Below are 54135 nucleotides of genomic sequence, written 5' to 3' on the forward strand. Positions count from 1 at the left end.
AATTTGGTTGTATATTAAAGAAATTTTGCTCATTTATAGATATTTTGGCTGATTTGGTGTTAGAATTCATAAAGATGTGACACATGTCTCATATCTTTTCCGTATAAAAAATCAAAATAAAGCTTAAGAAATGCTTTATAAATGAAGCACACGAACGTTGTCGTTATCTTTAGCTTCACTTTCATATTTAATTAAGCATTAGACAATATGTGCATCTCATAATTAAAGAAATTATTGTGGACTCAGCCGGTTTATGAACAGACCGTATAATCTAACCGTTCAGGTAAAAACGGTACAGTCAGCGACCGTTCAGCGCCTGGTCAGCGTTTATACGTCCGACTTGACCGAACTTTAGAACAGTATTTATAGATGTTTTAAACGATTACTTATTTGATTATATGCTTAGTACTAGGATAAGACCTGCGTCCTGCGCATGGTGAGTTTATATAATTAAAATTTCAAACATATAGTGTTGACAAATTAAATATTTATATGTGTACGATTTTATTTATATCTATACAATTATGTTTTATTTATATCATGATCAATATGTTGGGCCGAGACCATTGTAATTATAATTGTGGACCAAAATCTATTTTGAATTTATCTTGGATCCGTTCGATTTGGGTTTACAATTTTTAGTATAGGATTGATAGCTATGTTGCATGGAAACTCAGTTGAATGTTCGTTTCACGTTTCGGAAACGTTTTGGAATCAGAATCTCTCGGAAACTCGCGGAAACGCAGTGGAAACTCGTTTCTTAAAAATTCCAGTTTGGAAACTTAGTGGAAACTTGCGTTTCTATTTTGGAAACTCGCGTTTCTGTTCTGGAAACGCTAGAACTTTCCAATTGGTTATGACTTGCTGTTATGATTTTTATTGTAGTAAAACTATTTAATATTTAAAACTGGGTTTTTGTTATTTTGAAATTTTTATATGATTTTGATGTTTAATAATACTTATTTTATTTTCATGATTAAATAGAATGGCAATTTGTTTATTTGTATTCTAAGATATACTAAACATAATAAAAATGAATGCAAATATTAATCAGTTATATATATATATATTTATAGATGTTTCTAAAACGTTTCCAAAGCAAAAAAAATCAAAAATCATGTTTCCACGTTTTGTTTCCACGTATCCGTTTCCGTTTCCGTTTCCATGCAACCTAGATTCAGGCCCGGTCCTAGGCTAAAGCCCATAAAGCAAAGGCTTTAGGCGCCGAAGATTATGAAAACTTTAGGGGCGCCAATATACAAATATCTTTCTTTAGTCTATTGGTTTGGGTTATTGATCATTTGACATGCGGTCTTGGGGTTCGAACTTCGACGTTAACAACTTACTTTTTTTTCCTTTTTTATAATAACTTTTCATTTTATGACAATAAATCAAAATTGATTCATTGAAAGATACGGAGGATCTCGATAACTTTGAGAACCCAGTTTCCTTTATTATGCATTTTGTATTTACTGATACATTATTAGATAAATTTTTTTATCAAACAACTTCTTTCTTTGCTTTATTAACAGAACAAATTTTATCTTCTTGTTGTCTTTATTTCTTACATGTATTTCTCAATTACCAGTTGCTTACCAGAATAGTTGCATCTCCCATATAATTCTTTCTTCTTTTTTATAAGTTCTTGTATTTTTTCAGAAACTTTGAATCAAACAAACATAAAATTGTTATAGCACTCAAGAAAATTTGATAAGAAATAATTGATACTAACGTGATTTTATTATATGTTGAGCTGTATTTTATAAATTATTTTTGGGGATAAAAATGCTATTAGAACATATAACTAGAATTATAAAATGTTGTCAAATACAATTACAGAGTCTGTAAAGATGCTGGAGATTAAAAAAATGTTTGTCGTTTGATAATTTCGATTAAAGTTATTTCTGCTTAAATAAAAATTTTAAGTTTTAACTTTTTATAAAAGTAACCAAAGTTTAACTATATTTTATAAGCGATTTAATATATATATTTGATAACAACTTATATATTCATATTATTTGGTATATTTTGTTATATAAAATTTTTAGTAAAATTTAAGGACATCCTTTTTTAATTCCGTTTTAGGCGCGAGTACAGTCCGGACCGGCACTGCCTAGATTGATAGTTAGGTTAACGTGATACATTAATTAGCATTAACTACCAAGAATCCTCATTATTAACGTGATACATTAATAAAATTCAATAGAAGTTTTCCATAACTACCACAAAAAAATTGGGAAAGTTTTTCCTTGGTGCCGAAGTTTTATATTGTATTTAATTTAAGTTCCCATATATAACTTCTGAAGAATTAATATATTTAATTTAAGTTCCCATATATAACTTCTGAAGAAATGTGTAGCAAGCATACATATTCGATTGATACACCAGTTTGGTGATAATACTTTTATATTTATTTATTTATTTATTTTCTATTGAAACAAATAAAATTGCACTTACCTAAATTTTCCTAATTCTGTATGTGTATATTATGCTAATTTAGGATTTTAATGCATCTAAACTATTAAAACATGAGTACTAATAGTACTTAACCTTGAGTTTTCTTAAATAATTAAAAGGAAATGCAACTAATCAAAACACAATAGTTTTACACTTTCCTTAACCCATTCATTTTTATACCAAATAAACGTTAACCCATCCCGTTCTGTACACAATCTTATTAATTAAATTAGACCAACACGTATCTTATAGTACTATTCGAAACCAATACTCAAGATTTAATAGTTGACCAACTAGCACATACCTTATATTATTCCAATCAAATACTCCACTAAAGCTATGGTTTGTAATAGTTTTTTCGATTAGCTAACCCATTACAAACCAAACCAAACGATTCATCACAATTTCTTAACCATAATCTAATCGATATTAAGTTTATGGTTTTATATTTTAGCCAATTTATATTCTGTCTATATTTGTTTAGATTATGCATACCAACATTTTGTATATAGATATAATCAAGGTTTGGTTTAGCTAATTTATGGTTTAACAAATTAATGGTTTTGTGAATTTTCATTTTTTCTGTGTACAAAATCGAAACTAAATATGCTATTTTCCTAATTTATGGTTTACCTAATTTATGGTTTAGCAAATTTATTGTTTGGCGTATTTTCGATTATTTTTTGTACAAAATATAAAGTAAATATGCTATATTCCTTTGACAACTCACTGCGATTCAAAAAATGATTCTTAATTCCATGCAATCACTATTAACCGCAGAAGATCATAGCTAAATATTTGTTTCTTCGAAAAAAAACAATATCCCAACTTTTTTTCCTATTTTTACGTAATCATCATATCAAAAAGGTTATGATCTTTTTAGGGTTCTAAATGGACCATTCATTACTTATTCATGACATTTTATTTAGCGTTAACCCAACAACATATAAACCCAATCTTGGCCTATAAATTGATTTCATACAGATCGATCTTTTTTTTAATAAGAGTTCCTATATTGTGTTTTAATAGTTTATATATATATATATATTTATTTATTTATTCTCCATTTATATTATTCACATAAATATGTTTTATATCTTTTTCACGTTTTGATGATTTTCTTGTATAAAAAGTAATTAGAAATAAAAAATTTGCAAATTATTTTTTACAAACAATAATAAATTTGCTGTAAGAAAAATGTCTTGTGTGGTTATTGATACAAAGATACGAATTTAGAAGATTTGTAAACACACATAAGATGTTTTCAAAGAAAAAGAAAATATAATATATGGATGATCCAATTACAATAAAAATGTTATATATCCACATGTTATATAAAACAAAAAGTAATATGGTAAAATTTATGTATCTATATTATCATATATTGATATAAATTATAATTCTTTTGAAAAATACATCCGCGCGGACGCGCGGATCAAAAGCTAGTTATAATATTAAAACCCGAAATAATTTGATTGCTTATGTTTCGGTTCAACTGAAATTAAAATGACACTTAACCAACATGAATTGTAGACAATCCGGATATTATTGATGTTTTCTATTTGAATAGTTTTCAAATATTTCCGTATACAATATAAATAATTTTTGTTTGTTTCATACATACTCACTTGATAGTACAATAGTCTTTGTCTATTTGTTCCAACCATATAGTTGTCTTCAACACAAAATTACAATAATATTTCTTATTAAGAGATTCCCAAATACTTTGCTTGCTGTTGAACTTAATAATAATGAACACTTGATATTCATTTTCGTTTACTGCTCGGTTAGTAAATGGATTTAGACTGATTGTACATTATGTATATTTTTCTCTCAACACATATATAAATTTTGTATTTCTTTGATTTGTTTTATTCTCTGTTGATTTGTTCATCATTTATATATCGTGCAAGTGAACTTTTGGAAGAAACAAAAGTTGACAACTGAAAAACCTTACTCATAATACATAGACAAGTGGCTGTTATTATGTTGAAGAACCTTATAATAAAATTCGAGAGGCCAATACCATTTTTAGTTTTTCTAATTTTCTGTGTTGTATGGTAAATACATTAAGACAACAAAAGCTATATAACAAGTGGACTTTTCAATTATAAGCGTAACGTTAGCGTTTTGTTTGCCAACGTTAATGTTTTACTAGATCCTGAAGCACGGATATGAATTTACGGTTTTTGATTATTTAATTAACTAAATGATGTATTTGTAATATTTAATATATTATATTCACTAAGTAAATTACTTTTTTGGGGTCTTAAACCATTGATTTATGACGAATAGTCGATATCATATAAACAAATTGAACATATGCACGTAATTAGAGAATTGTATACGATATATAAAAACAATGGTTATGAATGTAAAATATGAAGAAATATTATATAATGACTTAGTATGACATAAAAGATTGTAAATTATTTATACATATTTAAAGAAAATACAATGATTTTTTAAACTTATATGAAGAATTTAATATATAAAAACAGCTGATTTATGTAAATAATTTTAGATGTTTTATTAATAATAAATTATTTATATTTTTTGTTTTGAGATAAAGATAAAAATTAAATGTCAATAACCCAATTATATTAAAAGACCTTATTAAGAAAGCCCATGTGATTATCATTAAGGTAACTGAAAAAGACAAACAATAAAATAGGAAGTTTAAATTCATTTAAGCATATTTCATTAATGTAACTGAAAAGACAACTAATAAATTAGACAGTTTTATTCGTTTGGGATATTTCATAAATGCAACTGAAAAAGACAAGCAAAAAAATAGGGAGTTTAATTAATGAAGTAATAACATTTTCAAATGGGTACTTCTCTTTTAATAATATAGACTAGACCCTAATCCGCGCGCCAGCGCGGATATGAATTTTCAGTTTTTAATTATTTATTTTATTAAATGATGTATTTGTAATATTTGTTCATATTATATTCATTAAGTAAATATTTTTTTTGCATCTTAAACTATCTATTTTTTTACGAATGTGTGATATCATATAAAAAATATTAAAAAAATGAGTATATAGAGTTAATTAGATAATTGTAAGAAGAGAAAAAAAAATTTCGTGTGCGATATCATATAAATAATGATCCGCCCAGTTAACAAAAATCATGATTTTTATTTGTATAATTTTTTTTTATTTTGACTATTTCCTTAAAACTATATTAAATTTTACATATTTTAATTAGAATATTTTTAATATCTTTACCTTTTTTTTTGAAATGCAACTCAATAATTTTTTAAAAAATTATAACAAAATATTTTTAGAATTTGTTTGAAGAATACGAAAATTACATTTTAAATTAAAATTATCCTAAAATATGATAAGTTTTGATGTAAACGAAAACTCAAATTATGTCCAAAATAATTAAATTCAATGATAATAACAATTTAAATTGATTATTTTTAAGAAAATATATTTACAAAAATATTGTTTGAAAGAAAATTCATTTATCTTTCAAATATAAAATGAAAATATTATAATTAATTAATAAAAAATATAAATAAAAAGCATAAATTTAGCAAATGACAAGTGAGTTATATTATGCTAAATTTTTTTTTCTAACAATTTAGCAAATGACAAATGAGTTATGAGCAAATAATACCATATAATTTTAAAGGCATAGCCATTCTTAAATGTTTTTTGAATAAATAATTATTTTTAAATTTAATCAACTGAAAATAATATCCGTACAATTGTATGAGTCAAATTCTACTTTTATTGATGCATGTTATATATTAGTGCTGCATATTTAGGTAACATTTTAATGATGCACATTTTTTTAAATCTCTATTATTAAAATTATGCACGTAAGGATAACTCATGAGTTTTCTTGGTTGATTAAATGGCATTATGTCCAAATTTATTTAAGGATATTTCATTAAGGTAACTAAAAAAGACAAACAATAAAATATGAAGTTTAAATTCATTTAAGCATATTTCATTAATTTAACTGAAAAGATAAGTATTAAATTATGTAATTTTATTCGTTTTAGGATATTTCATAAATGCAACTGAAAAAGACAAGCAAAAAAATAGGAAGTTTAATTAATGAAGTAACAACATTTTCAAATGAGTACTTCTCTTTTAATAATATAGATGTTTGGATTAATATAATGTTTTCTAGTGAATTGATTTTGAATTTCCTAATTTTTTAATTGATTCTTATGCTGCCACATAAGCGTAATTGACATTCTAATTAAATGACATCTAAGCAAGATTTTCTTTTAATTAATACACACTTAATGTTACAATTTTTTTAATGATTCTCTATTAATATATAGTGGATATACTTTGATTGTTGTAAATAGAATTCCCACTATTGAAGTTTAGTTCTAACATGAACAAACAAGACGCCTAAAGCATCACACAAACACAACACAAACAATGCGATGATAGCATATAGCTAGTCCATACACCATGTATCTCCTCATACGGATATATATATATATATATGTGTCGCTAGTACAGCCTGTCTCTGTATCTCCGCCCTCCAAAGTTGTGCCGAATGCAAACGTCTATGCACCCACGCCCCAGACAATCTGCGTCGCTAGCCCAGACGTCTCTGATCCCCCGCCCTTCAAAGCTGCGTCGCTAGTCCAGCCATCTCTGAACCCCCGCCCTCGCACATAGTCCCTACTCATACTATGTATACATATATATAATATATGGAGCATTTCTTACGCTTTCTATTAAGAAGATCACTTGACAAATCTTTATAATATGTAAGAAAACAATCGAAATAACAAAACATATAACAAAGTTGATATGGTTTTAGCAACTGTGTATATTTAAATAAGGTAGCCGTATTTTACAAGCTAGTTATAGTTTTAACAGAAAAGTTTTTTTTTTTTTTTTTTGGTAAAAATCTTAAAATTTATTACCATTTTCTTTTTTGACAGAACTACATAGAAACATGGAGAAGGAGATGCAAAATATTTAAACTAAAACACCTACTCAGCCTAAGCTATACAAAGAGAACAACTACGAGCAGAGCAACAAAACCATAGGACACAAACAAATCAGTACGACCACTTGCCACAAAATATGGAACCACGGTGAAGCACGAGACCTGAACCCGGTAGATTTGGCAGTACTCGATGATCAGATCTAAGAGAATGGCTCCTCAAGAAAAGCTCGCGAAAGACATCTTAACTGTAGCCACCATGGACAGAGCAACACCCGAGCAGCCTCACTCGCATAACATAAGACGAGCATTATTGCAGAGAGGGGACAACATGGAAGCCACAAACACCAAGAGAACCTATACAAAACGGGTTGAGAAGAAGCAGCCACTCCAAACAAAGCACTCTGGAGCCATCATAGTAACCGGAAGAACACATCCACTCAGGGGCGGACCCACCACCAGAGAGGGTGGGGCACGTGCCACATACTTTTTTTTTTTCAATTTTTTTTTTAACTTCAAACCAAAGAAAAAGAGATGGATCTTGTTACAATTTGTTTTTTAACTTCAGCCCAATTGAAAATAAAATATGTAGACAGCCCATCAATTTTTGTTAAAATTTAAATTATCCAACCTAAATAATTATTAGTCTAAAATTTAAAAACCCTAATGTTCCTAAATAGACTTTACGTTCTTCTCTTTTGAAAAAAAAAATTTGCAAAAACTTTATTCATCATCTTTAATACCTTTTCTCATTGTTTCTTTGACATCTTTTCTAAGTAAGTTTATACTTCATTGTTAATACTTTTTATTATTATTTAGCCTTAATTACTAAGTTACTAACATAATTTTTTTTAGGTATCCATGGAGAAATATTTTAAAAAACAGTGTTTATCATCATCAAAAGTTAATTCAGAGAATTTGCCTTCTAGTTCTTCACTACCAAAAACCAACACGGAGAATTTGGCTTCTACTCCGCCAATGTCATCATCAAAAACTAATTTGGAGAATTTGCCTTCAGATCCTGCAGAGAGAAAAAGTATAAAGGAATATCATCCAAACGAAAGAGATGAGGTAAGACGAAAATATCTTACTAAAGGTCCTTGTCAACCTCGCGGTCATGATTTTCCTAAAACACTGAAAGGACATAAGCTTAGAAGATTTAATCCTGCTTGGTTTGATCTCTACGGTGATTGGTTGGAATATAGTATAAAAACAGACAAGGCATTTTGTTTGGTTTGCTACTTATTTAGAGACTATACTGAAAATAAATGTGGAAGTGATGAATTTGTGACAAAAGGCTTTGATACTTGGAAAAATCCAAAGAGATTAGGAGAGCACGTTGGATTGGTGAATAGTTTTCACAACAATGCTCTAAAGATGGCTGACAATCTAATGAATCCAAATCAATCGATCGTTCAGGCTTTTTATAAGCAGAATGACGCAGCCAAGAATGAATACAAGATCAGATTGAATGCTTCAATTGATGCTTGTAGATATTTATTACGGCAAGGATTACCTTTTCGAGGTCATGATGAATCAACAGAGTCAGCTAATAAAGGAAACTTTGTAGAGCTTGTGAAGTATACTGCAGATCAAAATGAGATTGTTAGTAAGGTTGTATTGGAGAATGCTCCAAAAAATAACCAGATGGTGTCTCATAAAATCCAGAAAGATCTAGCTCATTGCTTTGCAGAAGAAGTTACTCAGTCTATTATTCAAGAGGTTGATCATGGTGTATTTTGCTTGCTGGTGGATGAGTCTGCAGATGTTTCTACTAAAGAGCAAGTGGCAGTGGTTTTTCGTTTTGTTGATAAAAAGGGGATAGTCAAAGAAAGATTTGTTGGTATTATTCATGTTCAAGAAACTTCTTCTGCATCTCTAAAATGTGCTATCGATTCATTTTTTGCAAAACATGGATTAAGTATGAAAAAGCTAAGAGGACAGGGTTATGATGGAGCTAGCAATATGAAAGGTGAATTCAATGGGTTGAGATCTTTAATTCTAAGAGAAAATAGTTCTGCATATTATGTTCACTGCTTTGCTCATCAGCTTCAGTTGGTTGTCGTGGGAGTTGCTAAAAAACATTTTGAAGTTAGTGATTTCTTTGATAAGATTTATGTTTTGTTAAATGTGGTTGGAGCTTCTTGTAAGAGAAAAGATAAGATTCGAGAAGATCAACGTAAGATAATCGAGGAAAGAGTTACGGAGGGTAAAATTAAGACAGGAAAAGGACTAAATCAGGAGTGTTCTCTTCAAAGGCCTGGTAATACTCGTTGGGGTTCTCACTACAAAACCTTATTGAGATTGGCTGATTTATTCACTTCCATCATTAAAGTGCTTGAGTATGTCGAAAATGATGGGTCAGATGGTATCAAAAGATGTCAAGCTAATGGTCTTCTCAAATACTTTCACACGTTCGATTTTGTGTTCTACTTACAGTTGATGTTGCTTCTTCTTGGTCTCACACATAATCTATCAAAGGCTTTACAAAGAAAAGATCAGGACATCTTGAATGCAATGTCTCTAGTGAAATCTACCAAGCAACAATTATGCAAGCTCAGAGAAAATGGATGGGATTCAATCATTGGAAAGGTGAACTCTTTTTGCAAGAACAATAACACAGAGTTATTTATTATGGAAGAAGAATTTGTTAATCCAAAGAGGCCAAGACAAAGAAGCAACATAACAAACTTGCATCATTATCAAGTTGAATGTTTTTACACTGTATTGGATATGCAGATTCAAGAGTTCAATGATCGTTTTGACGAGATAAACACTGAATTGCTTGGTTTACTGCATCTTTGAGCCCCACTGATTCATTCCACCAGTTTGATCAATCAAAACTTGTACGGTTGTCAGATTTTTATCCTGAAGATTTTAGTTCTATGGAACGAATATCTTTTGGGCATCAACTTGGTATTTACACCGACAATATCTCTGAAGATCAAAGGTTTGCTAATTTGGAGGGTCTTGGAGATCTTGCACGTGTGATGGTGGAGATCAAAAAACATCTTTCACATCCTCTTGTTTATCGACTTTTGAAGCTAGTTTTGACTCTACCTGTTGCCACCGCTACAGTCGAGAGATCTTTCTCTGCGATGAAAATTGTGAAAACTACTTTGCGCAACCGAATGGGTGATGAATTTCTGAACGATTGCATGGTTTGCTATACTGAAAAAGAGCACTTTGACGAAGTGACTAACGATATGGTGATAAAAAGATTCCAAGATATGAAAGATCGAAGAATGACTTTATAAGTTTTTTCATTACTTTTTTATATTAGAGATTTATGTTTTAGTTGTCATAAATTATTTCAGTTTGATTTTAATATTTATATTATATTAATTATTTTATTTATTATAAATTAAAATATATATGTGCCACAGTCTAACTAAATTTCTAGGTCCGCCCCTGGTCCAAAGCCACTTTTATTTAGTATTTACAAATGTTTCGTTCTCTCTTTTTTTTCTGTATGTAAATATTTTTAAAAATAGTAAATAACTGGGGCGTACAATGCAAAACTACTGGTCCACTTTAAAGTCCAAATAATAATTTAATAAGTTGCTATTGGGCCCAACATAAATTACAATGGGAGTGTGTCCATTAAACAATTCAAAACAAACGATGTTTTTATACAAAACATTTTAGGATCGGCTCGCCGTACGAACGAAAAATAATAATAAAAACTATTTTATATGAATTTATATTAATTTTATGAACCATTTAAAATTATTATGGATTGAAAATGATATTATAAACAAAAAATTATGAAAATAATTATGAGATCATATTGTTATTTTTAATAAATATTTTTTGTTTGAATTAAAATCACAGTAACTTTCATTATTCTCTATTTTTAGATAATATAATATTAGAAAAATAATTCAGAAAATGTAACAATATAAATATTCTTATCATTTCAATTTCAATTTGACACAATAAAAAATCTAAAGTTTATATAAATAATACTATATTTATTTCAAGAAGCTTCAAGTTTTTAAAAACATTAACATAAATTATTTCTTTCAAGATAATAAATTAGGCTACCTTTAAGCTAAATCAGCAAAAATATAATATAATTTTTTTTAAAAAAATTAAATCTCAATTTTAAAACAATATATATAAATACTTTAATAATATCATCAATAGTTATTATTATTTTCTCATTTAACTGGAAGATGATGTTTTAGAATATATTTGTTTCAGATCATAATTATATCTGGAATGATATATAATTAATTAAATTTTAGTGTTTTACTGGTTATATTTTGTAACTTATTATAGCTTTTGTTGAACGCTATTTAATAAGATTTCGATGAACTCTGCTTAATAACAAAATTATTCGTTAGGAATTTTTTTCATGCTATTTAAAAATATTATTTTATAAATAATATACTTCTATAGCAGATTCTTACGTTATTTACATGCCACTTCATATCAAATAACTTATTGGAAGTTACATAAAAAAAATTATAGGAAGAAGTTAGAGCGAAGATAAACATAACTAAACAATGAAGAACTAAAATAATATTTAGTTTATTCTCAATTGAAAGTGATTTTAATATATATATTCACCATTTATTTTTGTTATTCTTATTTAAATTTATAGGTATCTAACTAATAAGAAATTATTTATTTTTAATCATGTAATTATTTTACATATTTCAATACTGGTTTTGCCTCTATTATAATAATAAATAAAATAAAATTATTCAGAATTACCATTGAGATTCATTCAATACACAATTTTTTTCCTCTAATATACATTTGTTTTTTGAATACATTTACACATTTTCTTTGAAATCTATTGTTTTAAATTATGCAAAAAGTAATCTGTAACTATCATTTTTTATTCAACTCGATAAATCACCACATTACTATTTGAAGATTTACCTATTTATTTTTAAAAATTATCAAATAAACCATATTATACAAAATAATTTTTTTTTAAAGTATTATTGTTTAGTTTTCAAGGTATAATTAGTGATTATATTATTTTCGATTTCTTTTTGTAATGTGAGTTTTTACATTGGTTATATATAAGTATGGATATGGACTTACACTAACGATTTATAATTAAATTAACTCCTAACCAATTTAAACTACGGTTAGAAATCCTAACTTAGGATTTAGGCATGGCAAAGAAGAGTATAATAACGTTGGGATAACTTAAAAATTTTAGGTACGGACATGAAGACTCTGACCTCTGTTGTGAGGATCCGTAAGAAAATTATAAGAGATGATAGCCCGTATATAGCATGTAAAGACACTTGAATGAGGAGGTTAATAAGCCCTTTGTAATTGCACATGTGAGAAACAAAGAGCGAACAATTTCCGATAATAAATGTGTTTGTGTGTTTGTGTTGAAAAATAAGACTTGAAAGAACCCCTATGAACAATCTAGTAATAGAGATGATTAAACGGTGGTTGGCAGGTACACTTGGTAAGCTTATAAGCAACATAAGCACATGAGCATAAGAATTTGATTATACAATAGTCTCAGGAACCTACAGTCCAGTATGTGAAGAGCCTTATATTATTGTCACCATATAAATCCGGCTAACCTGTAATAAACACTAGGCCTGAGACTTTTATCCGAGATCCGGATTCGATCCGAGATTCGATCCGGATCCGATCCGAAAATTCGGATATCCGGAGGGGCCGAATCCGGATCCGGATAGTAAAATATTGGATCCGTCAAAGCCGGATCCGGATCCGGATACCTTAATTTTTTAGTCCGGATATCCGGATCCGTAAGTTTTATTAATAACTATTTCAAAAATAGTAATATCTATATATATAAATTAATTAATTTAATATATTTTTATTTTTATAATAGTATATATAAATTTTATGTAAATTTTGTAATATTATACATAGAAATAATTAAAAACATTATATATTTTTTATTTTTAAATTATTTTAATATCTTTTATATATTAATATTATTTTTTATTTATTTTAATGATCCAAATCCGGATCCAGATATCCGCCAGATATTACAATTTCTAGAAGGATATCCGACACCCGGATATCCGAGAACCCCAGATCCGGATAAAGATAGTAAAATTATGGATCCGCCGGATAAGGATCCGGATCCGGATACCTTAAAATTGTCCGGATATCCGATCCGTCTCAGGCCTAATAAACACACACAAATCATTATACAGAACAGAGAATCAAAATCAAATTCATATTCCTTAGAAGTTAACTGAGTGTACCTGCCAACCAGCTTCTATGTTGTTAAGATATTTTCTGAATAAGTCACTGAAAAGCCATATCTGCAAGAAGGTGAACTTGTGCTGCTGCTGTATCTTTGGCTCCCACACATTTATAGTTGCTTTAGCTCCATAGTAGTTATCCCCTTCCACATAAGCTATGGCATTCTACAGTTCAACAAACCTAAGCAAATAACACATCTCAGATCAAGAAACCAACAAAAAAAATAAAAAACTTTTGACTCATCTGATGACCACTGGTTCATGAGGTCATGTTCCTCAGATTTAGGAAACGGGAAAGTTTTATGCTTCTTCATGCCATATTTTTTGTATGAACTTTCTCTCAAGACAACATCTTCCTTTGTCATCCTCATGGGAATGATTCCTTCGACACATTTACCATATCGATGCCATAACTGAGGGATATGTATGTCCTTCTATTTCTGACTTCGTAAAGACATTTTGTTGTTATCGAAGAGTCCTTGAGGATGGTAATTATGCTTCATCTAAAGAAGGAACCGCAAGTAAACTAAACTAACCATCAGCACTTAAAACATAAAACACAAAGCTCAAAGAAACTCTAAGTATACGTTGTATCTATGTACCTGAATGTCTTTGAGTAAAGAATGGTCAAAATCTGGTTGCTTTGTGATAGGAACACATGCAATTACATCTCCTTCTGGGTTTGTTTATCACATCCAAAAGTTATAAACTTTCTTTGGATAAACCTTAAAAAAAAATCTCGACACAAATTGTTCAATTAGAACAATTTTTTTTTAAAAAAAAGCCAAAAGGTAAAAGAAATAGAAATCGGATTATGATACTTTCCAAAATCAGCCCAAGCAGAAAATACTCAAAAAAAAAAGATAATAGATTTATCTTCTTGACAGCAGATTTGTTCAGCCAGTTCAAATGCTTCTTCATTTCAAACTTCTGCTTAGATATGCCGGACCTTGCGTAGGATGGCGAGACAGACCTCCACAGCCATAAACACAGTAGGAACTTCAAGCTTGCTTCTCCCTGCAAGCTGACATGATTTAAGATAACAAAAAATTTCTAGGGAATAATTTTGATAATGAAGACATCAATTACGAACTATTAGAGTTGAAAGTTTGATAATCAAAACATGTTCAACTCGAGATGGGATAAATTTTTTCTTTAAAAAAACTACATAGTGAAGCCGAAATTACCTTTGCGTCCGGAAGGAGAAAAAAACTACATAGTGAAGCCGAAATTACCAAGCATAGCTTTTTATAGTTGAAATTTATGGTGAAGGCAGTAAATGAGAAAGCATTGAAGGATAGATCGACAATGGTTGACGACTGCGTTGAAGACGACCTTTAGCTTGAGCCTAACAGCAAAACGTTTCTAGTTTCTCGCGTTCAAGAAGATAAAGAGAATCATCGATTTGAGTTTCAGTGAATTTTTTTTTCGGAGACGGCGGAGTTTCCTAGAATGGACAAGACATAAGGCCCAAACAAATAGCAAAGCCCGCATGCATCAAAAGATTATAAATGAAACGATGAGTTTTGTGAAGCGGGACAGGTATCGCATCAGCAATGTCTTAATTGATGACATGACATCAGACGTGGACACTTTGGGAGGGATTCAAGCTTTTCTTTACTTCTTTATATATAAATTTAGTTAAAGTTGACTATCCACACTTACCAATTCTTTCACGTTCTTTAAAAAATTCAGTTTGGTTGTGGTTCGTTTTTTCGGTCGGTTCAGTTTGGATAACATTTATGAACCGGCTAATACCCGAGGAAATTTTGATTCTATTTAGTTCAAGTTTTTTGGTTAATTCGGATTAAAAATTTAGAAATTTGCGGTTTTTTAGATCCAATATTTGTTTTTCGGGTTTTCGAATAAACATTTAGATAGTTCGGATAATTGAAATATTTTAGATAAAAGGTATTTTGGTAATTTTTTTTTGTTATTCTAGTTTATAAATAGTATTTTTAAATTATTTGATTTGATTATTTTAAAATAAATATAACTATATAAATTATATTATAGAAATTCATTCGATTGTTGGTTTGGTTCTAGTTATAGAATTCGTTTTGGTAATTAAGATCCAAATCTGAATTGAACTTCTTTTTTGTTAATTCTTGGGTTTCCGGATAAATGTATCTATGCTTAGATTTTATGGGGTACAATCTGGGATTTACTTCCCACCGTTGGTGTTAATTTTGGGATAACGCAATGGTACAACGTAAACCGGGAAATGTCCGTCGGATTTAGACCGGTCCGTGAACCAGCAGAGCAGAGCAATCGCGTCTTTTAACCTCAGAGCGTCGTCGTGTAGCTTCGTTAAATCAGCTGAAAGCCCTAGCGAAACTTCGTCTTAGCTCCTGAGAGAAACTATGCCTCCGAAAGCGAAAGCGAAGGATGCAGGTCCAGTGGAGAGGCCTATCCTTGGCCGTTTCTCTTCTCACCTCAAGATCGGAATCGTAATTCATCTCTCTCTTTTAGAATCGTAATTAATTTTTATGTGATGAAAGTGCCTTTCTTTACTTATCTATTGAGATCTATCAACTCTACATAGGAAATGAACATTTGTGATTGGTTAAACATATGATTGTTCATTTGAGCTACGAGAATCATGATGACTCACTCTGGATTCGTTTGTGTGTGTGTGTAATATCGCAGGTTGGGTTACCAAACGTGGGAAAGTCTACACTTTTCAACACACTTACGAAGCTTTCAATCCCAGCTGAGAACTTCCCCTTTTGTACCATTGAGCCCAACGAGGCACGCGTCAATATCCCCGATGAGAGGTTTGATTGGCTTTGCCAGTTGTACAAGCCCAAGAGTGAGGTAAAAGCTTGTTACTTTACTTTCATGACTTGCTCAAATCATGTCTGTGTATGTGGCTCCAAGCTTGACTTATGTGTCCATTGCGTGGTTGTCTCAGATTCCTGCTTTCTTGGAAATTCATGACATTGCTGGCCTTGTTAGAGGCGCTCATGAAGGACAGGGACTTGGAAACAACTTCTTGTCCCATATTCGTGCCGTTGATGGGATCTTCCATGTCTTACGTATGCCTTTTTCATTCATTCCTCCTTTTTTTTCTTTTTCTTTCTTTCTCCTAGTGTTAGCTTTGTTCTAACTGTTGCTGAGTTCCTAAAAGACCTTAGGCTTTTCAACAAGAGATTTGTGGTTTAGAACGATTCTACTCTCTCGAATGCGTCATTTGGTTCTCTGTATCTGTTCCTGAACAGACTAGATGTTTTTTAGTAGTTTTTTATACTTCTATTCTGGTTAGTAACTTTTCGACTAAACTTGTGCAGGTGCGTTTGAAGATCCTGATATTATTCATGTCGATGATATTGTGGATCCTGTTAGAGATTTGGAGACCATTACTGAAGAGTTGCGACTAAAGGTGAAAACAAATCTGTTATATTAATCTCTGAAGTCCTAATTAAGTTGTCTGTTATTCTGTTAGTTTGATATTGTTGTTTGGTTAACATACTGAACTACTTTGGGTGCAACTTTAGGATATTGAATTCATTAAAAAGAAGATTGAAGATGTCGAGAAGAGCATGAAGAGGAGCAATGACAAGGCGCTTAAAGTTGAACTTGAGCTCTTGCTAAAGGTATGCATGCTTCTGAAATTCTATCCACGCTGGATGTTATTAGTTGGCTTTAAAATGACTCTACATCTCGAATACAGGTGAAAGCTTGGCTGGAAGAAGGAAAGGATGTCCGTTTTGGAGACTGGAAAGCAGCTGATATCGAGATTTTGAACACTTTCCAATTGCTTTCCGCAAAACCCGTTGTTTACTTGGTGAGTAATCTTGAATGCTCATCTCTTTTTGCAATCATTTTCTCTATCTAGATAGATTCTTTTGCTTCTTTGATATCTATGGTCATTGGTCAACAATTCTGTTTCAGCAAATCTTCTGGGATCGACTTACAAAATGTAGAGGCATAATGTCTATTTTCTGTGACACTGTTTGCTCGTAAATTTAACCGACAATGTATTCTTTAGCTTTTCTAGTCTCTATGCTTTACAAAGTTTGTTTCAACAAAATGTTTTATCTCAGCGGAAGATTATAGTCATGTTGTTGTTGTTTGGACTTCTTATAATCACTGATTGCTTTCATATTTAACTTACAGATTAACATGAATGAGAGAGACTACCAGAGGAAGAAAAACAAGTTCTTGCCAAAGATTCATGCTTGGTACTTACATATATCCCTTCACAAACTATGTTGAATAATAAGTTAACATTTTACCCCTCTGCACCGACGCATTTGCTTCCCCTTATACGTCTCTCCTAAACTGAAACTATTTGTTTCATCGTGATATAGGGTTCAAGAACACGGTGGTGATACTATGATTCCTTTCAGTGGTGTTTTTGAAAGGACTCTCGCTGATATGCTCCCAGACGAAGCAGCAAAGTATTGTGAGGAGAACAAACTACAAAGGTTAGTAACAAAACAACCGCAAATGAGTTGGATGTTTTTCTTTATGAACCATTTAAGTGATTCTAATGGCCGTTGCTTCCTTTGACAGTGCTCTTCCGAGGATCATCAAAACTGGATTTTCAGCCATTAACCTCATATATTTCTTTACAGCGGGACCTGATGAGGTATTTAAATTCCACTTTACTAGTAATTTATCTGGCTTCCCAACACACTTTAGTCCATATTTCTCTGTAGTGAGCTATGTTATAGTGTATGGCAAAGTGTTAAATTGGTGCGTTTGCTTGTTCTAAAAATACATCCATCAATGATATTTTTGTGTTGTGCAGGTGAAGTGCTGGCAAATAAGACGTCAGTCAAAGGCTCCTCAAGCTGCAGGGGCCATTCATACTGATTTTGAGAGAGGATTTATTTGTGCCGAGGTTTCCTTCTTCTCTTTTCTCTTGATTCTTTCTCAATTCATCACCGTTTTTCCCTACCCTAAAAATTTGCCAAGCCTTTGGTTCCTCCAGATTTTTTGATGATCTGTTTCTATTGAGAAGTTTCCATAATCTTTCTCTTGTTTTCCCGGACATTATCAGTGTTTGCATAATCTCATATTCATCTTGGTGTTAGTTTCCTGTTAATTATTTGGATCTTTGCACACACTCCTGTAGATCTCAAAAGTAGAATCATTATGGAAACCATTTACAAGATTCATCATTAGTTTCACAAACAAATCAATAGTTCACCTGAGTTGAATGCTTTGTTTCTTTTTGGAATTCGATGTGGTGTAACACAATGTTGTTGTTGTTGTTGTTGATAATAACAGGTCATGAAATTCGAGGATCTCAAGGAACTTGGCAATGAAACTGCAGTCAAGGTACTTTGTCTAAAACTCCATTTCCTCATCCCATGTCTTAAGTTTTCTGGAATAAGTAGCCCTCTAAAAACATACATGAAAATGAAAAGAAAGCTCTCCATCATGCAATGTATTCTCGCATGCTGATGCAGATTCTATATGAATCCCGGATTTGATATAGCCGAGTCTAAACTTCAATCCTATAAAACTAATGCAGGGGGCAGGAAAATACAGACAGGAGGGGAAAACATATGTTGTTCAGGACGGAGATATCATTTTCTTCAAGTTCAATGTTTCCGGTGGTGGCAAGAAATGAGTTTCCATCTTGTCTTCTACTACCTATTTCGTGGTATCCTCTCCAGATCTTGAAGCTTTATACAACTTCGAGAGATGAACCAAACTGTATTTTCTGTTTCCGACAGTTGCAGTTTTTTATTGTCTTACTAAACACAAACAAGTATCTGTAACGTTTACTCCTTTCTGCAGTTATCTAAGACATGTCTTTGCCTTGAACCTGGTGTATTTGTAGAACTCTCTTTCAATAATCAGAAACAAGTACCTTAAACCAAGTAGGTTACACATTCTAAATTTTTGAAAAACACCATCATGAAAGCGCACATACACACATACATATACACTATTATAGTTTCAAATGAAAATAATCAAATGCATAATGAACAAACTGATGGATGTTGGTGTCGCAAACTATATTCAATTCATATAACAATGTGAATCCAAAAATAGTGGTGTTTTGATATGAAGAAAGGAAGAGTCGATGGTCCACACAAACAAAGTTTTGGCACCAAAAAGCGGGGACTAGCTGCTTCTCTCATCGAGCGTAAACCAAAGAGAGCGTGAGGAGGAGGTTGATGATTGTTTTTTTGTATCTTTGTGTGTGTGTGAGAGAGAGAGAGAGATGTGTCAAAGCAGATACAACAGATGGTTCGGTTCATCCGGCAAGAGGCTGAAGAGAAAGCAAACGAGATCTCAATCTCCGCAAGCGCATGTGAGCTTCCTTTTGTTTATCACTTGCATCCTTTTGCCAGGGCTTCACACTGATTCCATTTGTGTCTGTGTCTTCAGAGACTACTCGACGCAGCTGAATGCAAGTAGAATTAACCAACCACCTTCAATCACAAGATGACATTGTCACCGACTCTTTGGCTAAGGATCTCCTTCGTGTCTCCAACAACAAGAACGCCTACAAAAAGCTCTCCAGAGTCTCATCACTGAGGTATCTATCTATCTATTTATATTTATTATCTTTGTTGACATAGTGTCCTTACAGTTACCACTGTATCTTGTATATAGAGTTTGTTGCGGCTGAAAGAGCCATCAGTGCTGCTGGATGCAGAGAGATGGACAATAAAGTTGTTGAATCAATCATAGAGGATGCTAAGAAGCATTATGCAGAGAAAGCCAAAGTCGCGTCGCCTAATATAACCATCGACGAGAAAGTGTTCCTCCCTCCACCTCCTAATCCTAAGCTCCCTGATTCCCACGACCTTCACTGATAAACTTAGCTCTTCCATCGTATTTATCTCTGTTTCTTGTATGTTCACGGAACATTTATATATACCAAAAATTTGATTGTGTGTCTGAATGGTGAAGATGGGGAGGTGTGGTGGAAAGATTGTCTGCAAGAATACTTTAGACATTGACTTCAGAAAGAAGCTTCCTCAGGTTTGGGATATGTTCTTTTCGTTGGAGCTCCTGAAACCTCCAGGGCATGATCCTACCAAACATGATACCACAAATTATTTTCAGCTAGGTCACCAATCCTTTCAGTTCAAGCACTCTTAACCCTGGAGTTTTAGACACATATGTGACCGAAAAGTTAAACATTTTACATATACCATAAACAAAGATGTTTACGATAATATTTTATATGCCCGCCAATTTTCTAAATAATTCCATATAAAGTAAGAAACAAATTATATCGATAAACTAATACACTGATCATCTTATGGATTTTATCGCGAGTGTATATGAGAGGCTTAACTGCTCTGTCTTCTCTCTAACTTCTGATATTTTTTTTCTGGTTTCAACGTCAGTCGGCTCCGGTCACCGGAGCTGATTCTCTTTTTATCCTTTGTTTAGTTCTCTGTGTGTAGATCTTTGCTTTTGGCGGTGTTTCATTAATTCGATCGTGTTTTGAGGTTCAAAGCCATCTCCTTTCTAGAGTGTTTAAAAAAAGTATCCCTCTATGTTTGAATGAATATAGTGTTTAAAAAGACCTAGTTTGTATCCCTCTATGTTTGAATGAATATAGTGTTTAAAAAAAGTATATGAGACGCTTATGCGCAACACTTTTTATTTCTGAGAACACTAAGAGCATTCTGATTAGTGAACTCCCTCTTTGGATTCATAAATTTTTTTTAATATTTTTTTGGTGGGACCATAAATAGTATTGAACCTCTATTTATTGTGTTCTTGCCTTAGTAAATCTCAAGCAAAGATTCATAGAAATAAAATATTATTATTTATATTTTTTTAAACTTTCAATTAATTAACAATACATGAATAAAATATAATAATCTTTTATAATTTTCTTAAAAAATTTATTCAATACATTAAGAATAGATAACATAAAAATGACATAAAAATTTTATTCAATACATTGAGAATTCAAGAACATACAAAGATTATTCATACAATAATTGGCATTATTAAAAATTAAAAAAATATAAAATATAAAAATACAAATTTATATTAATTTTTTTATATATTGAAATTGGTTACATAGTTATGACAGGTATATCAAACTTAACTATTTTTTTTAAAAACAATTAAACCTACACCTAAAATTCTAAACCCAAAGTTCTATCTCCAACGTCACCGTCTTCTAGTCACATACCGGAGCTTGGACCTTCTCCACTCTAAACACCTAATGTCCTCGCCACTAATGACTCACCCCTTTTGCCACCTTCTCCTCCATCAAGCTTCTCTGCCTTGTCTACCTTCCTGTAACACAATACACAAACTACAGAATATATATTATATAGAACGCAAAGAGTCAGAGGCAGATGTGCATGGTAAATCGGACGACTTGTCTCAGGCATTAAACATCATCTCCAACAATGGAAGACAAAAAAGACAGCATATTACCTTGTGTAGTTGCATGATTCTATCTCTCCCAACCGTAAGTGCACGCCTTGACACTTCGATCAAATGAACCAGAGTAGAGCTCTGCAGTTCTGTGTCTGAAACATAGGGAAAAAACAGTGTTCCTGTGACCTGTAAATGCCTGTAGACACATAATCATAAAAGCTGAGACAAATTGGATCTTATGAACATGGCGATCAACTCCTCTAGTCGTCAAGTAACGACCATCAGAGTTAACAGCTAAAGCATCTACAATTACAACAAACAGCAATCATGAATACAAAATGAAACCTTAAGAGCGTTCGAGAATTTGGAAGTACCACTCTGAGCAATGGTTCCAAGACATACAGTCTATAAGTTCTTCCTTTGTCACCACCATCTCCAAGCAAAGCAGGCTCTGTCACACTCAAGAACCTCAGCTTATCAAAGCATCACTTGCATTACTGTAAACATATACAAAATACACATTCAATCAATTCTTGTGACTATATAAGCTATGAACTATCAAATCCAACAATCTGCTCACCTGCCAGTGATAAAGTCTCAAACTTTCACATTCAAATCAAGTTCCCATGACTAAAAATCAAAACTTTAGTAGAAACGAACCTCAGCTTGGCACTCGAACTTCTCACCAGACCCTTCACCGCGAACCAATTACATATCTTCTCGAGGTCCCAACTACATGAAGCGCCGGTTCTCAGACCACCACCACTGCGAGGAAGAAACACACAAGTAGATATATTGATTTCAATAAACATACACAAGAAATAAGGTCCAATTTGTCAGACCACCACCATTCTCCTCTGATTGTTACAAAAGAGAAATAAAAAACAGAGAAGAATTGAGATGAAAGGAGAAAGAATTGAATCTGATGAAATGAGGAGAGAGGTGAGAAGGGGACGAACAATGGAAAGAGATGGAGAGAGAGTGGAGGAAGCTAAAGCTATACTTATTACCGAACTCCAACTTCTGTAAGAGACGAGGAGAGGATGTGGAGAAGGAAAGAGAAGGCAGTGAATGATTGACACGTGGTCTGAACCGCTTCATACGAGTTCACTACTAAGGATCGGTTCAATGAATTAAAGTCATTTTTCATTTTTTTAAATCAATTCGGGCCTAGGAACTTGAGCCCATGAACCCCATTACATCCTCTAATGTGCCTGCTCTAATGATCTAGCTTTCAAAAAGACTATTAAATAAATACATTTAATTTTCATACCAAACAACAAGATCTGCTGTAGCACAAAGGATAATTTCAAAAAGAAGATTAAGATTTGGTCACCTCTCTCTCTTGAAATCCGGGTTCGATTCCGGGCAGTGGAAATTTTTTTAATTTTGAAAAACATAACTAATATGTACTTGTTTTTTTCTTTCCAAAACCGACAAAATTGTGATATTAAGCTATAGACTTTACCGTTACATATTTGTTCTGAAAAGATATTGGTTGATGCAGGCTCTGAGGATTTAGCTCAATGTGTGAAATCGGTTGTTAGTTTAAGTGGCGAAGGTGATTTCACATATCCAGCGGACTCTTTTCTCTTCATTATTCTTTGCTAATCGATTCCTTATTTATATTTGGGAAATTTGGAAAAAGAGAACAAATTAACTAAACTATTGTCCCTTTAGTACAAACTCAATTTTTTCCACTTTTTGACTTTCATACCCTTTTTGTTAATAAAAATTCATATCATTATATTTACAATGCAATTTTTTTAAAAAAATATAAAACACGCAGTAGTTAAGTATGTGCATATATGAAAAATATTTTTGGATTCAAAAAAATGTTGGAATATTAAGTTCAAAAATGGGATAAAAGAGTTAGATTGTCAGATCTACCATCTACTGAGATTTAGAAAATGCAATCTAGGTAAGACACATTGATCTACCATCCGTAGAGTGCGTTATACACTGCGAACACAATGATGTACCAACAAAGAATGCATAATACACCAGAAACATATACATCTAGTGTGGAAGAAAAAGAAATATACAGTTCCTTCTATGTTCTGTATTTTTGGTAGATCATAGGACATACTAAATATTCTTATATCTGCCTTGAGAGAACATACATTCTACGATATCTTCTTTTATCTATAAACACAATATTCCCTATCTACGTGTTCATCTCTTTTCTAACATTGGTAGAATGTATGTTCTACAAGATTTTTAAACAAAATCTGAAAATTAAGGAAAAAACGGTTATGAAAATATTCCCGATTGACTCACTTCCAAAAGCTTACGAGAGACATAAAGATACTCAACATTAAGATGTTTTGTTTAAATTCATAAAACTCACAGTCAACTCAACCCAAAACTACAATCAAACTATTATACATGTAAAATAGCCCATAAAACTCACAATCAACTCAACCCAAAACTACAATCAAAACCGTAAACATCACTACAAGAAAACATCGGTATTCTGACGGACATTCCGACGGAAAATGAAATCCTCGGAATATCCCGAGGAATTTCCGAGGAAATTCTGAGGAAATTCCGAGGAAACAAAAAATTTGGTTTCGTCGGAATTTCCTCGGAATATACCGACGAAATTCCGAGGAAATACTAGTTCGTCGGAATATTCTTATGGAATACCGAGGAAAAACGTATTCCTCGGAAAAAAACCGATGAATTCCGAGGATATATTATAGCCGTTAGAGAGCCGTTGGGGGATTTTAAAAATTCCGAGAAAATTCCGACGAACTAGCCATTTCCGTCGGAATTCCGTCGGAATTTCTTCGGACTGTCGGCAGAATTTCAACTATAAATACAAGCACCCCTCTTCCTCTTCATTCACTCCATATCTTCATCCTCCCTCTTACTCTCTTTACACACGAATTTGATTCATAAAAAACATGTCCTCTTCAAATTATTTTTGTTCTTGGATCGATCGACCTCATTTGGATCCGAACACGAGATTGCTTACGGAAGAATACCAACGAGGTATAACCGAATTCATCGGGTTAGTTCACCGACAACCGGAAGCAAAAACAGGTATGTTAAGATGTCCTTGCTCTAATTGTAAAAATAGAAAGGTTATTAAAGAGTGGGATGTTTGGACTCATCTATATTTGAGTGGGTTTACACGAAGTTACAAAATTTGGTATCATCATGGGGAAACTGATTATGAACATGGTAGTACTAGCAAACCTCAGCCAGCGGTTAGATTAGAAGAACCAATTAGAACGGATGTAGATTATGGTGTAGGTACTGAGCAGATGGTAAATGATCATTTTTGAGGGGAAGATTTACCCAATGCACAAGCTAGGAGATTTTATGATATGTTGGATGCTGGAAAGCAACCATTGTACGAAGGTTGCAGAGATGGTCATTCAGCTTTATCATCTGCTACAAGATTGATGGGCATTAAAACAGATTATAATTTGGTTGAAGACTGTGTGGATGCGATTGCTGATTTTGTAAAAGGTATTCTACCCGAGGATAATGTAGCTCCTGGTTCATACTACGAGGTTCAGAAACTCGTAGCTGGTCTTGGTTTATCGTATCAGGTAATAGATGTATGCAGCGACAACTGCATGATTTATTGGAGGGCGGATGAACAGCGGGTTACATGCAAATTTTGTGGAAAGCCTCGTTATAAAGATACGAGTGGAAGAGTTCCAGTGCCATATAAAAGGATGTGGTATTTGCCTTTGACGGAAAGGTTGCAGAGATTGTATCTGTCTGAACGCACAGCGCAACCAATGAGATGGCATGCGGAGCACTCAACAGATGGTGAGATCAGACATCCTTCAGATGCAAAAGCGTGGAAGCATTTCCAATCAAAGTATCCCGACTTTGCGTATGAGAGAAGAAATGTCTACCTTGGATTATATACTGATGGTTTCAGTCCGTTTGGCAAGAGTGGAAGACAGTATTCTCTATGGCCCGTCATTCTTACACCATACAACCTACCCCCAAACTTGTGCTTGCGACGAGAGATTTTGTTTCTCTCGATTCTCGTTCCCGGACCATATCATCCTAAGAGATCACTTGATGTGTTTCTTCAGCCACTAATATATGAGTTGCAACAACTATGGGCTCAAGGTGCTGAAACATACGATGTTTCGTGTAAAGAAAACTTTCAAATGCGGGCAGTACTAATGTGGACAATAAGTGATTTTCCAGCATATGGTATGTTGTCTGGATGGACAACGCATGGAAGGCTATCATGTCCATATTGTCAAGATAACACTGATGCTTTCCAACTAAAACACGGAAGGAAAACGTGTTGGTTTGACTGTCACAGGAGATTCCTACCACCTGATCATCCATATCGTAGGAGTAGGAATTTGTTTACGAAGAACATGAGGGTGTTTGACAGTCCACCTCCGGAAATTTGCGGGAAAGATTTGAAGATACAACTAAGAGATTTTGGTGCAGAAAGGACGCCAGACGTCGGTGGACATGAGCGTTTTCCGGTAGATGCTGTTGGAGAACTACATAACTGGCACAAAAAAGTATTTTCTGGGATCTGCCATACTGGGAGGATCATCTGCTAAGGCATAATTTAGATGTCATGCATATTGAGAAGAACTTTTTTGACAATCTCATGAACACGATCCTTAATGTTCAAGGTAAAACAAAGGATAATTTGAAGTCAAGACTGGATTTAGTCGATATATGTGCTCGTTCAGAACTTCATGTTGATGAGAATGGTAGGGCTCCTTTTCCCATATACCGACTTGATGCAGAGGGAAATTATGCGTTCTTTGATTGGATTTCAAACGATGTGGAATTTCCAGACGGTTACGCATCAAATTTGCGTAACTGTATCGACAGAAAGGAAGGGAAGTTTAATGGCTTGAAAAGCCACGATTGCCATGTAATGATGCAGCGCCTCCTTCCGTTCGCCTTCAAGGAACTATTAGCACGAAATGTTCATGAAGCAATTGCAGGGATAAGTGGTTTCTTCCGCGATTTATGCACGAGATCAGTGACTCTTGAAGGTATTGAAAATTTGAAGACTAACATAGCCGTGATTCAGTGCAGCCTTGAGAAGATATTTTCTCCCTCATTTTTTGATGTTATGGAGCATCTTGTTATTCACCTGGCAAAAGAATTGGAACTTGGTGGTCTTATGCAGTATAGATGGATGTATCTGTATGAGTGGTATATGTTCCATTTGAAGAAGTTGGGGAAAAATTTAAGTAGGGTGGAAGGTTCTATAGTCGCACAGATGATCAATGAAGAAACTTCAAACTTTGCCGAGTACTACTTTCCAGCAGAAGTTCAGACCAAAAATAGAAGATCTGCTCGGCATGATGATAGAGGCGAACGGGCAACATATCATGTTACGGTTCCAGACATTTTCACAGACGTTGGACGACTTAGCGGAAAACTAAAGGACCGTCGACTTACTGAGCAGGAGCGCAGTCATTTGCAAACATATTTGCTCACCAACTGCGAAGACGTTCTTCAATATGAGAGGAAAATAAATTAGCTTACAAATTTTTATTTTAACAAGTTGAAATTTAAATTACATTATTGTCATCATATACAGGATTTTCATGGCAGAAAAGCGGTTCGAGTATAGATACGCCACAGAGGACGAACTAGAAGAAATGAAGCAGAAAGAATTTACTGGATGGATGTTTACTTATGTGAGTGCTTTAAACAAATTAAAATATATTTTATCACATATATATACTAATTCACATTTATTGATATAACATATATATATGTGCTATTAATAGGTGTCTGCTGGTTTGGCCAGAGGTGAAACATTTGAAGATTGGATACGTGAGATGGTCGTTGGACCAAACTTTGTTGTGAAGTCATATCCGAGATTTTGTACTCGAGGATATGCATTCACAACTCAGAAGAGGAGACGTTCGAGTACGACTTATGATGCTGGCGTTTGTTCTGCATCAGGAGATGATGTATACTACGGACACATACATGAGATTTTGGAAATCAAGTATTTGGGCATGGTTGGATTGCGCTGTATTGTTTTCTATTGTGATTGGCACGACAACACTCCAGATCGAGGTGTGAGAACAGATGCATTTGGTGTTACATCAGTAAATTCGAGGCGAAAGCTGCAATATAATGATCCTTTCATTCTTGCTTCTCAGGCCAATCAGGTAATTAAATGTTAATTATTCAGAATGATTCATCATCATGTGTATTAATTTATAATTTTACTAATAATTTTCTAAATGTTACAGGTTTGTTATATCAAGTACCCCGGGTAAGGAACAGAGATGATCCATGGGTTACTGTTACAAGACTCAACCCGAGAGGCCGAGTTCAGGGAAGTTCTGAGCTGGAAGACCCACTACAACCAAGCACATCCGGCAACTTAAGTGCAGCAGAAGATTTAGCTGGAGTTGACCTTGTAGTCGATTTAACCGACTTCGGAGAGGAAGCCGTCGTTCACGTAGAGGATGAACCTGTGATTGGAGAGTTTTACCAAGATCCAGATTCAGATTCATCTGGTGATGATGACTCGGAAACAGACTACCATTGATTTTTTTTTTTTTTTAAGAAATACCGAGGAAATTCCGAGGAACACTTGATATACGCGATCGATCGATGCGTTTTTGGACATATATCCATCGATCGATCCGTTTATAAAAAACCGTTCGAGATTTTGTTCATTCGATCTATGGGACATCCACATCGATCGATCACATTGTTACGCTTTGGTCCATCTTAGTGATCGATCGAAGCGTTTTTGGACATATATCCATCGATCGATCCGTTTATAAAAAAACGTTCGAGATTTTGTTCTCGATCGATCACATTGTTACCCCAAACCCTGTTTCCTCGGAAAAGCCTCGGAATATTCCGAGGAAATTCCGAGGAACACTTGATATACTCGATCGATCGATGGGATAATCTAATCGATCGATCACATTGTTACGCTTTGGTCCATCTTAGTGATCGATCGATGCGTTTTTGGACATATATCCATCGATCGATCCGTTTATAAAAAAACGTTCGAGATTTTGTTCTCGATCGATCACATTGTTACCCCAAACCTTGTTTCCTCGGAAAAGCCTCGGAATATTCCGAGAAAATTCCGAGGAACACTTGATATACTCGATCGATCGATTCGTTTTTGGACATATATCCATCGATCGATCCGTTTAAAAAAAATTGACGTTTTGAAACCCCAAACACTAGTTCCTCGGAATTTCCTCGGAATATTCTGACGGAATTCCGATGAAGAAAAGGGTTTCCTCGGAATTCCCTCGGAATATTCTGAGGAAATTCCGAGGAAATAGGGTTTTTAAACCAAAAACAACGTTTTGCGTTTTGAATAACACCTATATAACCCTTATTAAGTGTCTTACGTTCATTATGAAGTCAAAAATTTGTTCCTTACCCTATAATTAACACTTTTCCGATTGTATGAACGAAATACCACAACATAAGAGAAACACTTATACACTTTAATGAACGGTAAAGGGAATACTTTCAATTAGTTTTGAAATTTGTTATTTCATGGTTTATGCTCATCTATATAAAGAATCCTCAATGGTATGCATTACAATTGTATAAGAAATGAAATACAGCAAAAAAAATTGATGTTTTGAAACCCCAAACACTAGTTCCTCGGTATTTTCTCGGAATATTTCGAGGAAATTCCGAAGGATATTTTACTATCCGTCGGAATTTCCTCGGAATATTTTCATTTTACCGGGCAAATATTTTGCGAAAATTAAAATTAGAATTCCGACGGAATTCTGACGGATAGAATCCGTCGGACCCTAGGTTTTATAACCACAAGCCGCTTCTTCTTCCCCATTTCTCTCTTCTTCCTCTGCGCGACTCCTCTCTCCTCTCCGGCGATTTCCCCCTGAAATCCGACGATATCTCCGGCGATCTCCCCCTTCTCTTACACAAATCATGTAAGGACCCTATCCCACTCTCTTTGGTTCTATTTGTTAGATTTTTGTGTAGTTTTGATAGATTTTTCTTAGGGTGATTGGTTAGGATTGTGATTTGGTTGTATCATAGGTTTAGAATTGTGATTTGGTTGAATAATTTGTTTTGTTGAATTGATTTGGAATTTTTTTATAATTTTTTTAATTTTTTTGGTATTTATAAAATCGATTTTTGTATATAAAATTGATTTTTGTATTTTACAAAACGATTTTTGTATATAAATTCGATTTTTTGGATTTTAAAAAATGTTTTTTGTATATATATTCGATTTTTTGAATTTTACAAAACATTTTTAATATCTATAAAACTTTTTTTGTGATTAAAAACTATTATTTGGGATTTAAAAAAAAAATATATATATATATTATTAAAACTATTTTTTGTAATTATTAAACTATTTTTTATTTATTAAAACAATTTTTTTTATTAGAACTATTTTTATATATTTATTAAATATTTTTAATATCTATAAATCTTTTTTGTGATTAAAAACTATTATTTGGGATTTTTTTTTAAAAAAAATAATTTATATATTTCTATATTTATTAAATATATTTTTTTTTAATTTACAGGTCTCATGATGATCAGACCCGGCCTCGACAGCGTCGTGGTCGTGGTGGTACGGGGAGTCAGTCTCGGGATTCCAGCCATTTTCAGGATTCCCCTTCGCCCCACAGCTCCAACCATATATCTCCCTCTGCTGCACCCGCTCCTGCTCCTCTCGCTCCCGCTGCTGCATCCGCTCCTGCTCCTCTGGGTCCTCCGAGAGTGATGAGTGTTGCGGAGTTGGTTCAACAGTCGGGTCGTGACCATCTTCCGTATCTCACTCCGTATCCACATGGACGGGGTCAAACATGGTAATTAAACATTTTTTTTTTTCTTTAAATTTGGATTCATTATTAACTGTTTGTTCTTTTTATTAGGTTCAACCAATCCGGGAACGGGATCAGCGCAAGGATCAACCGTATGATGTACTCGGCCCTCGACAGGGGACATCCGACTTTCACTCACTTCCCTACCGACAAGCAGCATCTGTGGTTTCGTCAATTTGCAGTAAGTATTCTAATTTTTTACTTATATTTTTAATCTTTAATATAAATTTTCTACTAATTTTTTTTTTCAGCAAGAGTTCAACTGGAATTCCGATGAGACGCTCTTTATCTATGACCACTTCGTCCATAAAGTTATGGACAACTATGGGAAGCAGATCCACGAGTGGAAGAAGAAGTGGGAAATCAATAAGGTTCGATTTAATTTATTAAACAATTTTTTAATTTATTAAACTATTTTTTTATTTATTAAACTATTTTTTTTTTTTTTTTATTAAAAGGTCCCAAAGTCGATGAACGACACGGTCTGGAAGGAGTTGTGTGCGCATTGGGATAAGGAAGAGACGAAAGAAACTTCTTCCACCAACTCCACCAACCGCAGGAGCGACCGTAAAGGGAAGGGCATCTACAAGCATAACTTGGGTGCTCAATCTATTGCCACTCTGGGAGATCGCATGGTAAGTTCAACCGCTTTTTCTTCAATTATTTGAGTTTCAGAATTTTAATTTATTGTGCATTTCTTCTAATTTCTAATGTTTCTTTAATTTATGTTTTTTTTCAAGGCGGAAGAAAATGATGGCGAGCCGGTTGATGATATCGCCCTAATGAGGAGGGCGTATACCAACAAGAAGACCGGCCAGATTGATGACGGTCTTGTGAGGGACGTGGTCGACCTGGTCCAAACTCAGGTGGTAGACGAATTGTCTCAGCTTCAAACCGAGGATGACGCTTCGACGGCTTCGACCAACTTGTCCCGGTTTCGAATCAACGAAATCGTTGAATCGGTAAGTTCTTTTTTTTTAAAGTTCAATTTGTTTATTTCTTGATTTTTATTTTATCATCAATTTATATTATTTAAATTTGCCTATTTATATTTTAGTCGGTTCCAAAGAAGAAGGGACGTTTGGTCGATTTGGGTCGTCGCTCCCGGTCGGCTGCTCCTTCTTCTGCACCACCGCCATATGTTGATCCAGAAGTTTTTACGGCTCAACTGAAGGACAAGGATGATCGGATATTTGCGTTGGAGACCCAGATGGCAGCTCAACAGGCGGGCTATGAGACACAGAAGAGGCTGAACGAGCAGATGATGGAGATGATGAAGAGGATGTACCCGAACGAGGTGTTCCCGAACCTTCAAGACCCGTAGTTTTTTTTTTTTTTTTACCAAAAACTCGGAATATTTTATTTTTATTTGTAGAACTTTTAATTATCTAATATGTTTTCAGTTTTAATTTTAATTTTATATTTTTGAATTTAAATTTCACAAATTTTAATTTAAAAAAAAATAATTTTTTTATCGAAATTCCGAGGAAAAGCACCATCGGAAATTTCCGACGACCTTTTCCTCGGAATAAGTCGTCGGAATTTTAAAAAAAAATCCGAGGGACTACGTTCCTCGGAAATTTCTGAGGGCCACTTTCCTCGGAAATTTCCGAGGGCCACGTTCCTCGGAAATTTCCGAGGGCCACGTTCCAAGGAAGTCCTCCCTCGGTATATTCCGAGGAACTTTCCGACGATCTAGTGGTCCTCGGAGTTTCCTCGGAAATTCAGTTCCTCGGAATTCCGTCGGAAATTTCCGAGGGATTTCCGAAGAAAAATGAATTTCCGAGGACTTTTTTCGTCGGTATGTCGTCGGAATAGCGTTATTCCGACGACATACCGACGATTTTTTCCCTCAGTATGCCGCTGTTTTCTTGTAGTGCATGAATCGATTTACTCTTTAAAAATTCAATCACCACCAAAATAAAATTCAACCTTAAGACTGGTTATTGTTTGAAAATGCACTCGTAGAACTCTTACATTATCATCGGAACTTATCATTGTCTAAGCTCAAACAATGGACTTTCACAATTTGAGTTTCTAAGCCATTCAGTAATTTATTAATACATGCACATCAACAAAATCACTAAACTAAATCAAATAAAAAAGGGGATCTCAAAACCTAACCTTTAATTTTGGGGAAAGAGGAACCGAGATGAAAATCGAACACCTACTTGTTCTTAATCTGTGATGAAAGCTTTGTCCACTTCTTGCCAACGCTCATTAACGCTGTCGGAGAAAACAAGTTCAATTAGGGTTCATAGAGAAAACAAAGTTGGAGAAAAGAAGCGTCTTAGAAACAGAAAAATACCACAGAGGAAGGAGGAAGGAGGAAAGAAAGATGACACGACAACTAAAAGTTCACCGGCGAACCAAAACGCGCCGGATGGAACACGTTGATGGCGAACACGGGAATCACCTTTCTCGACCTTCGACGGAGAGATGTTGGAGACGATTGGGTTTTGATTTTTTTAACTTTATTTATATTTACTATATCATATTATAACTCAATTTGGAAATTACTTATGTTTTTACATTTTAACCTTTATATTTATAAATCTAAATACGAGGACAAAACTGGATTTTACTTTTCATTAGTACTAAGGGGAAAAAGATTAGTAAAAGCATTTTAAGGGGACAATAGTATAGCTAATTTGTTCTCTTTTTCCAAATTTCCCTTTATATTTTGACAACATATATTTTTAGGTCTCATTCATTCTTTGTTATTTTTTCCTAGCAACTATTTTATATTATATAAACTAGTTAACATGTTTCAAAGGAACATCATTATTTTTAAATGGTCAACTACAACAGAAAAAACTCAAGTAGCAAAAGTAATGAATGCTTCAGATGGATAATAGAAAGTAGCAGAAGTAGAAGCAAATAAGAGAGAAGTTACTACAAAAAGACAACTCTCTTGCCCTTTAACGTACATGAAATAATGATCAGCGCACTGTCCGAACATTGATGCTAGATCTGCTTTACCATCACACAAAAAAACGAATCACACTGCAGAGTATAAATATTCAATAGACATCTCATTGTCTTGTCATCGACATGGAACAAGCCTATTCAAAACAACATTAACAAGAAAGTATAACCAAACCAGACAATTGCAGAAACTCCAAAGGGAATAAATTTAATAATTAGAGAATTACAGAGAAATAACAATACTTTAATGGAGTCTGATTATAAGAAAAGGAGAAAGGGCCAGAGGGAAAATTATCTGCAGCAGAATAGGAGAGAAAAGAAAATCAGAAAAAACTTGAAACAATTATGAAAACCTATACAGTCTCTTCAATTTATAACCTTCTGATAAGATACAAATCTCAAGGAAGATGATGACCTTCCACTGGAACGATGCTGGTGTGAAAAGATACAATTCTTAAAGAGAATTAGTTTCTGCAGGGACGCTTTTGAATAGATACGATGAAGGCGTCGATTCCTAAAGCTATGGCCTCATACCCTTCATCCTATATCCCTTAGATTATATTTTCAGAACTATCTCTACCGTTAGATTTTGATTGTTTTTTCCTATAAAAAAATGATGACGTCAGCGGGTAACATAAAATTGGTTTGCTATGATATATAGATATATTGTCATAATGTTTGCTACCTGGTAGCTGGTTTAGAAAAGATGGGCATGAATGTCCGTAGCATGCTCCTGGAATTTACAATCTAATTAAGGAAACGTGTTTTGATTGAAAATGCCCTTTTAACATCATTTTCGACAGTCAGGTGAAGCAAGCGCCTCGTTTGTGAACTCTGGCGGAACAAGAGCTATTGTAAGGGCTAGTGGTTTTTGTAATCATCATTCACTAGTTATTCTCCCTGAGTCTGACTCTTGAATCTTGCAGGTGGAGATCTTGGGAGCTTTCTTGGAGACACTTATTAAGGAAACTGGTTGTGAGGTGAGTTCTATGAAACTTCTTTACATGCAGTCTCTGATGGATGTTTGATAGCTCATAGTGCTTTTTGAAATGTTCTTGTCAGAGAGTTAAAGCTTTGTTCCATGTTCAATGTTGTAATGCAGCTTAAGTGACCGTAAACCAGTGGAGAAAGAAGATGAGATCATTGTCATGGTTGTTCCTGATTACAAATGCTGAAGTATGTTGAAAAAATTGCAAAAGATTTGCAGATGACCCGGTAACTAAACTCTGTAAGATCTTAGTTTCAACTTTTACACCAAGAACTTTTTGTTCTAACAACAAGACATTTTTCTATGTTCTCTTTCAAGCCAAAGCCTTTTTGTATTTGTATTTTTAATATGCGTTAAAAAAAAAAAATTAAGAACCTCGATGAGTTTCTCCCATTGGACAATGAAAAATTTAATTAGACTAACAAGGGTTCTAAACTTTTCAAATCACAAAATTAACTACTAAATTATTCATTAGAACCCATAATCGTCTCTAACCAATGGATTGCTCTTGTTTGAAAAATCGCATTGCAAGATTTGTTTTCACGAGATATACACTCAGACGCATCCATAGACTTTTTGATGAGAAGAATAAATGATACTCCCTATCTACCTTTAAAACATGGAGTCTGTTGCATGATTCTGTGTGCCTACAAATTTGCATTCTTGTTAAGGTCAGCTACGGATTCCCCTAAATAATGGTTATAAAATAATTTTAACTAGATCAATAGCACAAGCAGAGACTTTCAATGCAAGGATAAAAAACAAAAACTTACCTTAAGAAACATATCAATGGATCTGTAGATCCCATCATCCGCGACATGCACGTAATCAAACAAAATCTCTATCAAGGCCGTAATCTTGTACAGACTCCGGAACGGGTCTGATGTGTTCTGCCAAATACGCATCTCTGATCTGACCCACTTTAAGTGATGCGCTGTGGCACGTTGAAACAATCCCACTCTCGGTCTCGGTCTCGGTCTCGTTCTGGTAATAGCAGTTATTCATTTTTTTTTTCTTTTCAGAAACCGTGTACTGAATCTCGTCTAACACCTTGCGAAGTAGAAAAGGCTCTACATCAATGACAATTTGAGAAAATACTGCACATCCATAAGATCAAAGCGAGTCCTTCATTTAAACATATATTGCAAAAAAAAAAAAAAAACAAACTTTGACATCTAGAGAGAGAACAGAACCGGGTGGTAAGGATTTGAGGAAGCTGGTGGGAGGAGCGGATAGATTGAGGGCTGTACGGTACACACACACTCTCTCTAGTTCGGGGTAAACCTTTCATAACCTTAGCCTTTGGGGAAGTTGTACGTGAAAAAGCCGAGAGGGTTGTGTGGCACAGAGCTCCATAAAGACGCGATTATAGTCTATTGAGGGACACACACACACACTCCCTTAACTAAATGAGATATGTTTTATATCTTATCTTTTGACACTAACCACCTTCAAACTTTTATACTTAATCTTTCAACACCAGCCACCTTCAAACTCTACTTTCTACTATAAACAATTTCAATTGTTTTGATCCACTTTGTCACCACTACGGCACTACTTTTGCTCCCTTTTGTTTCAGCAGACATTTTTCTTAACAAAGTTTCAGGAAATATATGACATAGTTGTTTGAGTTTGGGCCAAAAATTACCCACTAGCGGCAAACAAATGGCAAAAGTACAGAGTAAATGCATCTTTTTGTTGAACACCTTTCTTAATAACTATTAACATCATTGTGTTTTTATAAATTTTAAAATTACCTTTTTGTCAACTCAATTTTTGTGTGTGGTGTGTTCTTGTTGGAGCTTCTTTCTCTCGCTTCCTTTGGTTTCTATCAGTGCTCATAATTCCAAATTGATGATGTGTAACTTTCTGTTACACAGAATAATCATTATGATATAAAAGTTGTCACTATACACTATCTTCTGAACAAGAGACGGCTTCTCTTGGTCTCTGGCCGGTATGAGAACGGCATCTCCAGTTTGGTCTTTCTGAAGCTAAGGGCATGATTAACCCCGGTCTCTTAGCCGGAGTTCTTAACTATTGATTTGACACTTTTTTTTTATACTTTTCGGCTAAGAAACGGTTCTTATATCTCTTATTTAAAAAACAATTATTAGATTTTTTTAGTTAAAATCTAAGAAAAACTAAGAACGTCTCTTAACCGAAACTAAGAACCCCAGTTAAAAGACTGGGGTTAATCATGGTCTTAATAGTGTGGTTTTAGCAGCTTTGGAAGGTCAACTTGGTTGCCGTGTTGGTTTCCTTTCCAGACTGTTGTTTTTAGTAGGGTTTTTAAATCTTTTCTGCTACTTGTTTTTCATGAAATTTTTGGTAAAAAATGATATAAAATTTAACATTTTACCAAAATAAAATAATTTCTAAATGTTTAATAAAATAGCGACTACTATTGTTGCATCAGTAGTTTTTGAAAACAAAAATGGAACGAGAACATACACCATGCAACATTACCAAAAGTGGAGGGAAGAACAAATTCCATGGAACGTTACCGAATGCAGAGTGAAGAACATATTCCATGCAATGTGTTTCTTTCATCAACCGGTCCGGTTATTTTCAAACCGGTGGAGAATCAATCAAGTTTTAAACAAATTATTATCATACCCGAATATTTCGATTACCGGGAGATCTGGGCTATCCTCTCTCTTGTCGGGACATCGCATGAAGAAGTTGAGTTACGCGTTGACTTTAATACTTCACTCACACTGGCTAGTGACAAGAGATCAATGACTATCGACGATCAATCACACTTGAAGAAAGGTAAATAAATAGCATCCGTAAACTTCATGCTTCCATTATTTCTTCTTAATTATATATGATATATCTTTGTTTGTGCTTCCTACAGAGGCAGAAAATAGTACGAATCCTAAGATCAATCGGTACTGGATTCAACGTTACGATCTGTTCTCGAGGTATGACGAAGGTATCCAAATAGATGAAGAAGGATGGTACTCTGTGACTCATGAAGAGATCGCCATCAAACACGCAGAGAGGTGCCGTGGAAAAGTGGTGATTGATTGCTTCGCAGGCGTTGGTGGTAACACTATTCAATTTGCTAAAGTGTAATCTCTATCTCGCTTTCTCTCTCAAAAACAAGAAGAGAAGTATGAATATGAATGTTTTCTAAACCATTTTTCTTTAAATAGTTCTTCTTCTGTAATCGCTATCGACATTGATCCAATGAAAGTTAAAATGGCTATGAACAATGCAAATGTTTATGGAGTTGCTAATCATGTGGATTTTGTCGTTGGTGATTTCTTCAGTTTAGCTCCATCTCTCAAAGTAATCGTCTCCATCATTTTTTTATATGCTATTAAAAATTTCTTTTGGTTACTCTTTAATTTTGTTGTTGTGCTAATATATATACTAGATAAAACTCATTTTATTTTGTCCAGGGAGATGTATCGTTTCTTGCGCCACCATGGGGAGGACCAAATTATTGCAAAGTCGAGAGTTTCAAGATGGATATGCTTCAGCCAAGAGACGGGTAAACATTTTTTACCTAATGATATGCTAATCTTGGTTCTTAATTCTTATGAAAAGTATATACATTTTTAGTGAAGACTTGTTTCTGTATAGGTACTCATTGTTTAAGATTGTTCAGTCCATTACTCCGAATATCATCATGTATCTACCGAAAAATGTTGATTTAGCACAGTTGGAAGAACTGGCTTCCCTCTCGTCACCTCCCCTAACTCTTGAGGTAACACCTTTATCTATTAAAACACTAGGGTTGGGCATAATCTCTGAATCCAAGATATGAATCCGAACCCAATCTGATATATATATAAAATATCTGAACGGGTGTTACAAGAGATTAGATACCGAACCTGATCCGATAATATATGATAACAAAGTTAATCCAAACATATTCAAAATTGTATAGTATGTTGCCCTAAAACACATTTTTTCCTTAAACCTAAACATTTTGTGTTCTTTATGAAAGATAATTTGTTGCAAACCTTTTTATTAACAATATATATATTGTGATTTCAGATAGAAGAAAGTTGTATTGGAGGCAAAATGATAGCCATAACGGCTTATTTTAGTCGCAATGCGGCTTAGCTGAGAAATTTGAACTATACTGCATCAAAAAGGAACTATCTTTTCTGTAGCAGGGGATAGAGGAATGGACTCCTGAAGGAGTTAATACAATTTCTTGAAGAGAATTTTTAAAATAAATAGTTATGATTATAGTTCCAAGGATACAGAATTCTCATTTCATCTTTCCACTTTATGCAGGATTCTATCACATGGATATTTGATACAAATTGAATGCATCATTCGTAGAAAATAAAGAATTCACTCTCCTTTCTCCGTTAGTTTATTCGGTTAGACTCCGTTGATATCAACTGTAAGAAAGTCGAGCACTGATGAGTGATGACAAAATTTATGGTACAAACAAACAAACAACCCCATTCGAAAAGTTCAAAAGCCCTAGCCGCTCCCTTGCAGGCAACCTAATCTCAATCTTGTTTTCACCGGTATCCGGCCGCTGTGTCGGTGCCGGTGTGACCTCTTTCTCTTTACTTTTGTGTATTGCTTTGGTTTTTCTCTCGAGACTCTTCTCCATCTCATGTCGACGTGTTTGCTTGCTCTGTTGTCTCGGCGACGACGTCTCTGTTCGGAATGGCGGCGTTCGAAGGGCAGGTAGTGGAGTAACGACAAGACATGCGTGAAGGCGTTGGCAGCTACAGATCTTTGTCTTTTTTGCTCACTGGATTTGGAGTGTGTAGATCCATCCGGCTTTCGTTCTCGTTGGTTGGTTTGGATCAATAACCAGTACTTGCTTCAAGGGCCTTGTTGATTTGTTTACTATCGAATCACCTCTCGGTCGTGGATTTGGCGAGTAAGAGAAGCTTTGTTCTTCGGTTCTCGTGTCGGAGATCTAATAGTGGTGGCGCGGTATTAGGGTGGAGCCATCCCAGCATCATCGTTTGGGCTGTGTCCCTCTCGTTGATGGGTCAAAATCTTTTGCAGGTATCAGTGTGGTAGAGAAGTCTCGTCTGTCATTTGCTTTGTTTGTGTGGCTCTTGGAATCAGAGATAGGGGAGACATGACATCCGTTCTTCCAAGTCGTTAGTTTCAACGTTCCTCGCCGTTTGATTCATTTTATTGGAAGTTAAGAATGCTCTGTTGAAATAGAGTCCTACTTAAATTTGTCCTTGGTACACAATATTTGGTCCACTTAATACACTATTTATTCCAATGGATTAATTCTCTGTTCAAATAAAATCCTCCGCTTAATAGGCTAATAATATAACAAACTCATATCGAAATTGCATCACATTATGTTCCTAATATTAAAGTACTTATCTCAATGAATTAATAATCCACGTACATACGTCATTTGGAAAGGCAGTATTCTCCATCAAGTGATGCCATATCACCAGCCTTTTTAACATATTTACCTTCAATGAATATATATGTACAAATATATTAGTATTATTTTATGATACACAATTTAGATTGATTCGGAAGTATAATTTAAATCTCATCACCCTAATACATTATTGTTTGTATATTACTTATGTTCTATATTAAAACTTTAATGTAGATGATGGAAACCTAGTTCATTAGAAAAATGATTTCGATGGCAAGCACGAACTATTCAACTAGACATAAAATTTTTCTGAACAAGTTCTCTATGGGGTTTTCTTAAAAAAAAAAGGTTCTGCGTTGTATCTTTTGTTCAGGTGTTTTACATGTGCTATGTAAGGATGATCAATAAAAAAATTGATATAGATGCTCGACATAGACGATTTTCCTATACATTTACAAAATGAAACAATTATCCACACATTCGTGCGGGTCAAAATCTAGTTGTTTCTTGTTTTCAAGAACGAGACATGGAAGGAATATTACAGTTTGGTTGGTCATACAAGCTGGAGTATCTTTCGCGCGGGCGTGTTTTTGTTGTGGCATCCCAGGAGCTTCTTCGGACATCGGGTCCGTGGTGTTCGGTTTAACAATTTCTTATCTTTGCAAAAAGATGTCAATTGTCATGTCCCCAATTCTGGATAGGATCGTCCAGACAGACCTTAGTGCGAGGAGACACACCAGTCAGGTCACATGACCTAAAGACAAGCGTATCATGGACAATCAGCATGGTTAAGGACATCATATAGCTGAGACTTAACCAAGACAAGGCGGAAACAAGCTCAAAGGAGCTGGTCGAGTGTTACGGTAGCTGGACGATGCAATGGTGAAGCTCAGTCAGCTCATGGAAGCTCAGAGGTAGCTCACCAAGTGTAAGTCAGCATGGATCATGGGAAAACTTAGTCTAGTCTGGGATTAGGCCAAGGGACTTAGAAGAATTGAATAAGATGAAGAGAGCAAGCTGGACGAAGTGTCTAGCAGCTAGGCGATGCAAGCAAGAAGCTCAACCAGCTAGACGAAGCTTGGTTGGAGCTCAAGTAGAGTGTGTCAGATCCCTGAACTGGATGGAGTAGTTCACTCATCTGGGTCACCTGGTGATCAGCTCAACTCAGCTGGACTGAATGTTTAGGTCTCGGACCAGTGGGTCAGGTCTGGGCGGTTACCGAGCCGTTTTGTTGGCCAAGGATGGCTATGGACAGGTGGACTCTTCTGGTCAGGCCATGGGCATGGGCAATCCGTGTGGGCTTCAGTTTGACATGTCTAGGAGTGGATAAGCAGGTCCAGGACGTCTGGTAACTGCCTTAGGCGAATGGGTGTGTTCTGGTCCATTGATTAAATCAATGGCCAGAATTGATATCGAAGGGATGCAATGGTTAAGAAGTAACCACCCCTTCTTCTATAAAAGGATGGAAAGTCTGTGGGTTTGCAAGCACCCCAGGGCTTCCTCCTACACCCTGAAACACAAAGACAGAGAGTTGGTCGGATTCAACATCCAAGACCAAGAGTGGTGCGAAGGCCACAAAGAGGCAGTTTTGGGAGAGATCAAAGGGGAAGTTATGAATGTTGGGGTCAAAATCGGTTACGACGAAATCAACGTCGGAAAAACATCCGATAAAATCTTCTTTTCCATAAAAACAAGAAAGAAGTCAAGAAAGAACGGAAAAAACTATTAAAGGTCTAATGATCAGTTCGTCGAATCGAACAAGCTAGATCTTCTGTGGAATTCAGCTCGGCCGTTCGCCGAGCTGGATCGGTCCAGTTCGGCGAACGGCCGAGCTGGATCGAATGCGGATTCAGCTCGGCCGTTCGCCGAGCTGGACCAGTCCAGTTCGGCAAACGGCCGAGCTGGATCGACCGGAGTCCGTGTTCACTTCGTTCTCGTAACTCCTCTCCCGAGATTGCATCGAACTTATTCTTGTTTCGTCTCGATTGGAGGTATCATTGGAACTTTAAGATTTAAAAACCGCATGAACTCATATTTTTTCGAAGAACATTCGGATTGGTCGTATAAAATGGCAACGGTTAGCTGAACACCCAAGGTTGCCTACGCTATACGAGGAATTTGAATGTTCTTCGGAATCGATGTCGTTTCGGAAGCATTCTTATTATAAAATCATAAAAACACCAAAGTCGGAAAATGGCCCATTAAGGGTCATAACACGGCAAAGAGCCCACTTATGATTTTATGGAACCAAGCCCAGTCGTTACGACGGTTTATCACTTATCGCCCAAAAGAAGAGAAATGTCAAGTTTCCGAAGATAAATACAGAGATCGAAGAAAAATGGAATATTTCTGCGAAGCGATAAACTCGACCGAGGGCAGAAAGGGAAAAGGTAAACCGCCTTAGAGGGAGTATATAAGGGGGTCGAAGCTGAAGGGAAGAGGGACACAAGAATTTTTACTCAGAGCAATACTTAGAGCAATTTAGGCAACTTTCCGTTTTTGTTATTCGAGCTGGGACTCAATTAGGTTTTCTGCAATCTTAGGTGTTAGAACTAGGGGATTTCGCGGACACCTCTAGCAGCCGAGGCCTTTATCTTGTTGTAACGCTCATACGCAGATTCAGAATAAGACCAATTTCCTTCTCTTTTCGATTCTCATATTTTTCTCGTATGTCTTTTCGTGTTCTTGATTGCTTGACGTGTGGTTTAACAGATATCCGGGACCTCTGGGAAATTAGGGCTTTCCTAACTTTCATAATTCAACGGAAATCGACGGTGCAAATTTCGGTTCCCACAGTTTGGCGTTAGAAGGAAGGGGGCTAAGGATCAATCTAACTCTCAGCCAAAAACGCTCGATCAGACATGTCAGCTGACGATCTCAACAACCAACAAACTCGCGACGGCGAAGCCATCGACGACAACGTTGGAAGCACTCCAGCAGCGAACATTATCGCGGTTAGCCTCAACACCGCAACGTTCGAGGAGGTTCAGAAAATTTTCTCGACTTTCAAAAAGAAGTTGGAAGCGACGAGGTCATGAGTTCTCTCGCTAAACAAGTCAAAAACCTAACGGCAAGAACCAGGGCCGTCATTCCGCGCGGGACAACTTGAATCCACGGAAGAAGAATCAATTTCACGACTCCTTTGGACCGGTCCGACAACACGCATGGGAAAACATCAGGGCAAAATCCCGACGAAATAACCCCTGCGCCAACGCAGAAAAACCCGGGAGATCTTCCCCCTATCGTAGAAGACGAGGAAGAAGGAGATATTGAGCGCGTCGATGTGGATTCTAGCAGTCAGTCCGAACCTACCAACGAAGACGCAGACGTGCATCCGCGTCGTAAAAAGAGTCGTGTGACTAAAGATGATTCCCAGTTCGAAAGAATTTCTGGGACGAACAGGAAGAACTGGCCGGGGAGCAGATTCGGAACACTCGTGGCAAACACCGATAAAATCAGAAACCTGCTAGCGAGAAATCCCAGATCCGCGATCTTCGCGATCATCTCTTAAAATGGCTGCAGAAGTCAGAGCGGTGAAATCTGAGATTCACCACGCTACTAGCACCGCACCCGATATCGATCAGCTGCCCGAGGAATCTTGAAAAACGCCTTTTACAACCCGCATCACTGGAACTAGGGTTTCGGACCCTTGAAAGATCAAGGTAACGCCTAACGATGGAACAACCGATCCCAGGGCATACCTGCAAGCTTTCCAGATCGCGATGGAGAGAGCCAAATTCAGAGACAGCGAAAGGGATGCTGGCGAATGCCGCCTCTTTGTCGAAAACCTCTAAGGAGCAGCACTCGAATGGTTCTCCCGCCTAAATCGGAATTCCATTGGGAGCTTTCGCAAACTCGCCTCGGAGTTTCTCAAGCAGGACTCTATGTTCATAGACTGAGAAACCTCCATTGTCGATCTTTGGAGCATGTCCCAAGGAGAGGACGAGCCTCTCCGTGACTTTATAAGACGATTTAAGATTGTCATGGCTAGAGTGCGGAATAAGCGACAAAGTGGCAGTAGACGCACTTCGTAAAACGCTCTGGTACAAGTCAAAGTTTAGGATGTGGATAACCTTGGATAAACCGCGTACGATTCAAGACGCGCTCCATAAGGCCATGGACTACATAACTATCGAAGAAGAGACAAAAATCTTATCGCAAAAACAGAAGCTCACGAAAACTTCATTGAAGGATCCTGGGTCGGATCAGAAATCTAAACGAAGAAACCCTCGTAACGATAAAAACATCCATCACGGGGAAGAGGAGACCCAAGGAGCGTATAACTATGCCATCAATTCCGGACCAGAGCAAGGCCGGACAACGGGAAATACATGGACTCGTAATCCGAATTACGACGAGAATGCCTTCTGCAACTTTCATTTGGCCCGCGGCCATTCGACCATAAACTGCAAGGTTCTCAGTGCCAGGTTGGCCGCAAAGCTGCTCGCAGGAGAACTCGCCGAAGAATCTAGCGTAAAAGATCTCGTCCGCGACTCAGACTGTCCTCCGAGAAACGATAAAGCCCCTCAAACCGAGAACTCTCTCCGAGAGAACCAGTCAGGAGAAAGGCGCGGAAGAAGGCAGGACGATAAAGGAAATGACAATAGTCACCGCAGAGTCAATATGATCATCGGAGGATTGCAGTACTGCAGCGATACCATCCCCGCAATCAAGCTTATGAGCGCAAGGCTGAGACAAGCGCAAATTCGCTAACCTGGTCCGCGCCTAGCGACTTCCCTAAAGGAGTGATCACTTTCGATGAAGAAGAGGCCGGCGGGATCGATCAGCCCAACTGTGACCCGCTCATGATCGATCTCATGATAAGGGATCTCGAGGTCGCGAGAGTTCTCATCGACACGGGCAGCACGGTCAACGTCATCTTCCGCGACATTCTTAAAAGAATGAACGTCAAGCTAGGAGAAGTCGTGGATTTGGCGAGTAAGAGAAGCTTTGTTGTTCGGTTCTCGTTGACGAATCGCGTATTAATCACCGGCTCTGTTGGTCATAAGTGTCGGAGATCTAATAGTGGTGGCGCGTTATTAGGGTGGAGCCATCCCAGCAACATCGTTTGGGCTGTGTCCTTCTCGTTGATGGGTCAAAATCTTTTGCTTCTCTTTTGCAGGTATCAGTGTGGCAGAGAAGTCCCATCTGTCATTTGCTTTGTTTGCGTGGCTCTTGGAATCAGAGATAGGGGAGACATGACTTCTTATCTTCCAAGTCGTTAGTTTCAACGTTCCTCGCCGTATGATTCATTTTATTGGAAGTTAAGAATCTACTCTATTAAACTAGAGTCCTATTTAAAATTTGTCTTTGGTATACAATATTTGATCCACATAATACACTATTTATTCCAATGGATGAATTCTCTGTACAAATAAAATCCTCCGCTTAATAGGCTAATATAACAAACTCATATCGAAATTGCATCACATTATGTGCCTAATATTAGAGTACTTATCTCAATAAATTAATAATCCACGTACATACGTCGTTGAGAAAGACAGTACTCTCCATCAGGTGATGCCATATCACCAACTTTTTTAATATATTTACCTTCAATGAATATATATGTACAAATATATTAGTATAATTTTATGATACACAATTTAGATTGATTCGAAAGTATAATTTAAATCTCATCACCGTAATACATTATTGTTTGTATATTACTTATGTTCTATATTAAAACTTTAATGTAGATGATAGAAACCTAGTTAATTAGAAAAATGCTTTCGATGGCAAGCGCGAACTATTCAACTAGACATTAAAAAAATTCGAACAAGTTCTCTATGGGGCTTTCTTATAAAAAAAATGGTTCTACGTTGAATCTTTTGTTCAGGTGTTTTACATGTGCTATGTAAGGATGATCAATAAAAAAATTTAATATAGATGCTCAACATAGACGATTTTCCTATACATTTACATTCGTGCGGGTCAAAATCTAGTCTTTTCTTGTTTTCAAGAACGAGACATGGAAGGAATATAAAGCCTTGGTTGGTCATACAAGCTGGAGTATCTTTCGCGCGGGCGTGTTTTTGTTGTGCCATCCCATGAGCTTCTTCGGACATCGGGTCCGTGGTGTTCGGTTTAACAATTTCTTATCTTTGCAGAACGATGTCAATGGTATCAAGCTTGTCTCCTTTGCCAGCTGGGCTTGGGTTTTGATTTCTTCAAGTATAGTTTTAATCAAGATGATTTGCAAACGAAAGTGAAGACTAATCCTTTCCGGATCAGGACATTTTTTTGGCAACGAGTTCTTCTCGTCTACACAGATCCGGAAGCGCCTTGTTGGAGCTCCTGAAACCTCCAGAGCATGATCCTACCAAACATGATACGATGAATTACTTTCAGCTAGGTCATCAATCCTTTCAATTCAAGCACTCTTAACCTTCGAGTTTTAAACACATACTAGACCATGATCCGCGCGCCAGCGCGGGTATGAATTTTCAGTTTTTAATTATTTATTTTATTAAATGATGTATTTGTAATATTCGTTCATATTATATTCACTAGAGATTCTAACCGCGCTACGCGCGGTTTATATGTTTTAAATTTTATATGTGAATTTTACATTTTATATTACATGTAATTTTATAACTTAGTATAATTTATGTGAATTTCTTTGTTATTTTTGGAAGCGAATTCAATAATTTTAATTGAAAAAATATAAATTTTATCATAAATAAATAAACAGGAAGAAAATAATTCCCTTATAATGTACTTAAATATCATTATAGATGATGTTATTAATGTGAGTGTTCCAAAAGAGAGAAGAAGATTATGTTTTTTAATGTAAAATCATTTTTTGAATGTTGGAATATATCTGAATCCATTTTTAATATGTTTTATGGTGTAATATTAAATTTAGTAAATTAAATTTAATAATTTGTAACAAATTAGAAGTATATGAATTAATATACGGAGGCAGTTGACAAAAAAAAGAATAAGGGATAGGTTAACCAAACTAATCCAAAGACTGTTTCTTTTTTTGTTTAAACTAAAAAGTGGTTTGTAGATTTATTTCGACTTGAGCTTGGCTTATATCATATAAATTAAAATTTTATATAGTGATTATTGGTTCATTTTTAATTAAAACAAAGTAAAAATAAGTTAACGATAGGAGTGAAATTACAAATATTAAATTATCATTATGAGAATATAAATATTAAATTATGAGAATATAAATTTAAAATCAAATAACAAAAAATAGTATATAAATAAAAATATTAAAATATGTTAGCATAATATTTGATTCATTTTTGTTATATTTCTTTTGTTTTTTTTATGATTTAAAAATGTTAACTTATTATAGCTTAATTTTTTAATACCGATATCATTGTCTTTTCATATAAAATTTAGACATATTTGTAAGGAAAAAATATTGATTGTTTGATTAATTTTTGTTTCTTCCTTTAAAAGTACGTCAATGGGGAATGGATATTTTCTGTTTATAAAAATGAAAATGTTTTATATAGTCTTCTTCCTCTATTGCTATGTGATCATTTTAAGTGTTATGCATGTAGTATTTCAAAAACAAAATTGTATTTATATATTTATGTTTGATCTGTGGTTAATTTTTTGATTTTTGATGTTTTGTTTACATAATTTTTATTTTTTATAGATTCTAGTTTTTTTATGAGTGAATGCAGAAATGATGTATAGAAGTTGTGCGCTACTGATTTTTTTGTGTTTTGGTTGTAGTTAATTTAAGGGAGTGCATATTTTTGGTAGATATTAAGTGTAAAATTAATTTTCTTCAACTTTCTTTTTAAGGAATTGATACCACTATTAAATACAGTTTTCATATGTTTCTTAATTTTATTTTTTTCTATTTTACCACTATTTTCATTTTTTATATTGAGTAAAAAATTTATTTAATTATTTTTATTATATATATATATTCAAAGTATGTTAATTTGTGGGCAACTAATTTGCTGTTTTTGTTTGCCATAAGTTATCTGAATCTAAACTTTCTTTTTTTTTCTTTTTAAAACACTTTATTTTAAAACACAAACTTTCTTTCTTGTTTTAGTTTAAATGTTGGTCTAGTGAACTCTTAAGATGGATTGGTGGAATCTTCTTGATGAATAATCCGAAGTAAACAATTGGATTATTTTTGACAAAAATAATTGAAAGGTTGTATGGGTAATAAATGAGGTCTCAAAGTTTTAAAATTTTTAGTTACTTTATAGAGATATAAATTTAAGACTTATTCTTGGGTTCACTCCCTAGGGTTTAGAGGTTCACCCACCAATAGGATTGTGTTATTTCATATTCGAAATTTTTTAAAAGAGGAAACAAAATATTTTCTCAAGATATAAGTTATATTATATTTTTAAAATAAAAAGGTAAAATTAAATAAATTAAAAAAAGTAGTAATTAAAAAAATATATTTTTAACGTCCTCAGAAAAATACTAAACCCTAAATCCTAATCCCTAAACCCTAAATCATAAACCCTTGGATAAACCCTAAATCCTTGGATAAATCCTAAACTCCAAATCAAAAACACTAAACACTTAAGGGTTTAGGGTTTAGGGTTTTAGGATTTAGTGTTTTTGATTTAGAGTATGAATTATTCAAGGGTTTAGAGTTTGCCCAAGGGTTTATAGGGTTTATGATTTAGGGTTTAGGGATTAGGATTTAGGGTTTAGTGTTTTGCTGACGACGATAAAAATATATATATTTTTTAAATTCGTTTTTCTCTAACTACTATTTTTTAACCTTTTTATTTAAAAAACATAATATATTTTGACAATATTTTGTTTCCTTTTCTAAAAGATATCGAAATTGAAATAATGAAATTCTATTGCTTGGTGAAGCTAGAGGTTCACCTTAGGGGGTGAACCCAAGAATGACTCTAAATTTAAATCAGTTAACAGAATTGAATTTTCGAGTTATAAAATAGATAAAATCATTGTAAATATTATGTTAATGGCTGAAATCATATGGAGCCGCCAAGTGAATATTATTTATTTTGTTTAAAATGAAAGAAAATTATTGAAATAATTTATTTAAAAATCATGTAAAGTATCGATGAGTATGGCTTTCTAACCATAACAACCCATTGTCAGGAACTCATAGTCCCACTTCCTTTGGAGCTACTTGGCTACTACCAAAAACAAAATTTATGTATTTAGTTGTTTTTCTAAGCTATTGTTTATTTTTTTGTAAACTAAATGTTGTAATAGAAAACATAGTCTTCATAAAAACATATTATTCATAAACCTAAATATATATTAACATTAGGGGATTAATTTCTATTGATAATATATTATTTATTCTAAAACTTTACAAAATTAGAACTATATAAATATTATTTATATTAATATTTTATTTCTACCAAATTACTTTACACAATTATTATAATTATATTATTTATTATACAAAAATTAATAGAATATTGAACTATTTTATTCGGCTTATAGCATCAAAAGTTATTAAAATTTTTAAGCACGGTTGTAGATACACATACATATGTGTCTGACCGAAAAACACATACTAATCCGCTTAAATGACCAATTTGTCAAAGAAGTTGTATCACTTTGCTCTGAATTTTTCCAATCTGATTTCTCTATGCTTTTGAGTTTTCCCACAGTGCAGGGTTATGACACGGATTCCGGTCTTATCCAGATCTTAGCAATAGAGTTGGAGTTTTTTTTGGTGTTAACAAAAACAATGGTGGTTTTAATGCCAAGGAGAAATTTCTTGAATCTAAAAAACTTCTCAGATTCTTTCACCATAATCATGTAGCCTTTCCTGCAGTACCAGGATGGCAACAATCATTTCTTCAAGTACTTCCAATCTAGCTGCTCACTAAAACGAATCTTCTATTGTCTAATATTTCTTCAAGTCAACCAGGGGCAAAGCTAGTAAGGAGAGAGGGTGTGCACATGCACGGATGCACCCATAATATTTTCAAAAAAATGGTGTGTTACTGAGCCTAATTTCATATATACACATATTGTTACTGGTAATTTTACACTTTGTCCACCCAGTGAAAAATCAGTTTGGATTCACCACTGAAGTCAGCAGAATATCTTAAATAGTGATGCTTCCTTTCAATGAGCACAATTATATTTCAATCGATTACCTAATCCACATCGCATTGACTCGACTAAAACTAAAACATGCTTGAGCTCCTAACATGTTAACATCATAGTTTACAAAAGGTTTGAGAAACTGTAACGTTAGATTTAAGACTTATCCTAAATAACATAAAAAGTTTGTTATAACACTCGCTGAGGTCACTAAATAAGAAAACAAATAGTAAAGTTTGGTAACATGAAAGGTTTGTTGTAAGTTCTTATAATATTAGTATTTTGTATGCAATTAATTTATTTTCAAGAATATAATTAGTTTATTATTTGGAAATAGGGAACTATTATCTTTTTTTTTACAACTTGATGAAATGGTCAAGAAAGATATTCATCTGAACCAACTTCGTAACCATAAATAATAACAACTATCTAATCTCACCTTGTTTAGAAACACATCATGACAGGTCATTTGGTGTCTTATTCTTCTTGTTCACTTGTGACGTTGATATTTCTTGTGCAGCCGAAAACATGCTCAAAACCTCATTAAAAAAAAAGGTTAAACACACCTACTTCTCAAATCATAAAGTAGATTTGTTTTTCAAACAACCTAAAAGTGCTTATGATATTAAGATCAAATTCAAAATTTGAAGCTTTCTTTAAGACGTTGGCTGCTCCTTTTCCTTGTAGAGAGCTGAGATTGAAACAACAGAAACCCTGGAAACCTTGTACCTAACTCCATAAATATCTCCCACAGCATGACTTTTATGACCAAATCCAGAAATAAAGACCACGTCTTGCAAACATTAGCAAAAGATGATTCAACATTCGACAAAACTAATTCACGTTTAATAAATTGCTTACAAAGGCTTTTGATTCAACTTACATTTGCCTCATGTGTTTAAAACAACCATCTTGCGGGCTAAAGCAATATTCTTCGTGCTGTTATTGATAGGTTGTACTCTAGCGCTGCTTAGACTCGATTTCTCTGCATATTCAGACACAGAGACTCACTCATCAACACCACTGTCCACACTAAAACTAAGCAGATAAAGAAGCCAATGAATATATAGCTCTTACATTTTCTGACGGACGGTTCCTTTTGCATGAAAATGACCCAGAAAAAGGCTTTTTTCCTTCGATTTCCTATAAACGGAACAATGAAAACAATCATTTATCTTGGAGTTTTAAACTGGGAACTTGAAGAAGTAGTAAAAATTAGTACCCGATGTTGGGGTTGTCAAAGAAGATTGTTAACTTTTGCTTGTCCAGTCTAATATTTTTAGATTGTCCTCCAGTAACCCATGAGGAAGTGAGGAAAGTTTCCACCTTGTGATGGTCATAAATAACTCACCGTGGAGACAGAATGTGTAATCTAGGGCAGCTATTCAGGAAGAGAATAATTAAACACAGATTTCAAGTCCGAAAAATGCTTGATCACAACTTTGGAGCAAACAAATTAAAGGAAAAAGAATCAGAGCTTACATGGAGCTGGCTCCTTGTTCTATTGGCAATAGGAGTTTTATATTCGCGGGAGTACTACTTCCATCTAAGAACAACATTCTGTTCTTGTTTGATTTGTCCTCGCTAGCCATAGTTTCATGCTTGGCTCTCTTCATACAAAGTCTCGCAAACATGTTGTTCACAACCTTATCCTTTCTACAAACATATAGAAGTACAAAACATTAATGATTGATCCTGCAATCATGACTTGAAGCACCATTAGAGAAGGTATTCTACCTGCCTGAATCCACCTTTGTATCTCAGTCCATCTATTCTCATACACTCGTTGTGCCTAAAAATCACACATGAGCTCAAATGTCAAATATAAACCAAACACAAAATATGAAATCTTATCCATATATGATGAAGTTTATAAGTGAATTATACCTCACACAAAAGCATAGCTTCTTCAGAAGAAAAACATCCTCACTTGAAATCTGAGTTTATGTATGTATATCATCTGTTAGCAAAAGATCCATAGCTATTAAAGAAAACTCTTGTGGTTCTAACATAACACATAAATCTTTTGATTACGGTAAAAAAATTAGCATAATCATTTATATCAGTTTGATTAAAACTGATCGACGAATCTTCTTGACGATCTCTCCGTCAACGGAAACTTTACCGGATATTCTCGACGTATTGATAACGGTGTGAGACGTCATGTGGTAAGAACCTGGATGATGATGGTTCGGCGGTGAAGGAGGTTCGACGGCGACTGAGCTTTTACCGGGGGAATTGCAGTTTCGATTTGACGGTGGCGGAGTAGATGTAGAGATCGTGCAGTTAGGTTTAGACAAAAGATTTCAGAGTAGGTTTTGATTTTGGGTGGATTTAGGTTTATACATAGTTTTATATAGGAGAAGGATCAAGGGGGGAGGTGGAACCAAAAATTCAGAATGGTTTTAAGATCACCATTGATTGAGAAGGTTACGCAAAACAAAAAAAAATTCTAACATCGGTGAAGATGAAGTGGAAGAGTCAGAGAAAAACTCAGAAACGTAAAATAATACATGTTCCGTTTTCTAGATGGGCTCTGATGGGCCAGACTGATAATTTTCATAAAAACAAAACCCACTATATTTCTGTCATATATGACGTGTCAAAAAAGACTATTCTGATTGGATGATTTTTTAAGAAGACGTGACATGCTTCTCTGTTGAGTATATCTTCCTTTTATTATTGTTAGATTAAGTAAATATTTTTTTTTGCATCTTAAACCATCTATTTTTTTACGAATGTGTGATATCATATAAAAAATATAAGAAAAATGAGTATAGAGTTAATTAGATAATTTTAATATCATTATTTTTCTTTCATGTGCGATATCATATAAATAATGATCCGCCCAGTTAACAAAAATCATGATTATTTTATGTGTAATTTTTTTTATTTTGATCATTTCCTTAAAACAATATTAAATTATACATATTTTAATTAGAATATTTTTAATATCTTTACCTTTTTATTTGAAATGCAACTCAATATTTTTTTAACAATTATAACAAAATATTTAAAAAATATTTTTAGAATTTGTTTGAAAAATATGAAAATTGCATTTTAAATTAAAATTATCCTAAAATATGATAAGTTTTGATGTAAACGAAAACTCAAATTATGTCAAAAATAATGATATTCAATGATAATAACAATTTTAATTGATTATTTTTTAAAAAATACATTTACAAAAATATTGTTTGAAAGAAAATTCATTTATCTTTCAAATATAAAATGAAAATATTATAATTAAATAATAAAAAATATAAATAAAAACCATAAATTTAGCAAATGACAACTGAGTTATATTATGCTAAAATTTTCTTTCTAACAATTTATCAAATGACAAATGAGTTATGAGCAAATAATACCATATAATTTTTAAAACATAGCCATTCTTAAATATTTTTTGAATAAGTAATTATTTTTAAATTTAATCAACTGAAAATAATATCCGTACAATTGTGTGAGTCAAATTCTAGTTTTATTGATTCATGTTATATATTAGTGCTGCATGTTTTAGGTAACATTTTGATGATGCATGTTTTTAAAAATCTCCACTATTAAAATTATGCACGTAAGGATAACTCATGAGTTTTTTTGGTTGATTAAATGACATTATGTCCAAATTTATTTAAGGATAGTAAATGTAGGAACCGGAAAATATCCGGAAAAAGTTCGGTTCTCATTTGGATCCGGTTCGGATTCGGATAGTTCGGGTAGTTTGGATAATTTGGATAAAATATCGGTTATTTAAGGTAAAATATCAAATAATTAAGATGATTTACATAAAAATTTTGGATATTTTGGATTACTTTGGATATTTCAGATAAAACTATCCGGATACTTTCGTATACTTTCGGGTAGTTTAGATACTTTATAATAATTTAGTTATCATAAACTATTTTCAGATACTTTTAATAGAATTTTAAATTTAAAATATATATTTAATGATTTTATATGTATATATAATTAATATTTTTATATATTTGGGTACCCGTTCGGTTCTCGGTTCGGTTCGGGTTCGGTTCGGTTATTTCGGATATAAAAATATAGGAACCGTTCGGGTATTTGAGGGTATTGGTCCGGTTCCGG

General features: G+C 34.3%; 3 protein-coding genes, 1 long non-coding RNA gene and 2 pseudogenes across 19 annotated transcripts; 3 read left to right on the plus strand and 3 right to left on the minus strand.

Moving 5' to 3' along the window:
• The first annotated feature begins 6493 nt into the window (after window positions 1–6493).
• Window positions 6494–12885, plus strand: LOC125590235 (annotated as a pseudogene).
• A 3-nt stretch (window positions 12886–12888) lies between these two features.
• Window positions 12889–14852, minus strand: LOC106422002 (annotated as a pseudogene).
• A 950-nt stretch (window positions 14853–15802) lies between these two features.
• On the plus strand, window positions 15803–19447 carry LOC106422076 (obg-like ATPase 1). The gene is made up of 12 exons (XM_013862899.2): window positions 15803–16060; window positions 16260–16427; window positions 16525–16648; window positions 16901–16992; window positions 17108–17206; window positions 17284–17397; window positions 17730–17794; window positions 17924–18040; window positions 18129–18204; window positions 18367–18459; window positions 18849–18899; window positions 19096–19447. The coding sequence occupies exons 1-12, from the start codon at window positions 15974–15976 to the stop codon at window positions 19192–19194; spliced, it is 1185 nt and encodes a 394-aa protein (XP_013718353.1). The 5' UTR covers window positions 15803–15973; the 3' UTR covers window positions 19195–19447.
• LOC125590236 lies at window positions 19212–24497 on the minus strand. Its single transcript, XR_007326513.1, has 2 exons — window positions 21987–24497; window positions 19212–21842 (listed from the first exon to the last, which is right to left on the minus strand). It is a non-coding gene; the product is annotated as an uncharacterized LOC125590236 (long non-coding RNA).
• A 12247-nt stretch (window positions 24498–36744) lies between these two features.
• On the plus strand, window positions 36745–39937 carry LOC111210505 (trimethylguanosine synthase-like). Its single transcript, XM_022710929.2, has 6 exons — window positions 36745–37442; window positions 37528–37744; window positions 37829–37964; window positions 38078–38169; window positions 38262–38385; window positions 38679–39937. Exons 1-6 carry the CDS (start codon window positions 37163–37165, stop codon window positions 38745–38747), a joined length of 918 nt encoding a protein of 305 aa, XP_022566650.1. The 5' UTR covers window positions 36745–37162; the 3' UTR covers window positions 38748–39937.
• A 10635-nt stretch (window positions 39938–50572) lies between these two features.
• On the minus strand, window positions 50573–52653 carry LOC106421969 (transcription factor MYB124-like). 16 transcript variants are annotated; one of them, XR_007326519.1, is made up of 8 exons: window positions 52220–52646; window positions 51931–52003; window positions 51781–51835; window positions 51526–51699; window positions 51266–51424; window positions 51121–51186; window positions 50927–51028; window positions 50573–50802 (listed from the first exon to the last, which is right to left on the minus strand). XR_007326519.1 is itself a non-coding variant. In XM_022714081.2 (4 exons), the coding sequence occupies exons 1-4, from the start codon at window positions 51943–51945 to the stop codon at window positions 51391–51393; spliced, it is 264 nt and encodes an 87-aa protein (XP_022569802.1). In that variant the 5' UTR covers window positions 51946–52653; the 3' UTR covers window positions 51265–51390. The 16 variants fall into 16 exon arrangements, 1 of the variants encoding a protein (XP_022569802.1); XR_007326518.1 differs by having other exon boundaries at window positions 50573–50836; window positions 52220–52645; XR_007326520.1 differs by having other exon boundaries at window positions 50573–50836; window positions 51931–51980; window positions 52220–52644.
• Window positions 52654–54135: the final 1482 nt, after the last annotated feature.

Source organism: Brassica napus, chromosome C7, assembly GCF_020379485.1.
Source record: "Brassica napus cultivar Da-Ae chromosome C7, Da-Ae, whole genome shotgun sequence".
Lineage (NCBI taxonomy): Eukaryota > Viridiplantae > Streptophyta > Magnoliopsida > Brassicales > Brassicaceae > Brassica > Brassica napus.

Bases quoted from the DNA above. Each gene is read 5' to 3' on its own strand.
- LOC106422076 (XM_013862899.2), top strand. From the start codon at position 15,974: ATGCCTCCGAAAGCGAAAGCGAAGGATGCAGGTCCAGTGGAGAGGCCT. The intron at 17,795-17,923 runs GTACTTACATAT...ATCGTGATATAG, and splicing joins TTGCCAAAGATTCATGCTTG to GGTTCAAGAACACGGTGGTG. The intron at 18,041-18,128 runs GTTAGTAACAAA...TTCCTTTGACAG, and splicing joins GAGGAGAACAAACTACAAAG to TGCTCTTCCGAGGATCATCA.
- LOC111210505 (XM_022710929.2), top strand. From the start codon at position 37,163: ATGGAACGTTACCGAATGCAGAGTGAAGAACATATTCCATGCAATGTG. The intron at 37,443-37,527 runs GTAAATAAATAG...TGCTTCCTACAG, and splicing joins TCAATCACACTTGAAGAAAG to AGGCAGAAAATAGTACGAAT. The intron at 37,965-38,077 runs GTAATCGTCTCC...TATTTTGTCCAG, and splicing joins GTTTAGCTCCATCTCTCAAA to GGAGATGTATCGTTTCTTGC.
- LOC106421969 (XM_022714081.2), bottom strand. The intron at 51,700-51,794 runs GTGGATTCAGGC...ATATGTTTGTAG, and splicing joins AGATGGACTGAGATACAAAG to AAAGGATAAGGTTGTGAACA. The intron at 51,425-51,525 runs GTAAGCTCTGAT...CTTCCTGAATAG, and splicing joins GAACAAGGAGCCAGCTCCAT to CTGCCCTAGATTACACATTC.